General features: G+C 32.9%; 4 protein-coding genes across 5 annotated transcripts in view; 1 reads left to right on the top strand and 3 right to left on the bottom strand.

The window, feature by feature from the left end:
• The window catches only part of LOC129804541 (uncharacterized), a 2,148-nt gene extending 1,767 nt beyond the window's left edge, over nucleotides 1–381 (top strand). The window contains exon 2 of the mRNA XM_055851902.1: nucleotides 1–381. This exon is cut by the window's left edge and continues 1,257 nt beyond it. Coding sequence (XP_055707877.1) covers nucleotides 1–33 — 33 coding nt within the window. The 3' untranslated portion in view covers nucleotides 34–381.
• A 1,757-nt stretch (nucleotides 382–2,138) lies between these two features.
• Nucleotides 2,139–3,588, bottom strand: LOC129804544 (endocuticle structural glycoprotein SgAbd-2-like). Its single transcript, XM_055851905.1, has 3 exons — nucleotides 3,478–3,588; nucleotides 3,182–3,373; nucleotides 2,139–2,487 (listed from the first exon to the last, which is right to left on the bottom strand). Exons 1-3 carry the CDS (start codon nucleotides 3,487–3,489, stop codon nucleotides 2,299–2,301), a joined length of 393 nt encoding a protein of 130 aa, XP_055707880.1. The 5' UTR covers nucleotides 3,490–3,588; the 3' UTR covers nucleotides 2,139–2,298.
• A 4,234-nt stretch (nucleotides 3,589–7,822) lies between these two features.
• LOC129801050 (pupal cuticle protein 36a-like) lies at nucleotides 7,823–49,279 on the bottom strand. Its single transcript, XM_055845809.1, has 7 exons — nucleotides 49,134–49,279; nucleotides 45,009–45,522; nucleotides 44,123–44,326; nucleotides 39,399–39,403; nucleotides 8,884–9,093; nucleotides 8,414–8,503; nucleotides 7,823–8,345 (listed from the first exon to the last, which is right to left on the bottom strand). Exons 1-7 carry the CDS (start codon nucleotides 49,140–49,142, stop codon nucleotides 8,244–8,246), a joined length of 1,134 nt encoding a protein of 377 aa, XP_055701784.1. The 5' UTR covers nucleotides 49,143–49,279; the 3' UTR covers nucleotides 7,823–8,243.
• A 20,370-nt stretch (nucleotides 49,280–69,649) lies between these two features.
• Nucleotides 69,650–71,061, bottom strand: LOC129804542 (endocuticle structural glycoprotein SgAbd-2-like). 2 transcript variants are annotated; one of them, XM_055851904.1, is made up of 4 exons: nucleotides 70,933–71,061; nucleotides 70,715–70,867; nucleotides 70,181–70,641; nucleotides 69,650–69,819 (listed from the first exon to the last, which is right to left on the bottom strand). In XM_055851904.1, the coding sequence occupies exons 1-3, from the start codon at nucleotides 70,951–70,953 to the stop codon at nucleotides 70,255–70,257; spliced, it is 561 nt and encodes a 186-aa protein (XP_055707879.1). In that variant the 5' UTR covers nucleotides 70,954–71,061; the 3' UTR covers nucleotides 69,650–69,819; nucleotides 70,181–70,254. The 2 variants fall into 2 exon arrangements, with proteins under 2 accessions (XP_055707879.1, XP_055707878.1); XM_055851903.1 differs by having other exon boundaries at nucleotides 69,650–69,879.
• Nucleotides 71,062–72,089: the final 1,028 nt, after the last annotated feature.

Here is a 72,089-nt window from a genome sequence, read left to right on the forward strand (position 1 = left end):
GCCAAGAAAACCGAGGAAAAATCAAAGAATTGAGTGCAATCTTAAAATAAATAAAAATATATATAATTAAATAATAAATTATTGAAATGAATTGATGGAATAAAACTCTAAAAAAATGTTTTTGAAATAATATCTTCTCATTTTTATGCATTAAACTTTTCCTTAAAATGAGCATCCGAGTTTGATCGAATTCAACGGAGTTACATAAAAGCGTCGCAGTAACATTCTTGCGCATATATTAATATTATCGTAATTTTATTAATTTTCATCAATATTATTGCTAAAATTCTATTTCTATTATGATTCTAAATTAAACAAAGAATAATTCTATTGATTTGGAATGGGGAAAAAATATTTCATCAGTCCAAAAACAAGCATTAAAGCCGCACTCTATGAAAAGTATCCGGATTACCTCTCTTTACTATAATAATAAAATAAGGTAAGTATTTTTTGTTTATTTATAATTAAGGTTGAACTGGTAAGTTGCAAAAAAAAACAAAGAATAGAAATTGCCCAGAAATAATTTTGTTAGGAATTTGCGTTGTCAATTGTTTAATTTTATTTAAAATTACGACAGGGTAGGGCAGACTACTTATGACTTATAACGTATAACTTCCAAGGATTTCACGAATATAGGCAAGCCCAATCTAAATAAGAGGTTTCAGTTTACCTTAACCCTTTAAGGACGATTGGAACACCGGTGCCCCATAAAGAAAATATTTTTTCCTGACTACCTAATGTTGCTTTTTTCTTATGTCTGTACATAATTATAAAGTAGAAGGTTGAAGGAATCTATGATATTTTTTGCAAGTCTCTAGCTATTTGCTATGTAGTAAATATTTAAGCTCAAAAATGGCGAATTTTTAAATTCTCAAATTCATAATTGATTTTATTTATTTTTTATACTTTAAATTTTTTTAAGCAAAACCCTTTTGGTAATAAAAACTACAATACACATATATAATATTTTTCATTAGAGCGAAAAATATTATTCATTGGTATTTTCAAAATATTACTTAAAATGTTTGAGCTATTTTTGTCCCTATCGTTCATAGAAGCACAAAATACACCGAATCAGGCTCAATTGGACTTTCCAAGGTTAGGTACAACTTATCATTGATTATGTTTCTCAGTTTAATTTTTATTGTTGATTTTCAGTCCGTAAAAAGTGTCTCGTCATTAAAGGGTTAAAACATCATTTAGAAAAGTTAATCTGCAACCTTTTAGCCGGATTGGACTTGCTTACCTATGAAATCCTACAAAACATCAATCAACGTTTTTAATTAAAAAAAAATAAATGCTATCATGCTTTGTGCAGTGCTCGAAATCGTCACCATCGATTTGAAACGATTTTTAAAACACTCAAAAAGTTGCTCAAAAAATTAGGCCTTCATGGGAGGAGGGTTCGCTGAAAGTCTCAAGTCTCTATCATTAACCGATTGACTTGCAGAGGTAGTAACTGGTACCATATAGACGGATGGGCGAACAAATAGAATTAAAAATGAAATATAATAAATTATATGTACAGCACTGCTCTTCCGAGATTTATAGACCAATTATCTAAATTATATTACGTCAAGGACTAGTTTCATTTAAAAATAGAAGAAGAAAGCGCGATTTTAAAGCTACCCCAATTTAAAGGTGCCCCATTTCCCCATACAAACCATTACCTCCGAAATTTTTTAGGTTACAAATTTACCTGCTAATTTACGAATTATTAGACAAACCTTTTTTCAGAATAATAAATTTATGTTTAACCAAAAGAGTTATATTATTTAATTGTTGCCTTAAGTGTTAAACTCTTTAAAGTTTAAACGTTCCTTAATCATTCCCTGGCTTTGATTGCATGTTACCTTTCGTTTAATAATTTGCTTTGTTGTATGAAAGATATTAAATTTATTTTTACTCGTAATTAAATACCATTATAGGAAATGGAATGGACTGCCTAACACTAAAATGCACTTTTGCTGTTCAACAATGGGAAAATGCGCAAGAGTTTTTTTTCTTTGCCAGATGAAACAAAATTTCTGGGTCACAGCTAAACTACTTTTTGGCGTGTTTTAGCTCAATTCACACACCAATTTGCTAAATTAATTAACTGATTTGTGGATTGCGAAAGAAAGAGTAACAAGACGGTGTTTTATGTTTTTTTTTACCTATTTTATTATGACTTTTAGGAACAAGCTATTGCTGAGGATTGTGGGGTGGTTCTTTTGTAGGATTGCGTCTGGGAAGGGATTGTATCATTCTCTATTTACATTCGGATGCTTGGGATGTGAAAGAGGTTTGGTGGTTGATTTACTTGGTGCTGGTGGTCTGTGGGGGCAGAGACAACAAGTATTTAACGGCCCTCTCGATGGCCTCTGGCACGGGGGGTGGTACTGGGAGGTGGTCACCAGTTGGCTGGTATCCGTTCTCATCGGCAACGTAGGTCAACCTGACGGCCTCGCCTTCGGGAGAGGTGTATCCGAAGTGACCTTGGGCAACCTACAAAATAGAGAAATCCAAAGTCAACAACTTGATCAATTTATGCACTCAATGCACATCCTCCCACCCAAAAGATGGATTTACCATGACATTCTAGGCTTAGAGAAGAAGAGCGAATCTTATGGAATGCATCTCTTGCGCAACATTCACTTATAATTCTATTTCCATGTTCACGTGCTCTTTGTGAAACATCAGCCACTTCATGTTTCACGGTATGAAACGTTTCGGCAAAAGCGCGCTAAAGTGTTACCTCTTGGAAAGCTTCAATAAGATGCCATGTATTAAATGTTAAAATTTATAGGTGACCTTTAAATCGATACTATGCCAAATAACAATGCAACAAAATTGTCTTTGCATTTGAATAATTTCCAAAAACAGGATGATTATTGAAGAAATATAATTTTTTGACTTAAAGGTTTTGATAAATTTGAGAAATAACTAAACCTTAAATGTCTTAGGTTCACCCTGTGATGTGAATAAAGTAGTTGAATTAAAGAAAGTTCAACGTCTTGTGGCGTTATTTAATTACCACATACAATAACATTCGCGGTTAGTTAGAAGAAGAAGAAAGCCAAAATTGCAATAGGACGCCAAGTTGTTATTGCATAACGATTGATGTGAAATGATATATCTCTATGTGGTTCTTTTGGGTGGATCCTCAACAAAGTTTCCATCTTTTTAACATTGCACTAACCTGGGCATCAACTTCAGGAGCAACATTCTTAAGGAAGCCCTGTGATTCAGCCACAATTCCATTGCCGGTCTCATAGGCATACTGGTAAGTTCCATCAGGGTTTACAACTTGGTCATTCCTAAGGATGGGCACTTGTTCAGTTCCAGTGAGTTTGTCGGCAGCAACAACGGCCAGAAGGGCGCATGCAACAATCTGAAAGATATCCACATATTGAGCACTTTTCACATATAACACGCATAAATTTGAATTTTAGTTATGCACAACCAAAATTTCAACAAAAAAAAAAAACTACTCACAGCGAATTTCATTTTTAACTATTTTTGGGCAGATTGTGTTATCACGGAGGTAAGCTTAAGTGATCTGATGGATCCTCTTAGACACTAGCTCCTATTTATACTCGAGATGCTTTATTAATGAGGAATGATGTGAAGGGGTTTTTTTCAGCATTTTAAATCACTGTCGATGAAATTTGTCTCAAATCTCGATGGTCATCTAGAAAATCCACAATATATACTAACCAAAATTTTATATAAAACATATAGAGCGGTAAGCAACCGAAGATCTTTTAGCACGAGGGGCAAGAGATCGCTGTGAGAGTCACATGCGACCACCACATGTTGTTGTTAAATTTATTCAGAAAACCATCAAAAAGGTCGTGAAGATCGCCGGCACCAATACGTCCATAAAAGCACTTTTTACACTCACCTAATCAAGGGGTTTCCCAATAAATTGTTATTATTGATGCCATTGATTAATTCAATATTTTAATTTTTCTTAAACTGCAGAAAAAGCGAATGGGCATAACTTAAAACGGCTTATGATGATGATCAGTACAAAAATAAAATTGATCCGTAAAAAAATTAAATTTTGGCCAGTCAAAAATCTAAATCTTTACAAAAATTGGGTTAATTTAGGTAGGGTCAATTTATATGGGTTAATATAAAATAAAAACTTCTATTTTCTCTTTTACAAAACATTCATGAAAGTTTCATTGCTTCAAATTAAATATTGATAAAATTTGATTTTTGCTGACAAAATTTAATTTTTATTACAAATTGTATTTCAGATTTTTACTTCATTTGCAATAAAAACATTTTGAAAATTTATTTGAAGATGATTACCATTTACTGTTTTGAGTTAAATTAAATTTGATTTTACTCTTCTTGTGAAAAAACCAAGGACCAAGCATTAATAGAATTAATTGAATTAAAATTGTATTCGATATTTTCCATTAAAATTCGGGTCATTTTTCAATTTTTTCAAGGTCTCCGCACATTAAGAGCAAATATTACATTTTTGACAGTATTTTTTTTTACGATTTTTGTGCACCACAGAAAATTTCCATTAAAAGAAAAAACAATTATTAAAGAAAATTGCTCTCAATGTGTTATTATGCAAATTATAATTTCAATCATAATTAGAAAAATTTAATTGTATTTCACAAATGAGACTCTTCTTTTCAATATATAAATTGCAGATAATAATACGTTTTGCTAACATTCAGAAAGATATAAAATAACTAGGAATTATAATTGTCTTGTTCACATGAAATAAATTATCTTATCGTGCTATCACACTAGGTTTTTTTCAATTAATAAATTAAATTTAATTTTCAGATGAATTGCTCCTATGCGCTATTTTGCATTAAAAATAATTTGAATTGATAGATTTTCGCTTATTTATTGATATAAACTAATACTTGGCCCACCAAAATATGTTTAAACAGGCTAAAATAGCTTAAATGTGGTTGCTCAATTAAATTTGAATTCAGCAAATTAAAATGCTAAAATTGGTCATTAATTTCAATTTTATTTTAATTAAACAAGTATCCTTTTGAACTAAATTGTTCTTATTAAATTTATTTACTCGTAATTTATTATTATTTGTGGCCAAAAATAAGATAAGTACAGTAATTTAGTGATAAATTTGTACGCGAGTGAAGCATCAGTATCGGGAGTAATTTGCTTATTTCCTTCAAAGCCATTATTGTGCCAAGAAATCTCCTGTTTATATGACTTCACACAGATTTTCAACAAGATGTGTGAGAGTCGCTTCATCAGCCTTTTCCCTACAAATCTTTCTTCTGGCTTTAGGGATCCTTCTGAATAACAGATAAGTGACTTATAAGACATTTTAAGTACTATCACACATTTTCCGGAGTCATTCACAATTAAAAATCTCGCAGCAATATTTAAAATTGAGCAAATTTCTTGCAAAATGTGCTGTGGCTGTGAAAATTTCCAAGTAAATTCTAGAAATCTTATAATGCTCAATTAGCTCAATTGAATTTAAATTTAAATTGTGAAAATCCTAGTGTGATAGCACGGTGGAAAGTTAGTCACACAACTCGAAATCGAGTTGGTCAATGAAACTTGGTATATTCCCTAATTTGGACCCAAGGAATTCATTCAGTTCTAGATCTCAGAGATTTTTAGTTTACCATATCGTCGGTTGCCTCAGCAACTGTGCTAACTGCATCTGCTTTGTGTCTGCATTCATTGCAAACGCCGCGCAGCGATGCATTGCTTACAACGAATGCTGACACAAATAAAATTCAGTTAGCACAGTTGCTGAGGCAACCGACGAATGTTGAAAGGTCAAAAAGGTCAAAAATGCGTTTTTCGTGTGAAGACGCTAAATAGCGAGAGACAGCAGCTTGGAATATTCTTCGTATCCCCCCACAAGTTGATCTTGGGAATCCAAATACGATCTTAATTTTCCCCCCACGCCCTCCTTTCCTCTAAAAATATGTTTTTTGAGATATCTTTATGTTGATATTTATGTTTATGTTTTTGTAAATTACATTATGCCCAGCGCACAATAATGCCCAACGCACAATAACTTTTGTTTGTAAACATGTTTTCAAAATTTCCTATGAGAGTGAGCGAGATGACTAGATCTGGATCTCACTCACTCTCACTGAAATGTCAAAAACATGTTTACGTTTACAAAACAAAAGTTATTGTGCGTTGGGTATTATGCATAATGCCCAACGCACAATAACTTTTGTTTGTAAACATGTTTTCAAAATTTCCTATGAGAGTGAGCGAGAGACTAGACCTAGATCTCACTCACTCTCATTGAAATGTCACAAACATGTTTACTAAACAAAAGTTATTGTGCGCTGGGCATTATTTAAAACCTAGCTTTCTTTAAAAATATGCAAAAATAGCGTTTTTAATGTAGCCCCACTTCTTAGCTCACTTTAAGTTTTTGTTAGCTATCGTAAAATATCAATAAATTTTAGTAAATTTATTATAGAAAAGCAAAAAAATTATATTTTAAAGGAATTAACTGTTTTTTAACTGTTCATTCAAATAAATATGTAATATTGTTATTATTATTACATATTGTTAAAAAAAATGTTTTTGTTTACATTTTAAAAATTATCGCAATTTAAAGGTTTTTCTTAATTTCATTAAATTCAATTAAATTTTAATTATTACACAATAAGTATTTAATTATCCTAAAATTGAGTTCTCAGGAAAAATATTAGATGCTTTTTGTTAGTTGGTTGGGAAACCCCTCCAAAATGTCTCATCTTTAACTTCAATCGGATGCCATAAAATATATTCGCGAAGAAGAAACTGTTACAACCAGTCCAGAGAATCACCCATAGAGTTTCTACTTTTGACTTATCGAAACTGAAAGTGATTGCGGAATTTGTATATAAAAATAAAGAAATGTGATTGTGTTAGTTTGAATATTAATTTGAAAAATTCAGCGGATAATTAAGTGGCAATAATGCGATGATTTCAGTGGTGAAAACACAAACATTTGAAGATGATTTGCTACGACCTTGACAAAGGCCTGAATTAATTAATTTTTTTTTTTTGAGTGATTAAATAATAGGTTTGACATTTTTAAATAACTCAATCTTTTTCTTATGTATCTCCCTATGTCATACCTTGAACCGCGCGCGATTAAAGAAGTCGTTTAGCAGATGATATAATGATGGTAAATCTGCACACAATGGCGATGATGATGATAGTGACTGAGATTAGATTTATGGATCCAAAGTCACTAAATATATAACCACTTGTGGTTTCTCTCGACTAACAAGCTGCACGAGGAAGTGTTCAGTGAATAATTCTTTTTCTTCGCAACAGAATTCTTTGATTAGTTTCCATGGGGGCATCATCTGGATGGATTGTGTAAGATTGTTTTAAAAAACAAAATAAAAGAAGATTCTGCCGCAATTTTTCTGATTGTATATGTGGAGAGTTTACCTTGATATTAAAATAATCTTCAGTGGTCAGATCCTCTTCACAAGTATCTCATGGCACTATTTTAAGCATCATCATTAAAAATTCCCCACACAAAACGCTCCAGGCAGTTTTTCCACTAAATCATCAGGCCAATGAATTATGCGATATGTAAAATAATATGTGTAATCAAACATGCAGAAAATTAACAATCAGCTCAATGGTGTCTTTGCAGTCTCTTAATCATCTCGCACCTCTTCGGGACTGAACAACAATGGAAAATTTTTGCTGCCGCATCAAGAGATACATCTCATGGCATTTTCAATCTCAAAAGATCTACCATAGAGGTGAAGAAGTCAATCAATTATCATCATCGATCATGATCATCTACCATTCAGTCAGAGTTATAATTTGAGATTAAATGCAATTTGGACAATTTTGTATTTACAAAATATTTATTTCTCATATATTTCTCTCACGTTTTCATAAAAAAAGAAGAATAATGTTGTAATTTGTAATAATAAATGCAATTTTTGTAAAGTGATTTTTTTTGGCCACATTGTGAAATCTGCAGCAGTCTCTCAGATTTCAACTCAGTGTTTCTCTTTTGCTAGACGGTTTTTTTCCTTCTATATTTACAATCAATAAATTTTTCTAGATAACATCTTTTATGAGGAATTTTGATCTTACTGATGGTCTAAATATCATGAAAAGCAACTGGGAAGTTCAATAGGTACTTTGCATCAATAAATTACTGGCAGGTTCTTTTGAATAGATTCACAATAAATTGTCTTCCTCAGGAGAAAGTCTTGGAGGATTTGAGCTTTCGCAGTTCACGAAAGCTTCTCCTGAATTCTCTATAGTCGCTGAGGAGCTTCTGTTGCGGGCAGACTGGCCAGGTACTCAAGTGCTCTCTGGATCGCTGGTGGGATTGGAGGTGGTGTGGGAATGTGATCACCCTGTGATAGTCAAAGGAAATTATGAATAAGTTAATTTTTATCTAAAAAAAAGAAAGTTCTCTTCTTACTTGAGGTTGGAATCCATTCTCATCAGCAATGTACGTTACTCGAATAAGAGTTCCATCTGGAGCTGTGTAAGAATATTCACCTTGGGCCACCTAAAACAGTGCAAGTGGGAGGAAAATTAGAAGGTGTGAATGAAAATATCCTCCGTGGGACATCAACTTTGCCCTCAGTTAACAATTGCCAAATGCATTTTGTGTGCAAGCTATGCAAAGCACATAAATTTAAGAAGGTGCCATTGCAAGAAAATTTGCTGGGATTGTCTATTCAATTTGGACACTTTTGTCTTTTACCGGGTGGGACTTTCTCACACCCGCTCAAGTTAATTTTTACCACCAAAGCGACACCCAATTGCAACAAGACTCCAAATTGTCTTCGGGCTGAGAAACTCTTGCGAATTTCCTTTTTTTGTTCTCTCATGTACTTGGCACTTTTTTTGGCAAAGTCTTTGATGAATCTTATAATGAGCTTTTACCTGAGCTTCTTGCTCTGTTCCAGCATTTTTGAGGAATCCTGTCTCTTCTGCTGCAATTCCATTGCCTGTTTCATAGGCGTATTTGTAGGTACCATCGAAGTTTACTTCCTGTTCCTGACGCAGAATTGGGATGGGTTCAGTTGTGGCACCCTGAGATGGAGCCTGAGGAGCTCCAGTCACGCAGGTCAGTGTCAGTGCAACGGACAAAATCTGAATCATCAGAAAATACAAGAATATATCATTAGCTATCTTTATCTACTAATCCTATAACCCTTTTTTTTAATTTTAATTTGGCAGTGAAATATTGCCCACATGTAATTAAATATTTAATAGTATAAAATATTTTGGCTACATCACGTTATTTGATTGGCTAGAGCTTAAAAGCATTCAACGCATTCAAAGTTATAACCAATCAGAGATCCTTATAGGCTTCAAATATTTTATTGAAATAAATATTAATTCAAATGGTTAAATATTAAAATAAAACTAAATTTAATTTAAAAAAAAAACGGTGTTTAGGAAATTGTAAATTATGAAAAAATTGAAATTTTGATAAAAAAAAAATTAGCAAAAAAACACGTCAGAACTAATTATTTTAAACATTAATTAAATTAAAATAATTTCGGTTTATTTTCTTAGGGAAAGGCTTCTGTTTAAGCTTACAGATAATGGCAAGTATACCATTTATTAAGGGTTTAACAAATTGAAGTTGTAATGTGATAAAACAATAGTTGTTAAATTAGTTTTTAATGCAAAGTGAAAGTTCTTTTCATGATTTGGATGGCAAATTACAGAATTTTTCCGAAAGTCTTACGTCGATATCTCAAACCTCTTGGTTTATATTAGACTGAAAATAAATCTATAACTTTAAATTCTATATGTGATTCCAATTAGAAACAATAAACTTATTTGAATTCAAAATTTTGAGAAGAAATTTGTGATGGATAATTATATTTTTTGATCAGAAGATCAATATTTTGTGATTTTTTTCTTAAGTTTTATTTAAATTATCTTTATTTTTACCGAGATATCACTTTTAAGTAAAAATTAAAATTTAAAAATATTTTAAAATTGGATTCTGTACTAGCGGCTTCTCAATTGGTATCCAATGTCTTGATATTTATCCAGTTAGAGCACCCTAATTTAACAAATAACACCTTTTAGAAATCATTATTCACTTTTTCACACCAAAAACCATTTATCTCTTGCACATTTAAATTAAATGAATGAATAAATTATTCTATAACACTTACAATATATTTCATAATTGCGGTATATTACTATTGTATCTTACAAGTAAAAGAACAAAAACTTAAATGTAATTAATGGCAATTAAGAATGGTTCTCCAGTGGGAAAATAATCCTCAATGGTCAGGTATTTTCCGTAGAAATAATGATGACTTTACACAGATTTTTCACACTAAAATGTTCACTGATTGATTCCAAATATCCAACTGTGTCTTTTTGTCAATTCTAGATGGGTATTTATATAGTTGAGGATAGTTGGAGGGTCAGAATTTCCCTCTCTCCTGGACCAATCATCCAATGTGATGAATGTCTGTAAGTTAATCGCGTAATGCCGCCAGCAAACGCGACATTACAGCCCCACGCGGCCCCAAAACACGCTTAAAAAAGCACGAGGTTTTCGCAACGGCCACAACAATGACTTCATGTGCTGAGAAGTAAGGGTAAAGGCGCATTTTCTGACCATGCTGAGTCTGTATCTGTGAGATGTGGTATGGAGAGGAATCAGACGCCACCACAGGAAAAGTCCCCACCAGATTCATGCACCATCCTCAGCCTCTTGGGTATCTTAAGCACCCAGACTTGGATTTCTTGTCTATTCTCTCGTCAGCCACAATGGGCGCATTTCCGATGACGCCTCGAAACGCCAGAGAGTTGTGGGTGGTTCGGGGAAAGACATTCCATTGAGGAATTCCAGTGAGATAGCTTCTCCTGAAAAGGGGTCATGCACTCATCGTTTGACCCCCGGAGTCCGAATGATGCAATTGGGTACACTGTGTGAAATATGAGCCATAAAAGCTCCTGGCATTTTAAAGCAATTCATATTAATTTGTCATATTAAACTTGAAGATGAAGCACCATGAATAGGTTGTTTTCGAATTGTAACTTACGTTAAAAGATTCTCTATTTGAGTGCAAGTGATTGTTCTGATTCAACGTCTTGGTCAATTTAAAAAAAAAATCCTTGCTACTGCTTCAATAAATGCGTACTTGCGGTTAATCATTCTTATGAATTCCACGAATGGCATTATAGCATTAAAAAAAAAAAACTCAAAAGATGCATTGGTTTGAAGAGATTTACTCAGTACAGTATAAATGAGTCAACAATGCTAATCTAGATGTAAATGTAAATATTATTGTTTGAAGGTTATTCTTTAATATTGTTCTTTTAAAATTCTGTTAGATATCCGAATAGTCATGTTTCAAACTCGAAATTGCAGAAATATAATATTTAAGTATTTTGTACGTATATTATTGAGTCCCGGTCAAAATTTCGAAAGCCAAAATCCCGAACGCCAAAATCCCAAAAGCCAAAATCCCGAATGGACCAAAATCCCAAAAGCCAAAATCCCGAATTCTTAAAAGTGTCATAGCTACTCCCACGATTGCACCCGCGCTTTCTGGAGAAAAAGGGAAATCTTCTGTGTCTTGGAAAATTAATTCTAAACATTTTCCCACATATAATTTTATCCCTTTCAGGATTAGAACATTCGGGATTTTGGTTTTCGGGATTTTGGCTTTCGGGATTTTGGCTTTCGGGATTTTGGCCTTTTCGGAATTTTGACGTTCGGGATTTTGGCTGCCACCGATATTATTAAATTTTTGAAATTTGCATACGTAGGGTGGAATAACCGGCTATCGCCATGTTTAGGAAAAAATTAAATTCATTTAATCATAACTTTTGAATCCTTGTTACAAGATAAGTCAAATTTGACACAAAGTTACTTAGATGTATTGGCTCTAGATACGTGAAAACAATAATCCTAGAACATAACGCTGGACTACTTAAAAAACTGATTTTTATTAATAATGCAAAAATAACCATTTCGTCGCCACTTTTTACCACTTTTCGCCAGTTTTGTAAAATTTGTAACCACTTCTCGCCACCCACTTGAAAAGAACCACACTCGGTTATTTTAGGCAATGCTATGAAAAGAACACATTCACCATTTCTCTTTCCTTGTGATCACTTTATTATTACTCTCTTTAAATGATTTTTCTTCACTTTTATTTGAGAAATCAAATTATGGGGCTTTTGCAGAAAGTAAACAATGCAGATTTAACAACTGAGAATGTACGAAGTGAAGTTAGCGTCGCCTATTGAAAAGATATGGCGACAGGTGGTAAAATCAATTCCAGAATATTACCACTTCTCGCCATGCCTCATTTTTATACAAAAATAATATAAAATGAAATATTAATTGACTAAATACAAATTTTATGTATTCCACAAGTGCAATTAAATATTCAATTAACAAATTATTTACCCAAATAGGTATTTTTGGCCTGATGAAAATTTGACGACACTTAGTACATTTGGTAAGAGATGTTGGATTCGATGCACTTGCTTAAAATATTGCTCTAAAAAGTGATCAAAATCGTAAATCCAAAACGAATAATTATTAATTTTCGATTCTATGCGTAGAAGCAGAAACAATACAAAAAAATTGCGACTTATTTATTTCATAAATTGCGAAAAATAGCGATTTCAATGTAAGTGGCGAGAAGGGGGGCACTGGCGAGAACTGGTGATTCCACTCTACGTCTCCGAAAGGGTACCCAATTTTTGTTAATTTTAAACGTTTTTTAATACTTACACCGAGAACACTAGGATGATAAAATTCACCATCATACATACAAAATTTTGTTATCCGGATAGTGAAAAAGCCATCAAGCAACGAGATATTAGATCGGACAGCAAAAAATGGTAGAATACACATGCTTGTCTTTAGAATTTATTATCCTATGGATAGTAAATTACAATACCCATGGTGAATTCTGCTATCCCCATCTAGATTTTTTAATAGCCGTATAGTATATTCTACTGGACAGATAGCATATTCTACTAGCCAGATAGTATATTTTACTAGACGGATGGTAGTTTTTCTATCCTGATAGTAAATTTTACTATCCGATTATTAGAATTTGCAATTTTTGGAAAAGTTTATTTTTTTCTATTTGTATTAATTTTTGACCACTCTGTTTGGGGTCCAGGGTCCCTTCATGGTAAATGTTATCTGAAGTCCAACCCATTCTCAGGCGTGAAAATCTTTTTCCAATATTGGCAGCAGCACCAAGATTTGAACACGGCACATTTGTGATGACGTTACGAGTTAAGTGGTAAAGTAATCGATCTATAATGAAAGTTTTCTAAATTCGGATCTCATTTAAATTTATATAAATTTTTCTTGAATTTGAGACTCACAACTGTGTTTCAGTACATAAAAATAAAAAAAAATCATTTTTTTTAAATCTATATTGTTAGATATTCTACTTTCTTTATGGGCTACTAGTACTATTTTTAATAGTAGGGGGAACTGGGACACCTTTGAACTGGGGCTACTTCAAAATTGAGCGTTTTTCCCCTATTTATGTGTGGAACTAAGCCTTACCGGGCTATAATTTATCTCCTGAAACTAATGTCAAGCTAAATTACTTCATGATAAGGCACAGTTCTATTAAAAACAGGAGAAAAATGCCCAATTTCAAAGGTACCCCAATTCAAAAGTTCCCCTCTTCGCACTAACAATAAAGAAAACCGACGTATAATCAACTCTTGAACGATAATCCGGGGTTTGTTGGGTGGAAGAGGAATAGTCCATAGAATAAAAGTTTTTTCTTCCCACCTGACGAACACCGGATTATTGTTCAAAAATTTTTAATATGGTATTTTAAAAGTTTAATAATTAATATAATTATTCAGCACATAAAATGTGAAATAATGATGCACAATTTAGAAAAATATTACAAAATGATAATTCCAAATCAATGTGAAAATATATTCAATGGCAAGCATGCTGCAAACTCTCCTGCCTGTGTCGGAAGAATTTTACCGCATATATTGTGTTAGAGAATGTAATCTTTTTGTGCAAGACTCTTCCGTGGTAATCTATGTTTTGTTGGACAAAAGCGGCGGCATGTCTAAACGAATGAAGAACATTGGGAAGAATACATTTAGATTCGATTGTAAAAGTGAGATTGAAAAAGTCAGTGATAAGTTTGCTTTAGTTTATGGTAGGGAGGATCATGAATATGAGCCAAGTCGAAAAGCAGGAAAGTCTACCGGCTAGAGAGATTCTGGCAGAATTCCATGAAGAGCAGGATGCTATGTCCAAAACGTTTTTGAATTATATTGATAAGTCTAATTGGTTCTATGTAAAGAAGATTAATAATGAGATACATAAGGCACAAAATATGATCAGTAAAAAATAAAAGTTGGTCAGTAAAATTTAAAAAGTGGTCAGCAAAAAATTAAAAATGAGCAACAAAAAAAGTGTAAGGTGGTCTGTAGGGGAATTCTGTAATTTTCGTGGCATTGTCACGCATGAGTTCGAAACCTGACAATGCCATTCGAGCTGTTTTTGTCATATCATATGATTTCGAAAATGCAATTCATTGAATTTTTAATGAAATCCCTTTACTTGATGTTTTTGTGAAAATACAGTATGTCTTGGTTAATTTGTTTAACAAAATTCATTGTTCAAATGAAATGGCAATGTCACGGCTACAGAATCACATTTTCGAAAAAGCTCTCCTAAGATTCGAATCCAATTTGTCATACATATGGCATTGCCAGAGCGTTACAGAATTCCCCTCCTGGTCAGTTATTTTGAATTTTCCTGTTACCCTTATCTTACACAAAAACTACAACTTAAAATCAAATGAAATAAAGAGACACAGAAAAATTCAAAATAACTGATCACATTTTACGTTTTACTGCTTATTTTTAATTTCATACTGATCACTTTTTATTTTTTACTGACCGTTTTTAATAAAATACAGGAAAACGCGCTAACTTCGGGCAACTCAAGCTTCGAACTATCACTTTGCTTTAATGTAATAATAATAATAATAATAGTGGCACAACGTTCCATAGAGGAACTTAGGCCTTCCCGCAAGGGGGGTTCGGAACGGAATATCCAATATAATTTTTTCTTATACGATATGAGGTTGTCAGCCCCGTGTCCCGTGGAATCAAATGCAATGAAGCTCACTGGATGCAATTCGAACACCTTTAACGCCAGAAAAATTCCTGGTGACCTAAAGGGGATTCGAACCCGGGACACTTGCATCATAGAGCGAGTGCTCTACCACTTGACCCATTGAGTGCTCTTTAAAAATTATTTTAAATTAAATTGTGTTTTAAATTAATTTGGCCCCTATATAATATTAAATTTTAATAGCTACTCCAACGCCTAAAATTTTCTGAAATGATCTGTGGGTAAAGGTATTATTAACATAGGAAAAATTAGTTGTCCGAAGCTTGAGTCGTCTGAAAATAGTGCCGTTCTCCGCTACTGATCATTTTTAATTTTTTGTTGCCTTTTTTTATTTTTTTTTGTGCTCTTTTTTTTAAATTTTTACTGTTTTTCTTTTCTAAATAATTTCTGGCCATTTTTAAACGTTTTTCTGATGATTTCGAATGTTTTACTGATCAAATTGTATTTTTTTACTGCTCATTTATTCAATTCTCATTAATACATATGTATAATGACTTATTACCAACTTTACCGGTTATTACATTATCGTTCTGGGAAACCAGACACGTGCTCCTTCCCTACTCTCAGTTCTTTGGGATGACTTTTATTTTTCCTGACGATTACAATATGAGAGATAAAAGAATCTCTATTAAGATTCTCTTTGATTGTATAAATCTTTTAGGTCACTGCTATTATTTGTTTACAAAACACCTCAACGCATTTGTATGTGTTGAAGACTTTTTGGCCAAAAGGTGGTCATTTTCATATATGAGAGAAATCCCTCGAATACCACGCGAGGTGTCATCAAGTTAGATGCCATTAAGCATGAGGTTTAGCAGTTTGTAATCTATCCATTCGCAGTATCCTTGAACTATTAATGGCGAAGGGTCAAATATGTATAATTTACTCTCTTCATCAACAATATTTATTTCCAATGTAAAGTGTGGCATTCGACTTATTTCTGCAGCCCAGATTGAATTTCTGAGGTGATTTTGGGCAAAAAATAGCTCCCATTATGAGATAATTATAGTAATTTAAAAAGTCGTTACAATAAATTCAAAAAAAAATCAACTCTAATAGGCAAAGTTGCGGCTGAAATGAAAAGATATTTTTGGGAGGGAAAAAGAGGAAATTAGATGGTACAATCAAATGTGGATTTGCTTAGCTTTCGCAGTGTAGAATTGTGCAATGCTGTGTATATCAAAATGTGAGAATAAAAAATGATATTTTTATGAGTTTCTCATGCGTCTGGCCAGAGAAATAAATTTCCTTTTTATAAAATGCCAAAAATGTGGGCGATCAATTCTTCGGTAAATGGGTTTGTCTGGTATAATTTACGGTTTGATGCGCCTTCTCTTAATTATTGTTTACACACTAAACATTGTTGGCACACAATCATCTCAATTCAGAAACATTTATATCTCTGCTTAAGGGACTGATCTCCTTTTGAAAGTCTCATCATCATTTGCAGCACCATAAAAGAATTCTTGCATGAATATCAATTTTCACAACATTTAGTGTTGGACAAGAAGTGCGAGATATATCAATTGTCGCTTTCGTAGCATTTATGAGATTCTAATTTATTCATTTGTTGCCCAAAATTAAGTTAAATGGATGTTTTTCTCCTTTCAAAATATCGTAAACCTCTCAAAGAGTTTGTTAATTGAAACTGATTTGGAAAACTGTGAAAAATGATACTGATTGAACATTCAGAGAAACACTAATTACGAAATTAACATCTATTATTGATGAAGTTATCTTAAAAAGCTAAATTTCGGAAACATATTAAAAGAAGTAAGGCCGGAATTAGCAAATGCCAAACATCACATGAGATTTGCATTTATATTTAATTGACGTATTTTTTCCTAATATCCTCAGATGATAGGTATGATTTCAAATTTGCTAATATCTTTACCAAGAAAAAAACCAAAAGAAAATTCATAAAATAGGCTTTCTTGGCAATAAACTCAACCGACCCTCATGGCGGTTTAAGTAATCAAAAAATGATCTTGAAATTTACTTTAAAGAATATACCATATAAATCCAAGAAGATCCGTTTGATCTTATCATAAGAACTTTGCGAAAAAACGTCATACAATTATGTGAAATGTCGATGGAAATATCAGTTTTTTTTTAAATTTTAAAATTGCACGATCATAAGATTAATCGATGATTAACGATTTATAAATTACCTTCCTTCAATTTGACATGTTGAACCTCTTTAATATGATAATCGATTTGAATATTTTTTCCTTGTTTTCGTCCATCCACCACGAGGTAATATAATAACAAAAGAATTCATCACCGGGCAAAATGTGATTTACGGATTTTACCAAAGAATTTGAAAACTACTGAAATTTACAATCACCATAAAAGCCATAATAAATTCATCTCCAAAGAAATTCAAAACGAAGTTTAACAGATTAGGCAAAACTATTTTTAACTCCTCATTCTCTCATGGATTAATTATCTTGAATGACCAATAGGTAAGGAAAGAATCTTCCGTAATGTAAACAAAAAATTATAAAATAAAAAAAATATTTTTTCATAAGAAAATCTAGTGCTAAATTGTAATTCATTGCTTGATTTCTGTTCATTTTACGAACTGTGCCAAAAAGTTGCAAAATTCTAAAAATATAAACAGTATCCTTAAAATAATTGCTGGAATATTGTTCTGTTGTCACAAATGCTAAAAAATGACACAGTTACCAAAAGTGCCAGTTCGTTCGAGAATTTGTGACTGTTTGAAAGTTAATTTCATTATGCTTCCCTCATACTAAGAATCCCTTTTCTCTGTTGGAAGACAAGTGATTTTTCATATATTTTTCTTTCGTTGAATTACCATCACCAAAGGAATTTTGTATAACCAAAATAAAATGGAAATCCATTGGAGCAACATCTCAGGACTATAATGGCGAATGCATATGAAAAGTTCAACTTACCGTGTAAACAGACGGAATTCCCACGGGAATTCCCATGAGATTTTCCATTCCGGATGGGAATTCCGGATGGAAATTCCCATATTGAACTGTCAAATTTTAACCATCCGCTCTATGCGCCTCTGGTGGACTTCAAGCGCAACACAAGAATGCTCCGAAGATTTGAATTTCAAATTTTGTTTTTTCCGAATATAAATAACGGAATGTGTATTTAGAAGATATTTTACGTACTTTATTTTATTAAAGTGGCTTTATTATACCACAAGGATATTAGTAATATTATCTATTAATACATTTCATGGAAAATCTTTTAAAATTACTCGAGAAATGATTAGAAACGTTGTTATAGCGTAAATATCTTGTCAAAAACCCCCAATTAAAGTGGATAAATCAACGACTGGCTTTGGATATCTTTGCTGATAGGACCTATTGATTAATTTTCGTTTAATTGTAGTGCTGATAATTTAAAATTTTATAAAGTGTTGGAAGAAAATGTATAAAATATCCCTGGGTGACCAAGCAGTCAATTCATTCGGAACAGAGATGTTTACAAAAATTAGTTAATTGTATAATAATTGAATACAAATTGTTTTAAAAAACAAGAAGACTGTAAAATATTTTAAAATTTTATTTCCAAAAAAATGTAAACAATAAAAAATATTGAAGTAATATTTTATATCCGAAAAGGCAGTTTATATGATTTCTGGCTATAATTTTCATCAGTGAACTTCGATAGTTCTTATTATTCTTTGTATTTCCTTATCTACATTATTATATTCTTTACATTTTTTAATAATGGGATTTATTGAAAAAGATAAATTTTGAATCTGCCTTTCCAATCATTTAAACCTCTTCTGAAATGTTATTGATGAATATTTAATTTAATCCAGAAACACTAATCCTTTCAAAAATATTATAGTATTATTATTCGATTTCAAATTTGCTTTTAAAATCAATGTTTTGATCACTACAGGAGATTTTACATGTTTTTTCATATATTATTTGCTTAAAAACACTCCAAATTAAATTTTCGGAATTCTCCGGAAGCAAAAAGCTATCTCGAGCGAGATAGCTTTTTTCCATTTTAGAAAATTGAATATTTCACCCTCCAACGGAAAATTTCCATTTGAAATTCAAAATATTTCAAGACATTCGGGCAGTTTCGTGCACTTTTGCAGAGGGCGCTTGTATAGCAAATTTACCATTTGCTCGTGGGAATTCCCGTGGAAATTCCGTCTGTTTACTCGGTTAAGTTCCCAGAGTTTCTGACCGATCGCCAAAGATGAAATCGTTGTGATATGGCGTTGTCCTGATGACTTCCGTTAAATAGTCTAGCTGTTTGAACTCAGCTGTTTGAAGTGTTTAAGTGTTAGAATCAATGAAAACAACTCACAGATGATATAACAAAGTATTCCTGTTATAGTCTTGACTTGGTCACCGCTGGATCTTCTGAAGCTGCTTTGATGATTTTCTTCCCTGACTGTTTGTGAACAACATTATTAAAGGTAATTAAGCTTTTTTTTTATCATATCCAAATACCATTCAACTTATTCAACGCTACTTTACTTGCGTATCTTACAACGCTTTAGCCGTAGCCCTTTGTCGTCCATCAGTATGAAAATATTTTTACACATTTTTAAAGAGGAAAAAAACAAATAAGCATGCAGTAAAAATTAAATTTGACCAGTAAAAGTAAATTAAATTTTCACAATAACTCATAATGAAACAACCTAAAGTATTACTACTATGATGCACCGCTGAATATGACACTTTCTGATACGGGGTGAATACCTGAGATTAAACCAAATGTCTGTAATTTACGCGAATATTCTGACTTATGATTCATTAAATTTTTCGTATCAATAAAATTGAGTGCAACTTAGTAACTAATTAACACTAGGATTTTTCATAATTTAATTTTAAATTGAATTCAGCAAATTGAGCATTAAAATTGCTAGAACCACTTGAAATTCTTCATAGCCAGGACACATTTTTTGCGAGAAATTTGCTAAATTCAAAAAAGCGGCGCAGATTGCCAGTTGTTTTATTTTGTCATTTGTGATTTTGTTACATTATTTAAAAAAAAATGAGTGAGTCTAGTGATGAGGCAGAAATTTTCCTACTTTATGTGGGATACATGTTCAATAAAAATGTGTCTCAAGGTGAAAGGAAGAGATTGTGGGCCAGAAAATGGATCCAAGAGAGATCTGCCCACGGATTCATTGATAAAATGTATGATGATATCGCAATTGGTGATTTTTTTGAACACAACAATTTTCTTCGTAAGGCTACTGAAAAATTTTAGGAACTACTTCACATAGTTAGACCTCATTTGCAGAAAGAAACAAAGAAAATGAGAGTGCCTATATCGCTTAAGTCCAATAAAATTGCAGCCTTATTTATTCTATTTTAGCATATTTAAACATGTTTTGGTGGGCCAAGTATTAGTTTATATCAATAAATATGCGAAAATCTATTAATTCAAATGATTTTTAATGCAAAATAACGCATACACTGAGAGAAATCCGAAAAAGTTAAAATAACATTCCGGAAATGTTAATTTTACCCTGCAGTATTGATCCGAAATCGGTGTAAATATTACCCTTTTTAGGTGTATTGGGCTAAACTTACTCTTTTTCATGTTAATTTTATCCTTAAAAAGGTGTAAAATTAACATTAAAAAATGTTGATATATTTTTACACCTAAAAAGTGTTAAAGTTATGAGGAAAAAAAGTTATTCGCACCCTCTTTTTTTTCTCAGTGTAGGAGCAATTCATCTGAAAATTAAATTGAATTTACAAATTGAAAAAATCCTAGTGTGATAGCATGAACATTCAGGCTTTCGGTAAATGGACTAAATCTCCAGTCCATGGCGGCTACTTTATACTCACAATCAGATTCCTTTTGAAGTTGATTTTATCCTTTCATAAAGTGAATTAAAGGCAATTATGCGGGTTTTAGATCTGAGGTTTTAGCTATAGTCTATAGAGGCGAAGAGGTTTGTGAAAATTTTAACTTAAGGGGGGAGCCTGAATGACAAAGTCAAAAGTGTATATACTTTTTCTTGTTTAATCTATAGATAAACACGATCTAATGATATACCATAAACAATTCAGAAGCTAGCTTAAAATATTTCTGAAGATACAGAGACGAAATTAAAGTAGTGCGATCCGATTTGAAATTCAAAAGACAGGAAAAATGAAACCTATTAAATAAATTAAATTAATTTAGACTTTTTTCTTAATTAAAGTTCCCTCTAGTTAAACTGAAGTACAGTACGACTCCAATACAGTCAACCCCTAAAAATTTTAAATGCCCTTAAAAATTATGTAAAATTCCAGGTTTAATGCAAAACTTTTAAGCGACTTTTATTAAGTAAGAATCAGAGACAATTTTTAACAAGTGAAATAGTAACTACAAATATTAATAACTTAAAATATTGCAGGTAGGATAAAGGCTCATAATTTTGGACAGTCTGCTTATGAGCATCTATGTTCCGAGTTTGAAGTGCAATATTTTCAATACTAATTGATTTTTTGTTACTTTCTTTTCAGAAGGGTTGTTTAGAAACTTAGCAAGAGTTTATTGTCTTTGTTTTTACTAAAATTAGTCTTAATACGTTTAAAACTGAATTGATATGAAGAGGTGACTCTGACTCAAATTTTGGACACCTTAGGCTCTATATTTGGACAGATAATCCGCCTCAATAGGATGCCCATTGTTCTCCATTTCAAAAACCTATCTCACCAAGTCGTCTTCCTGATTATGTAGGGGAACCATATAATGTCACAAAAATCCCGGAGACTTTCCATATCATTTATTAAAATGAGTTGACTTAGGTAATCCAAGTACTCGCAGTTTGGCTCATTCCCGGGCCTTTCCGGGTGTCTTTTAAGGCTTTTCTCACTACATTTCGTTCGTAGAGATGATGCACCTTTGCTTCTCCAGGCTTTTATCGAATTATTCTATCTAATTTATTGTGACAAAACTATCAAAATATCTACACTGAGAAAAAAAGAGGGTACGATTAACTTTTTTTCCTCAGAATTTTAACACTCTTTAGGTGTAAAAATATTTCAACATTTTTTAATGTTTATTGTTAATTTTACACCTTTTTAAGTGTAAAATTAACATGAAAAAGAGTAACTTTAACCTCTAATACACCTAAAAAGGATAATAATTACACCGATTTCGAATCAATACTGCAATCTTTTCGGATGTCTCTCAGTCAGTGTAGACATGAATTAATTTTTCAGTATATGCTTCTGGTAAAATTTTCTTTAAAGCTCATACTATATAATTAGTAAAGGAATTCAGATCATTTTTTTTATATATGAAAAAGCTTCAAATCGAGCGAATAAACTTAAAGCAAAAACATATAGGAATGCTGTGAATAAAAACCAAGAAGCATATTTTTTGGCAACCAGGCATTAAAATTTCAACTGCTGCTTTAAAGTGAATGGGTATAATAAATTCTCTTACTAAAACTAAATTGATTATTGATGACAATTTACATTATTATATCTTATACAACATGTATCATCTTCCGAATAATTCATTTTATGCAATTCTTTACACGGAGAAGCCTTCAAGTTCATCTTTAACTTTCTCACCTTCTGCTTGGTCATTGCATGGTTAAAATACGAACGCTTTTGTGGACAACAAAAGGTATTCTTGTATACAATTTATAAGGGAGTACTGTCATGCAGCATCTCTCATCACGCGATCATGCCAATGAAGACGCATTTAATTATGTGTTTCTCACACTTTTGAGGTCATTCCATGAAAAATTCTTAAGTTTCATTGCTGTCAGAGTGACGTTCACTCACGAGCTTTAAATCAAAGCTCAATTCCTTCTGGGTTTGCCAAAAAGATCACCTTCCACTGTAATTTCTTCAATCATCCGCATGTATGGGTATCAAATTTGACTATACATGTATACAAATCTAATTAATCACTCAACTGTGACAAGCATCCAAATAACCCCCAAAAAATTGACCCAGACAGACATGGGTTAGTAAGAGGCGCTTAAGAAAGACTCAAAAAATTTTTTGTATTGATTTTGAGATTTCAATTTCAAAATCAAACATCTTTTTGCATTCATATTCAATTGGGCAGGTCAGTTAGCAAATTTGAAAAGGACACTTTAAATTAAATGACGACGATCAAAAGGCAAAAAGTCATTGCACGCAAAGAGCCGCAAAAGCAAGTGACATTTAAAATTGAAGGCGGATTATTTACTAATTGTACTACTTCATAAAATAATAGACAATAAGTGGATGGAGGCGATTTATGTGGCATTTAACCGTGTTAAAAATTATCTTGAGGAGGACTGCAGCTCAGGATGATGAAATTTTACATTAGAATTCCATTAATAACAGAGGAATTTTGTGATCTTAGCGACAAATCCTTGAGCATCGTGTTTTCTATAAATAAATTTTCCAATTTATCTAATTATTGATTCGTTGTTTTTTTTCTTTCCTCTCCTTCATCACACTTTTTTTTCATCTTGTCAAAATTTCTATAAATTCCCCGTTAAAACAAGAATAAAAATAGCGAAAGATGAGAAAAAAAATTATAAAGTAATTTGCATATTTTATCTCTTCACTTTTCCGCAACTAAACTAATGAGAACTTACAGGTTCAGCTTCACGATTTACGGAATAATAAACCATTGTTATTCAAATGATATGCATTTTATAACTACTTTAAATTAATTAAATTCAATCACATTTGAATATCAACGACACAATCTGTCTGCGACCTCAAGACAATATTTCGTGTTACATGATCATCAATATTGGCTGAATAAAATGAATAAGGCAGGCAGTCTTATAAGATAGCCCAATATTTGTGGAGAGGTATGTATACGGTGTACTTCTAATCTCATAAATACAATGAACTAATGACCTAATAAAATAGGTGTCTTAAAAAGTCACATCCTTTACTAAAATAACTGCTCTCTCTTTGACTTCGAGCAGTAACAGAGAGTTCAAATAACTCAACATAACATAACGTAGGGGAAGGCTTTCAGGCTTTGCACATACTCTGCTTTCGAACACATCGTATTTTTTTCTATATTTCTTTAATGAATGTGATCTTTTTTTCAGATAGGTCCTTTTCATTAAAAAAAAATACGGAAAAAATATAGAGTAAGTGTGCCAAATTCCGGCCAGCTTGCAATTCCGGCCACATTTTTTCTTCCTCGAATTTTCATGAATTTTTGGTTTTTACATATACTCTAGAGATTATACAGTGCAAGACAATAACAAAAAATGCAGCTTCCACAAACGAGATGACGTGAAAAAGGCATTTGAAGAATTCCTGAAGGGCAAAGAACTATGAGAATGACGGTAGCCGAAATAAGGCACCAAAGTAAATAATGACGATAAACTGTCTACAAGGTTCCAAACAACACTCCTTAAGAAGAATTAATAAAAATATTCAATTTTTATTAATAATATTGCATTTAAAACTTGAGACCTTGGCGCTTGCATGCAACTATGCCGAAATTTGGCACACTTACCCTAAAGTGTTCGAATCCAGAGTGTGTATTAAGCCTAAAAGCCTCCCTTTTAAGGCCTAAGTAGATTCAGGCTGATCCTCGAGAATATTTTGCCTGTAAAATTTGACAGTAAGGATTTATTTCAAACTGTCATACGCTAAGGGCTTACAATCGTTAATTAGAGGTCCTTTGCAAAAATTTTCTCTACCTGATTCTTTACTGATGTAAAATTTCACAGACTAAAAGTTCTCGAGGATCAGCCTGGGTATATTGGGCCCTTATGTACAATTACTTTTATTTGCGAAATTTATTTTTTTTAACTGTTTTATTTAGGAATCGTATATTAAACTCGAATAAATAGTGTGTCATTCTAAGTTTTTTTTTAATTTTAGGTTAGGACCTTATATGACTTCAGACTAAAAGATTTAGCCAAGTTATTGAATACGACAATAACAAGTTCGAAGTTCCAGTTCGATGTTAAAATGTTCCCTAAAAACTAGCTTTGATAAAAAATTAGAGAAATTAAACCATTTGGCGAAACCTTAGGTCTGAAGCCCGTTTTAGAAAAGTCCTGTAACATTCGTTAAAAAAATACATTCTCGACACTATAACAGGATTATGTCGGAAATGTACAAGAGAATATGGGGAAGATTCGGCAGATCCCAATCCAAGTATGAGCAATATCATAGATAGATAGATAGAGAGATATACAGATTTTTTGTATTTAGTATACCACTTCTTGGAAATTGCAAGGCGCCAACTCACAATATTTGAGGCGCTCGGAGCAGAAAAACTCTAAGTTGTGTGCATTTCCCTATTAAAATAGCGTTTTTTTGCTCTGAGCTCCTCATTTAACAATTTATAAAAAAAACACATAAAACATAAGATCTAGCTCATCTTAAGGACATTCTTACTCGAAAAGAATGCCTTTGTTGGCTTAAATGGTGTTTTATTGAAACTTATGACCATTTTAAAAAACCAAAGTTATTCAAAATAGATCAAAAATTGGTTTATGATAAATAAATATTAAGATATAGTTTCAACTTTTAAAAAATCTAATATTTGAAAAATTAAAATGTTTTTTTTTGGGAGGACTTTGGAAAGGCTTTTGGTCATATTTTCTTTAAAAAAGATCACAACTTCGTGTTAAGAGGTTTTAGAAAATCTCCCAAGCATTCAAAATTTGCCCACCTCTCTGCCAATAATCGAAATCGGTTGAACATTTTTCGTCGATTTTTTGGAAGAAATTTCTGCTGAAACCTTTGGAGGCTAGAAAAGAGAACTTTACATTCAGTTTTTGATCAATTTTCTGGTATCTCCTTTAAGAAAAATATCTTCTTGATGTTTAGTAAAACTTTACCTTACGAAATCCTTCAGTTATTAAACATGTTCTTGTCTTTGTTTGATAATTTTTGAGATCATAAAAAGTGATGTAGAAATGGATTTGACAAATTTTAAAAACGGCTTCTAGGTAACTTCCGAAAGCAGTTTCAAAGTAGACTAGAACCTACTTTTGGGATTTTTCCATAAAAAACAACTAATATTCACTTTTCGAGTAACTAATGATAAGTTTAGCAGCCGTCTGGTCCACTTAAAAAGCCCAGATAAGCTTAGGCTGGTTTCAGACCTAAGATTTAATTGTAATTAATTTTATTGCTTTTCAAAATTTAATGGATCACTTGCCTATGTTGTCCAATCTTAAGTGATAATTTTCCAAGAAATCTTGATTGATAAGAAATTAGAGAAGTTAAGCCATATGGCTAAGCCGGCTAAGCCTTAGGTCTGAAGCCCGTATTATGGTAGATGAGATTCTTTATAGGCGATCTCTTGAAATGCGTGCAACTCGGGATCCTTGCAACTCAAAATACGAAAATTCGATTGTGAATTGAATTTTGGGGGTAAAGAATCGTGTCAAGCAAACTATTCTCGGAAGTATAGAAACGAATAACATTGGCTTGACTCGATTCTTTCTGTCTCAACAGCAAATGTCCGAAAATCAGCAATAAAAAATAAAACCAATAAACAAGACTTGTGAAACGTCTTACATAACCTTTGAAAAGTTCATAGAGTCTGATTTGGTGTATTTTTTGTCCCTATGAACGATTGGAACAAAAATAGCCCAAAAATTTAATTAATTTTTCTGACGATACCAATGAATGATAATTTTCACTCTAATGAAAAATATTATGTTTGAGTATTGTAGTCTCTTTTTCCAAAACGGTTTTGCATAAAAACAAATTGGAAGTATAAAAAATAATTAAAATCAATTTTCAATATGAGAATTTAAAAATTCGTCATTTTTGAGCTTTTTGAGCTTAAAAATTTACTATATAACAAATATCTGGAGACTTGCAAAAAATATCCTAGATTCCTTCAACCTCCTACTTTGCAATTACGTAAAAGCATAAGAAAAAAATTACTTTAGGTAGTCAGGAAAAATTATTTTCTTTATGGGACATCGGTGTTCCAATCGTCCTTAAAGGGTTCATTAAGTCAAAAAAGCATCGGTGATTGCTCCTTATATACGGGAGAGCAATCAAACTTCGACAATGCTAGCCCTCGAATACGACCTATTGTATTCCTCATACAATTTCCTAATTGTTTTCTATTCGAATCTCTATTCGGTCAATAGAATGTAGTTTTTGTAATATGATCATTGATTCTGTTTGTTTTGAATTAACAAAAAGGCCTCAAATTGCATTAGAAATAATCATAAAATTACTCTTTGTTTTTTTTTTAAGTAATTAAAGCTTTTGTTTTTTTTTCAAATTAAATGTAACTTAAAGAAAACATAGCGTGACGTATTTTAAAATCACTGTTCTTTCATATAGAGAACACTAATGAAGTAATTTATTTTATGTATATTGCATCATTCTACAAGAGATTAAACAGGATAACCTCTGGACAATCAAAAAATCCATAAAATGGAAATTTCGTAAAATTTTCCTGTTGCAAATATTTATATTTCGTGTTTATTGCCATCATCATCACATATCTTATCTTTGCAAATTTTATAACATTGTCTTCCATTCGGAATGAGAAGGACACGATATATCTTTTTGGGGTGTATTTGTCAACCCAAAAGGCAGACATTCCAATCTTTCTTGGAACTTTCAATTAAATATTGATGAAAGATTTTTTTTCCATATTAATTATTAAATTTATTGTATTGACATGGGTATGGTAATTCAGTTTCATCCTTGACTGTGTCTTGGATGTTGTGGTGTTTTTCGGCTGTGATGAAAATGAAATGCTGAAGTTTCAATTTCGACATATGCATCAAATGGCCAGAAGCCACTTTTGCAGAAAACTTATCACACTTTGCCTAGCTCGTAGAGAAGCTCTAAAGATAGATACTTGTTACGCGATGGACAAACCCCACAAAAGTATTGCGTTTGTAGTGTTGCAGTGGAATACAAGAAGTTTTTTTTTAATATTATTTTTCTTGTTTCCCATTTTTTATTTTATTTGAAATTCTCAGAGTCAGTCTATTAATTACAAACCAAGAAATTTGTGCAATGTGTCGGATGATTCGGAAGAGCTTTGAAGTGGTTGCACAGGGGAGAATAAATTGTCTTAGTGTATTTGACATTTTGGCGTGGTCCATGGCAGAGATGGCAATACTTTGGGAGTTAACTTGGCCAAAATGATGAATGAACGTGGCCACATTTGTGCAGCACAAAATTCTCCACAGTTCTTCTACATCACTCCACCCGCCAGTGACAACATCTCATCCCAGTCAAACCATTTATAAAAGCACAATCAGCAAATTATTCATATTTTAGCTCCATGAGCATCTCACGTTAACAAATCATTTTGCCCATCAAGAGAGCTGCAAGGAGGAGGAATCCAGTTGTGGGAGATGTGTGTATATCGAGACTTTTAAGGAAAATAATAATGGCTCAACCTTAAAGAGATGGTTTGCAAAATAATCACCCAATGTCTTGTTGCACGGAATAGTTTATAAAAGTGATAAACAACTTGCTGATCAGCTCGCCACACGCAGTTCACAGTAGGTGAAGATGTAATTTAATTATGTATTTGTCGTTTCCTAACATACAACGTAAATAAGACATTATTTTTTAATTAAAAAAAAGAAAAACAAAAAAAATGAAACTCAAATATTTGGAAAAAAAGACTACACTTATATTTATCAAAGACGCATACCTAATTTGAGTTGTTATAAAGCATTTATTTTATTGTGGCTCTGGCACACCTTTTAATTTGATTGAAATTCAATCCATTGAAATTTTACCTATTACTCTTTCAAACTGAAATAATCAGATATATCTGTATCTTTCTGTCAAAGAAAATTAAAATTGGAATTGAAAATAAAATTAAAATTTCAATTTTCATTTGACAGTAAGAGACAACAATATCTTACTTCAGTTTGAAGGATCAAGAGGTAAAATTTACAAAAATTTCAATACTTCAAACTTTTCACTCAATTGAAAAAGTGTGCCAGCACCATTAAAAATAGAGGAGACTGGGGCAAAAAGTTATAAATCGAAAAATTCAAAATTCAATATCATTCAAGGTAAAAAAGATAGCGATTCAAATTTTTTTCTATAGATAGCCTCCATAGACCTTCTTCAAAGTCGTAAGTTTCTTAGAATTCGAACAAGGAATTTAGAAAATAAATAAAATATCGAAATTTTTAGCCCTAATTTTGAAATATTTTCCTTGCAGAAGATGACAATTATTACCTACTTATTTTCCAAAATTGATACACTTGGTCAATATTTTCTAAATAATTTGGATACTTTGAATACGACTTCGCTATCTATTTTAGAATTTCACAAAGATTCTTTTCTCCACATATCCTTTTATTAAAAATGGCCACTTGGGGTAAAAAGTAACAAAAGGTATAGAGCAAAAAGTAACAAAAAGCGAAGCAATTTCTGATGTCTTACGGCAAAAAGAAACGTCATTACCATGTCTCGCCGCTTGTTGTTTGCATTGGTCAAACGATTTGCAGTCTTTTGTGTGTTTTTTTTTCTAAAATAGCTTGAAAAGCGCTTTTCTCGTTTTCTCACTTTTCTCGCAGAGAAAAAGAAATATATTGCGAAGTCACGTTTATTGAGAAACATAGGAAAATTTTAGTCATTACGAAGCTTTCAATGGTATCAAGCATGGGCACTTTCCCCTATACGGGAAATTAGTAACACTTGTTTTTTTTTATTTCTAAACTACTGACTGGGACTACGACGACTATTTGTACAATGGATAAGCATCCCTAGTATGTGTGAATTTACTCGAATTTCGTCCTCTAAAGTTTAACGGAACGCTATTCAAAATTTCAAGATAAATTTTCTGAGTTTTGGAAATAATAATAATGCTGGCACAATATTCCATGAAGGAACTAGGCCTTCCCGCAGGAGGATTTCTAGACATGCATTATTATTTTTTCTTGTACGGGATGAGATTGTCAGTCCCATGCCCGTGGAATTAAGTGCAGTGAAGCTCACTGGATGCTATCCGAGCACCTTAAACGCCAGAAAAATTCCTGGTGACCTGAAGGGGATTGGAACCCGGGACACTTGCATCATAGAGCGAGTGCTCTATCATTTGACCCATTGAGTGTTGTCGAAGTGTATCCACTTTTAATCTCCAGTGTCAATCCGATGCGTAAATCTCTCAGGATTAAACGTCGATCGACGTATCTAAATTTCAGTTGGAGTAATACCCAATTTACCTGTATTTTAATCACTTTTAATTATTTTAAACGTTTGAATATTAAATTGTATTCTCGGTCTTTTGTGGATAATTTTGAGTCAAGAAACACGGTATAGACCTTTTTTTAAGTACAGGAGGAAATAGAGAAGTTTTAAAAAAGGTCTATACCGCGTTTGAATATTGTTGAGTGATCAACTCTTAATGATTTTGCAAGTTTTTCTTATGTCTGACTTGGGTCTTCATCAAATAGTGTTTCCTTTCGAATAAATGGAAATGGAAATAAATGGAAATGGAACAAATGGAAATAATACCTAAAGTAAAAACATAAAAAAGTGTCTTAAACATGGTGGCCCTCCCCTATTATCTTTTTGCATTATCTTTGGTTGCGTACTGGTTTACTACTAATTATATTGATTCAGAAATATAAATGTAAATCATAAATTAAAACCCATTCCAAAATTTAAAAAAAAATTAAAAAAACGCATTTTAGAATATTTTGCGTGAGTGTAGCATACGGACGAATAAAAAATAAATTCGAGAAAGGTATATCATTTTCGGGTACTTTACCAATTTCAAGTTTAAGCAAATTGATTGAAAAACAGGCCTTTCAAAGTGGTTAAATCTTGACATTCGAATATTCGATATCGACATGTCTTTCGAACATAGGTGTCTAATGACGGAATATTCACCTTGACTACCTCCGAAACATATTTGAAAAGGAATAAAAATAGTAGGTGTGATTATGAAAAAATCACACCTAATCGAGAATCCGTTTTCGGAATTAACCAAATAACATTGTTTTAAAGAGGAAGGAGGGGGGTGAGGAAAAAGGAAAAAAGACTGTCCTAGATAATGTTGACTGTTAATTTTAAAGATTCGAAAAAAATAAGAATTTTTGTCTATAAATCCTTAGAAAATCATCAAGAGAATCGTGAAGGATGAGATGATTGAAAATCGAGGATCCGAAAAAATATTTTTTTCTGACCCTCTAGATGGCAAAACTAAACTTTAGACCGATAACCTAATCGTCTTTAAAGGTTACGCATTAAAATATTCAAAATATTAATCAATTTTTAGTTTTTTTAAATGATTTTTTGGTGTTATATGTATATAAATATCGACACATTTATATGCATATTTTTAGTAAACTTTTTTGAGTAGTTAACAGAGATTTTTTTTTCTAAAATATTGGCAGCTTCCTAATAGCCTTCGAATATTAGCATATAAACATTTTAAGTAAAAACCAGTGAATTGATCTATCCAAGACAACAACCCAGAAGAAATTTTCATCTCTATACGCAAAAAGATCAACTTCGCAGTGGTTAAACTTGAAATCTATTCATAAAATCTGCTACACTAAGAGGATTTATTGCGATATACTTGAAAATTTAACAATTTTTTTGTGTAATGAATTTTCTTCCTGACTCTAGAAGGTTAAGCGTACTGCGAAAAGTCTCACCTTTTCATTCACACTTTTTGTCACTAAGAAAGATCTTCCATAAATCAACCCATTGAGATGGGAAGGTAAGAGGATGATAAAAAATGAGGAGTTGAAGATCTCAACAATTAAATTACTAATCTTCTGCTCTCAGCATTTCTTGGGTTCATATTGTCGATAATGATGGATCATAAGTGCGGGAAATTATACCATTGCAAGGTTAATGCAGACTAATTGGAATCGATTGGGAAATTGTTAAGTAAAATAATAGCCTTTTCTCACTCTCATCTCAGTATGGCATCGTCACAATAATTAGCACTTTTATGCTCTCGTGCAAGAAAATTCAATTTTGCCGCGTATGAATATGTGAAATTTGCACAAAGTGGTGGAAAATGTGTTGAGAAAAAAAAAGTTCAAGTCAAAGAAGAACCCGCAAAAGAAGTGGTAAATGTCACCGAATTGCACAACTTCTGGAATGAATAGCGCATGAATTTGTGTCTGCAACGATGATCCGTGATTTATTAATAATTTACTGATTGTTTGTGTATTAACTTCTCATTCACCAAGCTCTCAATTCCTTGTGTCTTTCCTCTAAAAAGATCTATAGATGCGTTTTTATTCATGCACCCCACCACGAAAATGGGTAGTATTAGTGTTTTTTATCGCCAGGTCACTTCTTAAACATCGTTGACGTCAAAGTCCCGCGAGATTATCCCGCATAATGTAAATTTATTAATTGCAAAGTAATATCCCCTGTTTTTCGTGTAATGCAACTTGATCTTCTTTGGAGATGCGAGAAAAACCTCAAGAGTCGAAGGTTTACAAATAGTTTGGCGCCATTCTTTGTTAAAACTTGTTTTGACTATATATCCGTGAGGAATATTTGTCAATCTAATGGTTATTATTACAAAATTTACTGAAATTTAATTACAAAGCATTTAAATAAGTAATGCAATGGGTTCAGAAATATTAGGGGAGATTGGGGCAAAAAGTAACAAAACGGATATTTTATTTTTTTACAAGCTACCCTGGCGCCCCAGAAATTCCTAATTAGTGAAGTTTTATGGGAAATTTACCACTCTACAACTTTGTGAAAGTAATTTTCCTCTATTTTGTAAGGAAATACATTTATCGAGCTGTTTTTTAAAAGGTAATTTTGTGACCATTCTCTAAAATGCTGGGGCAAATAGTACCAGGTATGGGATATTATCATATTTTGATTTGCTTTATTACAAGCTTTTGTAAATTTAAAAAAAATAGCTAGGTGACATATTTTCATAGGAAATTTATTCCTCTACACATTTTTAAAACACCGTTTGCTCTATCTGAACGAGAAAAGCGCTTTTCAAGCTATTTTAGAAAAAAAAAACACAAGAGACTGCAAATCATTTGACCAATGAAAACAAAATGCGGCGAGATGCGGAAATGATGTTTCTTCTCGCCGTGAGACATCAGAAATTGCTTCGGTCTTTGTTAATTTTTGCTCCATAACTTTTGTTACTTTTTACCCCAAGTGGTCATTTTTAATATTTTAATTTCTGGAGAAAACAATCTTCGTAAAATTCTAAATCAGATAGAGGTTTCGTATTCAAAGAATCTAAATCATTTAGGAAATACTTACCAGTGCATCAATTTTGGATTAATCAATTAATATGTAAAAATTGATATCTGTTGCAAGGAAAATATTTCAAAAATAGGGCTAAAAATTTCAATATTTATTATTTTCTGAATTCCTTGTTCGAATTCCAAGAAACATACGACTTTGAAGAAGGTCTATGGAGGCTCTCTATGGAAAAAAATTCAAGCCGCTATATCTTTTATCTTGGAAGATATTGAATTTTAAAAATTTCAATTTGTGACTTTTACCCCAGTGTCCCCTATATTTTAAAAGCAATTTTAAATTAGAATTATATAAGAAGATAGAATTGTATCAATACGTTTAATAAATGTTATATTAAATTTTTTTTAAATACAAAATAAGAAAAAACTTATTAAAAAAATTTAATTATCATTTGTCTGATACAATGAATAATGGAAATAGAGCATAGGGAAGACTGGTACAGAAATAAACGTTAGGGGACAGAATGGGCAATTTGAAAACGGGATTTTCTCCTATTTTTAAGTAAAATTGAGCCCTATCATGATATAATTTAGCTGCAGTGTTTACAACTTTCCCTTGTTTACTGTTGCCCCAGTTTTCCCTATGACCTATTTAACATTTTTTAAACCAGTCGACGCGAGGACCAGTCGAGTCTTTGGAATGACGTATGCGCTATCCTAGGTAAAGAGAAGTTTTTATTTTTAATTTGATTTATCAATGAAAATTTTAATAATAACAATACTTTAATAATTTAATTTATTAGTCTGATTTGAAAATTATGGATTTGGCATAAAAATCAATTAGGAAAAGTCTTTCAGGTTTCGCACATACTCTGGCTTTAAATACTATATTTTTTCCAAGTTCTTTCAATGAATCTGACCTATTTTTCAATAAAATGTGTCACCTAGAGACTATCCATTAAAATAAGTTGTCATACGTTAGATTCATTAATAGAATGTGGGAAAAATATGAAGCGTTCGAAGCTAGAGTATGTTCGGAGCCTGAAACAATTTTCCCATTAGGAGAAAGTGCTCTCCCTTCGAACGTTCATGCCTTCGAATAACGTGAATTTCTTCTGTTTTTCGTAAGAGATTTATACTAAATTATCACGGAATTATCAACAAATGATGATAAACCAACTAATATTTAATAGAAATGTGTAAGTTTCTTAAGAAAACTAAAAGAAAATTCAAATTATTCGAAGGTATGAACGTTCGAAGGGAGAGTACTTTCCCCTATTAATTTCTACGTGCTCAAAAAAATTTTTTATAAAGTTTCTATAATTTTTTTTTAGGATTTCTTTTAAAATTTCAATTTGTTATAAATATTACAGAGCAACTTTCTCAGCGTTCCAAATGAATAGGGGAAGTGTGCCAAATTCCGGCCAGCTTGCAATTTCGGCCATATTTTTTGTTCCTCGAATTTCCATGAATTTTTAGATTTTGCGTATTCTTGAGATTGTACAATGCAAAAAAATAACAAAAAATGTCGCTTCGATGAGCAAGACGATCTGAAAAAGACATTGAAAGAATTCTGGAAGGGCAAGGAACTATGAGAATGAAGGTGGCCGAAATAGGCCACCAATTCTATATCTACATTTTTATTCATTTTAAAATGTATTTAGAATGATTTTATAGAAAATAAAGATGATAAAATGTCTGCAAGGTTCCAAGCAACACTCCTTATAAAAGAGTAACAAAAATATTCAATTTTTATTAAAAATATTACATTTCAAACTTGAGACTTTGTCGCTTGCATTCAACTATGCCGAAATTTGGCACACTTACCCTATTTGGAATTATTTTAAATCAAAATTATTTACAATAACCCAGATAACTGACCCTTGAGTTCTTTGAGAATTTTAAGGAAATTTTTGAGAATAATCTGAGAACTTATCCTTTATTTGACACGTCATTATTATTATAAATAATTTTAGGAAACGAAGATTATTCAGTTCATAATAATGCTAAATGAGATAGAAAAAAAAATCGTTTTTTTTTTAATAAATGTCTTGACGCAAAAATGAAATCCTGAAATTACTATTGTGGCAATATTTTTTTATAGAATCTGATTAATGAGATAAAATTTAATTTATTTAAAATTCTTGTTTAACCAATTCACTGCTAGATTCAAAAATAGATTCGCATATCAATTTAGAAGCTCTAAAGCTAGAAAAAAACAGGATTTCGTCAGAAAATGGGTTGTGGTTGGAGACTCGTCAATTTTTGAGTTTTTCGCCATCAATTTTGATGAACAAATCACTCCATGGGGCGGCAGAAGACAAAACAAGAAATTCCACGACACCTCAATTAATTTGTCTCCGGCACGGGTTAGCAATTCCTTCCCTCGTGGATCCCATCTTTTGAACATTTTCATTTATTATATTGTCAATTGTGGGCTCCCCCGCAACGTCTCGTCCATGCATGCGTTATTTGAGGAGTAAATTTGCATATGATTGCCGCAATCAAGAAAAGTATTTTATTTCAATGAATGGCCAATATCTCAAAATCCACCAAAGGTAAATAGACGTATTTGTTCGAGTATGATGAAGAGAGGAAAAAAGATAATTGAAGGCACATTTAATTGCTTCAAACATCAAAATTCAACTCTGGGCATGACTTTTGAGCTCTATGCTATTTTTATTGCTCGAACTCTATTAAGAGAGCAGCAATATGTACAATATACCAATTTTGAATTATAGATGCATTATGTTTTACCTGAGCTGATATTCTTTATAAACCTAGATATTGTGGTCTGAGGTGAAATCCGACTTAGTCAGATCGGGTCTAAATTTGAATCTACACGATTTGACGATCGATTTTCGTGGACGACCACTTCTAGGGATAGAACAGAGAGAGATATTGACATGCGGTTTTCGGAAAAGGTTAAATGCCAATGGGCAGATAGAAGTTAATTATGTGAGATTCATCTAGGCTCTCTCTGCCATTTTAGAACACCCCCGAATTTTGTTTTCATAATAATTCAACCCTTATGGCATCAACTGATCTAAGATTTTAGTATAATTTTTTTAGTTTAATTTTTTCGTCTTTTCCAAGAAAAATTTGTTAAGTATCTTACCCTACAGCGGTCAGTCATTTGACCGAGCGTCTTAGGAAAAACTACCAAAAAACGGACAGTAGGTTTAGTGTTAACTCTTTCGCGTCACACTTTTATTCAGCAAGTCAATGCATGTAAAATTGAGGTTTTTCTAATGCTTTATGATCAAATATAATAGTTCTGAGAGGAAAAAAAATAATAATTGCGTGAAAACTCGGAAAAAATCCGGGTCATATATGACCCTATTGTCGGCAAGGGAAGTATACATACCATTTTCAAAATCTATATCACGGGCTTTCTAAGAGTTTTTTTTGCTTGAAGTTATTAAGTTGGCCAAAACCATGGCAAACTGGATTGTCTTGATGAACACTGTACTCCTGGTGTTAAAGGAATCTTCCTGATAATCCCTTGAACAGTCTCTGTCACACTATTTTGTGTGGTATTTGACAAAAATAAACTTATCCACATATTTATTCACACACAATACAATTGCACAGTATGGGACGCTTGCAGAATACTCTACACTCAATCCCGGCATTAAGTCCTTCGGAATTATGCACCTGATGGAATTATGCACATACAATTATGCAAGTTTGCCTACCCTTGGGAGTCAATTTATGAAGTCATTTTTGAAATACGCCTGTATGTATACTATTTTGCGACATGGGACATTTAAAAACATTTTGCTACTTTATATAAAAATAGAATAAAAGTTTAATTTCTTTTATTAAGGTAAATTTTTAAAATATTCTAACCATTTATTGAAGAACTCTGACCAAAAAGTACTGTTTGTTAATGCATTTCTATTGAACAGTTGAATCTTTTTGTTTGGACTACTTTTACTCCGCGCAAAATTCGTTTTACGGCCGATTTATTCAAAAGAAAGCCCCTGATGGTATGCAAATTTTCTCGATGCTTAATGCTATTTCTCGCGTTTTTTTCGGTCCCGAAAATGTGCATAATGCCGGAATTTAGTGTAAAATATTGCAAAATATGTTATAACTCATCAGATATAAGATGAAATGTCCAGGAGCAAGATATTATCCTTCTGAATTTCACAAAGAAAAACAATGTCCCAACTGTCGCAACTACATGGCTGGCACGAAAACACTTTCATAAACTTTTACTCCTTCCGACAATAGGGTCATATGTGACCCGGAAAATATTACGCGCTTTTCTGGAAAATTGAGAGTAGTTTGTTATATCAAAATATGCAATATACAATCTTTGGATATTCTATTTTGTGTTTCTAAAGAACTTTTTGCTGAAAAAAAAAATTAATATAAAAAATTTTGAAAAAGAAAAGTCATTTCACAAAGTTCGAAATTCGTGATTTTTGATCTCAAATATTTTCTTTTCTTGAATATCTGGAGTCTTGAGAAAATTAGCCAAGAATCTTACGTCCTTCTATTATGATGTTGTGCACAAACATGTATTAACAAACATGTATTAAATTAATGTAAATAGTCAAAAAAAAAACATTTTTCCCCGGGTCATATATGACCCTAATGACGTGAAATAAATAAATAAAGACTTTGTAATCGCAGTAAATGTGATTTTTGTGAAGAAAGTCTTGAGACGGTTTTATCTGTTAGAGGGTTAATAATGCAATTAAAGAGTACTTAAATTAATTTGTCAGAATTTTGCATTGTCAGGAATTCAAATTTTTCTTATAGATTATTTTTAAAAAAGACCTCCATGAGATTTATGAATCGGTTCAGATTGATCGTGAGCCGATGAATATAGAGTAAGGATAACACAATACAATATTTTGAGAAATACTTGAATTTGTGAGGATAGTGCTTATTTTTTAATTGGACCAATAAAAACAATTTATGAGTAATCCATTTTTAGTGTATAACATCGAAGTTCGAGCATTTAGCGAAGTAGTTTTTACTTGGCATTTTTTTTTACTCTTTTGGCTTCATCTGCTCACTTGAATGTTAGATATGTCAGTAAAAGAGGTAGAAAAAAAAAGATCTACAGACATTTAATAAATGGTGAGAAAAAATACTTTCGATTACAACATATAATTCATAATTCACAATAATTTGACTTTATTCAATCACATTTCTATTTGGATAGATTTCAATGCAAATATATACTTCTCAATAGTGTAAGTTTCAGAAAGAGTGCTTTATTTTGGGAACTATCACGACAATATACTTCAATTTGCCAATTGTCCATTCTCCCAAAAACACTTCATTGACAAAAGTATTATGATGGATGGTATTGAATTGCAGAAGAGTCTTCGTTTCGTAGTCTTCAAATCTTTGAGTTTTTGAATTGGTGCATTTTGAGTAAAGGAAGATAAAAAGCCTGGCGGGCGGTTGAAGACCCATCTGCGTGTTGAAATTCAATTTGCAATCTTTGTTTCAGCAAATTATTTATACATTTAGCAATTTCATCACATTGTTTGGAGTCTTCTTCTTAAAATTTACTTGAAATCCCAAAACCACTTGACTCAAGTTGCACATTTTCTCACTATTCGATTGAATGTGATTCACCAGAGTCATCAAATACCTCGTAGACAGCTTATCTCATTTTAACCCGTCTCGTCTCTAAATGCGTCATAAAGTTTATTTTCATTTCACTTCTTTTCGCCATCTCCATCAACATGAGGGTCTCTTTGTGGTGTTTATGCAAACATTTGAGCATAATCGAAAGGTGTATTGTTAGTCTTCCCTTAAGATTTGTCTGATTTACCTTTGTGTTGTAAATTTTCCCAGTAGTTCAAAGCCACGAGCTACAATTGTTTAAATATTAACATTTTTATCTCTAAATCGTCATATCGAAATATGGCATTGATCCAAATAAATGTGGATCGTTTACTAATATATAAGAAATTATCACGTGTACACGTACACTATCCAATTGAGCAATTCATCTCTCATTTATTACCGTTTCGTATTATGTTCTTGGATTATGCATTCTCATTTATGTTAGTGAAGATATGGTAAAAGAAAGTCTGTGGGTGTTGGAAATTACAAATCGATTGGTCAGAATATAAGTCGAATAAGTCAATTTTTTGCAAAATTCGTGTTTTCGTTTTTCGGGTATTCCTTTACACCCTTTACCTTCTCTGTAAATATTATATCAGAAAGTTAATTAATCCCAAAGTTATAGGGGTTTCAAATCATAAATATCCTATACTCAGCATATAAAATCTTAGCTTGAATTGAAATCGCTTTACTGTAAAGCTAGTCGTACACAACATATTTGTTTTATATTCTGAACCGTCGAAATTTATACATTTCATGAATTTTACTTAGCCTTTATCGTATAATAATACCAATTTGAATTCATTTAGGGTCGGACGAACGTCTGTTCGACAGAGAACCCCTATTGACACATTTGTCAAAATGTTGAAAATTATTTAATGTATCTAGTAAAATATAAGTAATATAACGTTTTTTCTGTAATATACCTTTTACTATAAACAGAGATATTCAAATTTCATATCCCAAATGGTACAGAGTAGGGTGTCAATAGGTGCTGACACGAGTTCTTAAAGTGTCAATAGACGTTCCCTTCACCCTATAAATCATTTAAAAACCATTCCCAAATTAATGATTCTAGTACCAATTTGCAAATGTAATCATATCATATAAAATCTTTAAAATTTTAAAATTAGATCAATAGTTAACTAAATCAGTTGAGAAACAAAGCCTCAACAGTCGTTAATTTTTACATTTAAATCTAAATAGATATAAAAAAAAAATAGATTGAAAACTGTCCAAGCTTTGCGGAATGCTCGAAATCACGAGATAGAACTATTCGTGAATTATCTTTTCGCAAGATTTTTGTGTATACACCTGTTTATTACCGATTAAATTCATTCAGAAAAAGGAAAACAATTCTGATCTTGAAAATAAGCTTATAATTGTGAATTTTGGAAATAAGAAGCTTACGCGCAAATAAAAAAGAATATTCTACAAAATTAATCAATTACATTTATTTGACCAATTCAAAACTAATTGGGACTGATACAGCCGGATAAGAAATTTCAAAACCTTTACAAAAAAATTCAAATTCAATCAAATCGGTTGAAAAACTTTGTCCCACAAAATAGTTGACTTTTGACCTTCAATAATTCCAATTCATAAGCATGTTTCAAACAAAATGTTCGCCTGAGGTACCTCCAAAAAATATCCGAAAATAAAAGAAATCGTATACAGGACTCGTAAGACCCATTTTCATAGAAGAAAAAAAAATTCAAATTAGTTTCGAAAACCAAGGAAAAGAAAAGACGTTTTCATTTCTCACTTCGTATTTCCATTTCAAATTTTTTTTTAATTTTTCAGTAAAGTATTTTCTGTTCGAAACCCGAAGTGTCTTTAATCAATGTATCACTCTCGTTCGTAGTTGTAAGAAATAAACGAGTTAACGAGGGTCAAAAATGTCCTATCTGATTATTAAATCCATTTATAATTGCTTCTTTGACAAATTACTACTGTATAGATAGGTATTTTATTGGTTTTTATAACCTTGCGCGAATTTTTAGTATGAAATTTCTGAATTCCATTTAAATTTTTCGAACATCAACCACGTTTTATCGTATTTACCTTTTGAGAATTTTACTTTTGAGAATCATACTTTGGCTATGAACAAACCGATTAGTTATTTTTGAGTTCAAATAGAAATACAAAAAATGTGCTATTAAATAATTTGTAATTGTCAATAACTTAATATGTTTTAGAAAAGCAGTATAAAGATCCATAGGTATCTCTTGAGAGTAGATAATCCATTTAATGTCATGCCCCATTTGATGTCAGTCCTAATAAATGTAAATACTTTTTGATTATTTTAGCACTACAGCATTACGAAATCAAAGCATTTGATTAGTACTTTATAATGTACTTTTAAAAAATTAAAGGAAACTACCAATTTTTTGAATTTTTTAGAGATGACATTAAACTAGTCACCTATTCTATTTATTTTCAGAGATTAATGAATTTTCATAATCTTTTATTTTGATATTTAATTTAAATTAAATATTATACTGACCATAGTATAGCACCTAAAATAATAACTATGTTGTACGAATAAAACAAGAAGTTTAAAACTTTATAACTTTAATTCTTATAATTTTATTCCGTAAGATGCATAATTCTACTTAATTAAAATAAATTTAAATCATCATTCCATCCAAGGCATTTAAAATACTTCATAAGTTTTCTTTAAAGAAAAGCTGCTCAATTTTATTGAGCTTAATTGATGCACAAGACGAGTAGCTCTTGATCAATTGACATACATCGCAATTAAATGTACGTCGTAAACATCATTATGTGAAAGGTGTAACCCTGAAATAACCAAGTTTAAAAAAAATATTGGAAGTTTCCAAACTATTCTGCTGTTTAATTTGCAAATATTTAGATTAGGTTTTGTGTACAAAAGCAAGAGTGAACCCATTTCACTACAAATTATATCATTTAGCATGTTGAAAGTGATTCTATTTATTTTAATTCTATTAGTAAAAGATTCGGTAAGGTAAATAAAAAAAGGGATTGTAAAAGATAACGAGGATATTTTCAGGAAATTTAAATTGATGATGGGGTAACATAATAAAAATAAGACAAATTTTATTAATTATTCAGAATTTGTTTATAATAATTCAGTCAATATTATTATCAATCTTTAAGATTTCTAAAACAAAATGTACGAATCAACCGCTAATCATTGTGCAATAGAAAAGAAGCACTTTTCAAATATTCACATGTTCGAATCCCTTGGAAAAATATCATAAATAAATTACTAAATCAATTACTAATATAGATGACCTATTTTTATGCCAAGCTCCATTCAATGCCACTTCTAATAGATTGGTTTTTTTTAAATTAATTCAATATTTTAGAAGTTCGGTATAAAATATTAATCAAATACGTTGACTTTGGAATTCTGTTCCAAAATTATGAAAGTTACCCCTCGTAAATAAGTAAAGTTATGAGGGGATGGTGGGGCATGGAATTACATGGGCCATCTACCCTACACATTTGAATTAGTATAAGCTTCATTTGTAATTCAGTCACATATTTTATAATTTGTCTTTTCTAATTAATTAAATAGCACTATGCAACACGGTTTTTGTCTCAGAGGTCTCACTCGGTATTTTTGATAGAGTTGAGTCCCCTGATTAAGAATATGGTCTTGGTTTTGCACAATCACGTCACAATTTTTTTTATTAATACTTTTATATTTATTTTGCTTTGCCTTACATTATCCTTTATATCTAAGGTTCTTGCGAACAGAATTTAAAAATCGTGGGTCCGTTGGAAAGGCCATTAGTTGTGCTTCAATTTTGATAATTACAAAAGACTTTGTAAAACCACTCTTTCAGGGTGTAAAATTGAAGTTTCTCTAAAAACTTACAAAAAATGGTCTTTGAGTGAGGTTGTAAAAAATTGTATAAAATAAACAAAACAAAATATTAAAAATTCATTAACACCAGACGATAGGCAACACTTAAGACTACAATTTTGTTCATAGAAGACATCGCGCTCCGATCACTTTAAATGCCTCATTTGTTGGTTTTTGTCATTTTCCAAAAATATGAAATACCTATTTTAGAGCAAATTCTCTAAAGATAACTGAGAAAATATCTTTTAAAACTTACATGAAACATAAATAAATGTTGAGATTCTTCTTTAAATCGACCGGAGGACCATCAACATAATTTTCATTTCCATTTAAGGATTTGCATTGAAAACTGACCATGCTTTGGGAGCAAAAATACGAAATTTATTCTGAGAGCCAACTGTCTTTAATCTTTAATATAAATTTTAGTCAAAAACAAATATTTCGTGAGATATAAACTTTAAAATATAGAATAAACCTTTGATAAAATAAGTATCACCAAACTTACAAATTTATTGTCATTTTCTAGCTGTCGTTCTAAGGACTGCATTAATTGAAGAATTGGACTTGGAAGATCCACTGCAGGAAATATGCGATGCACTTCACACAATTGCTTAAAAAACTTACGGCACAATTTAACTATTAATACTTTTTAACGTGTAAAAATTGATGTAATTATAAGCAATACTGGTAGCACTGGTCCATAAAATGGAAGCAATGCATGTGTTATCGCGACAAGGTATTTAACTCTGAGCTTTGTAGAGATGGTAGCTGTATTGCGGGAAAATTTAATAAAAGAAGAGTTATAATTTCAATCCAAAAGATGTATTAATAAACCTACCAAGAACGAGAGTAAGAAGAAACACGATTATTGTTTTAATTTTTTGGTACCGCTCAAACATTTTCACAGCAATAAATGTACTACTTGTGCTGAAACATTGTCAGTTACTCTTTTTATATTAATGGCTCAATTCCTCTCAAATAAACAAGACCATCTTTTATTTGCTAAATATATTAAGCAATTCATGCCATTGATCGAGGAATTTAAATGAGTCAAGTTGATCATCGTTGAATGTTCAAGAAATCTATCCATTTGCCAACTTTTAGGCTATTTATTTTGCTATATTTGGTAGAGTTGGTATCGGTAGAGCTATGTAGTACCAGGCGCCTCCATAGGATTCAATTAAGTAAAAAGTAAATCCATCACGTTAATGTATTTATTTAATTTAATAATTTTTACAATAAATCAATGTTATTGAATATGACATAAATTAATGTTACAATTATACCACATTTAACTGAACAGAGTTGGCAGATTGTACAGCAAGATACAGCATAATATGTGCACGATACAGAATCAATTAAAGTTTTGAATCACGGAATAGCTTTTTGAAATGGGAGCTTTTTACATTATGCCATGGACACTTCCGGACTTAGTATCTATAGCCATTTGTCGGACTGAATGCACCATTTCCTGAGGGCCTAGATGGTTGGTTTGAGGGTGGAATGTACTGATTGCTAGGTCTCTGAGGTGCTCCTCCTGATGGGTATCCTCCACCACCGCTTGGATAACCTTGACCACCAGCAGGTCCACTTGGATATCCCCCACCACCAGCTGGTCCACTTGGGTATCCTCCAGCACCGCCAGGAGCTGCTCAATAAAGACACAAAACAATTAAAAGTTTAAAAGTGATTTTACGGTCAAATGCAATCATCATTAATAAATTTATGTAGTATATTGTTCATAAATTAGTTTTACTATCTGCAGACAAACATGTTTCAGTATGTTTAATTGATAAATTTATTGACCGATACATTAAGTTGCCCACACATAGCGATTATATGGGTAAAAGCTCATATTAAAGAAATAATGCCTCTTACTTCAACACTCATCTCAATATCTTTGTAAGTTTATCATTTGAAATTCACTGATTGATGTAAAATTTGCATTACATAATCTATATTTCCCATAAAATATGCCCCATTTTACTATGTGTTTTTAATATCTTAGCGATGCACTTTTATGAGCGGGTTAAAGTGATGGAACATGCTCTTAAGGCTCTAAATTTGCACATTTCAGCATAAAATCCAATTATTCAAATTAAAAGAGACACTCTGTATGGCGACTGTAAAATCAAATGTGAGATTTCAATAAGACACTGAAACACTAATCACGGAATCGGGTTTTCAGTCTTTTAGCATTACATTTGCGTGTTAGCTATGTTACAACTCTTGTTAATGCATTTGATACAATCTCTTGTGGTGCATTTTAAATTCAATTCTTCTCAAAAACTAGTCGAATCATCTCTGCAAGGTGTATCTTATGAGCTCACCTGATCCTTGAGGAGCTGGTGGAGGTGTGGGCAGATGATCTCCCTGTGGTTGGAAGCCATTCTCATCTGCAATATATGTGACTGTGATGGGTGTTCCATCGGGTGCTGTGTAGGAATAGGATCCTCTAACACTTAGAATCTCATTCTCTGATCCCTTGTTCTTTATTTCACCCTCCTCTTCGACTTTGATACCATTTGCCGTCTCGTAGCTGTACCTGTAGGAACCATCGCCGTTGTTTTCGTTTTCGTATGAGATGATAGCGATGGGGGGCTCCTGAGGGCCACTGGGTGCTGCCCCAGCTGGACCTCCTCCAAATCCACCACCGCCAGGGCGACCTCCAGGAGCTCCCGGACGACCACCAGGAGCTCCTCCACCGCCATGTGGTCGGTTGCTTCCAAAGCCTGGTGCGGCGAGTCCTGGTCCTCCGCCTGATTGAGAAGCGCCTGGTGGGGGCAGATATGTATTATCCAGCCTTGCACATGCACAAACAGTCATCAGAGTCGCGAAAATAAACTGGAAGAATTGAACATCATATTAATTAGGAAGGTAGTCATATTCTTTGGACGATTAGCCCCTCCCTTTAAGAACGATTGGGTCACCGACAAGGTCACCGATTACCCAAAAATGAATTTTTTCCAACAGTCATCTAACGTTGTATTTTGTATCAGAGAAATTTACTTTTTCTGACCTACAATTTTTGATCTCCTCGTCCTTCAAAGATTAAGTATGATAAGGACAGAAATTGGTCAATTTAGAGCAAAACAATTTTAGATGGCCGTAAGAATTTTTTTAGGTCACCGCTAACTCAATCGTCATTAAAGGGTTAAGGAGATTTATCAGGCTTATCTTGGAAGACATAACGAATTCTGTAAATTCACTTAAAGGTTCCTATTTAGGTATTTCCCTAAAGTCAATGTAAAATTAATCTAATCGCATTAAATGCAATCTAATCTTTGTATACTCATACTCCAGAAATTTTCATAGAGATTTATTTTTACGCAACATCATCATGATCTTGATCTGTTCGTCAATTCTTTTCGCAATGTATCGAACAACTTTTTACGATGTGATTATTTCATTCGGAAAAGGCTGATCAATTCGTCAATACGTCGAAAGATCTTAGAGATAAATAATCAATTTTACAGCTTCTGTTCCGCCAAAATGCATTCTCGCACTTTTATGATCACACGGTGAAAATGCATTCATGATCTTGTCAATTATTGTATGCACCAAGCTAGAGGCGACAGACTGAATGGTGAACATTTTGAATTTGATATGGGAAAATGATCACATAAAAGGTGTATAATTGTAATGACAATTCTCTGATCCACTAGCAGTCACGCTCAATTGAGCAATCGCGATCACCCAGGGATTGAAGATCACCTCGTGCGGGAAAAGTTAATAGAAAAAAAGAGGTGATCTCGTCTCAAAAGAGCCACTTTGCATTTTGAGAATCATTTACAGGAGCAGTGTACTAGAATGATATGCAATTTTTTGACTTTGTACTTGTTGGCCACAATGAAAAGAAGATCAATTGCAAAAGACAAGCATCTTGTGCAGTCTCACCCGTTGCGGATCATTTTGTAATTTTGCCATGCAATACGTCCCATTTAAGGTTGCACTACAAGGGGGCATTGTATGTTAACAGGTGCTAGAACAAGTCTCACTGTGATATCGAAAAAAAAGAAGAATACCCCGCACCAGGAAAATCGCACCGCATGAACACGATCATCATCTCTAGAGAAGATCACACCAGGGAGTTGTCACGACGATTCCATTGTTATACATTGTCTCTTCTATTCACTTTTCACTCCTTTCTGACTCGAAAATTTTCTATATATGTATACCGGGGTAAAATGAGTCATGCTAAAGGGGGAGGTATCTCAGAGAGAATTCTTCAAAAATGTTAATTCTACAATGAAGCAATCGATTTAACGATATTTTAATTAACTTTTTAGTCACATGGTCACTTAAATAGCAGAAACATCAAAATAAGATTTATTACTCTAAAACTGAAACATTTTCTCAGGGAAAGTATGCAACACGTCGTAACTGACAAGCATCTATCTATTTCTATTTCTATTTCTATCTATTTCTTTCAGCATTGATTTGATTCAATTGTTTTTAATGCTTCTGAATATTTGAAACATGTGAAGTGCCTATGCTTCGTACCGGTGGCAGCCAAAATCCCGAAAGCCAAAATTCCTAGAATTCAAAATTTAGAAAAGGATAAAATTATATGGGGGAAAATGTTTAGAATAATTTTCCAAGACACAGAAGATTTTCCTTTGCCTCCAGAAAGCGCGGGTGCAATCGTGGGAGTAGCTATGAGACTTTTAAGTATTTGGGATTTTGGCTTTCGGGATTTTGGCTATCGGGATTTTGGCCTTCGGGATTTTGGCTTTCGGGATTTTGACCGGGACTCCTTCGTACAATCCCAAGCTTCGTAAAGACTAAATTTTTCCTGTTTCTGAATAAATGTGACTCCGCAATATATTTTAAAAGGGGTGCAATGAGTCACATTTATTGAGAAACATAGGAAAAATTTAGTCATTCCGAAGCATGGGATTGTACGAAACATGGGCACTATCCCCTACTAAATTTACTTTAAATTCATTGACAGATAAATTTATTTAATATATTTTAAACATCTTACAAATTGGCATATTTTTTATAATAAATATATTTTAATAACACGATTAAATTATCATAACTTAAAAATTTTGGAATCCAAAAAAAACTTAAAACAATAATTTGAAACCAGTTTCGAACTTTTTTATGTATCTTTCTTACTTTGGTCTTATAGATCTTAAGACCAATTTTAACCAAAATCAATTGCAGAGAAACATTCTCCAAATAGAGTTAAAGTCCTTCACTAAAATAAGTATAACCGAAATCCTAAAAAAATCCCGTTAATAATTTAGAAAAATGCGTTCCCATCTCTTTAATTTATCTGTAAAGAAGAAACCCACAGTGAAATATTTTTTTGAAGATCAATGACTATATTATTGTTGTCTTGCTGTTTTAAAAAGTCCAATATAAAAAAGGAATAGGTATTTTTTTAAAGATTTCATTGATTCTTTCCAATTTTATAAAAAAATGTAGGACAACTATTTTACAATATAATAATAAAATATTTATTAAAATCCCAAACAATACATTTCACAAGATATTCCTACACAAGATTATACAAAGCAATAAATTCTTTAATTTCAGAATATAAGGAAGCTTAAGAGCAGAATCACATTGACAGTAAAATGCTCACTGTCACCGTCAAAGCCCTCACCGTATTTCGTTAATTTACGCATTTTCATTGCAATTCTTACGCAAATTCTCAATTACCGTATTGCCTTATCTCATACTCGGTGGCCCTAGGTGAAAATAGTATAAGAAAATTGAATAAATAAAGCGAAAATGCGATAAACGGTGAGCAATAAAACTGTATGAAAAACTGTAGCAAAAAAATCCTACAGTTTTTTGTTTTGCTTACCGTTTATCGCATTTTCGCTTTATTTATTCAATTTTCTTATACTATTTTCACCTAATGCCACCGAGTATGAGACAAGGTACTATTGTAATGGAAAATTTGCGTAAGAATTACAATGAAAATGCGTAAATCAACGAAATACGGTGAGGGCTTTGACGGTGACGGTGAGCATTTTACTGTCAATGTGATTCTGCCCTAAGTATTAAAATGTTTCAGAAACTCCAAGAAAAATGATCAGTGATCAGAACACAAAAATCCCGAAATTGTCATAAAACTTTTGGTGTTCTTTTCTTATTATAAATTAGATACATCCCCCTTAGTAAGTAAAATATTATTGCATAAATCACCGCGATTTGTGCTGTATCAGAATTGATTATCATGAGCCGTCACAAGTTTTCGATCGTCAACCCAAGAAAGAACATCTTCTTTTGTTCTTTGCTTTTCAAAAGAGTAAAATTATCAGATGCAATACAAGACCAAACTGCAATCTTGCCAATCGAAATATAGATATTATACAATGTCATTTCCTTAAATTACAACACCATCAGCACGTTTATTATCACAATGTAAAAGTAAAAGGGAACAGTGTAACATGAAGTTACAGAGAAAAGTATTGAAAATTACACGAATCACTTACCACTTTCATGGTGTCACTTTGAATGTTTAAAACTTAAAGAAATGCCACAAATGAAATCAGAGTCTATATAATTCCCTAAAGCTTTGGCAGAGCTTTTTGTAATTGAACAGGTCGAAATCACAAGATGCACTGATGGCATTCGAAGACACGAGAACTCCTTTATATAGTTTACCACGAAAATTGTGTATGCGGATCGACATATTGGAACACAATTGCCTGGTGAATGAATTGATTCAGATGCTATGGGGTACCAAGCGATGAGACGAGATCTTCTTTTTTCTTCCCGCCACTTTTCTGAGCAAAAGCTGCCTACCACCGCAAATCTGCAGGAATTCACACTCGCCAGAGAAGATGTAATGCATAGTGCCCATAAGATGAGCTTTGGAGGGGACGCAATCTAATGGAATTCCATTTACTGGCGAAAAATTTTACCTGTCCACTCAATACGATGAAATGGATTAATAGAGTCATAATTGCAAATTTGCACATTTTCTCTCCCTGGCGCAATACCCAGGGGGACTCATTTAAGTGGTCCCATATGTTAGGAGACACGATTCATGTCACCTGAGCTTAATTTGAAAGTAAACACGCGTAGTCAATTTACAATAAACTAGAACTTACACACTAATGGCGATCATTGGGCGCCTCTTCAAGGATGAGAAATACTGAAAGTATTTATATTTTCATAATATGCAACTTATATTGGAGCTTATTAAATTCTTGTGCTGGAATTTATTTTACAATGTTGCAAGCTGCGATATCGAAAAAGCACGCGGAAAATGCAGCTCATCAATCGAAGATGAGATTTTCTTAAAAGAATTTTAATGGAAGAGCAAACGCACTTTATACTAGACGTCGCGGCGTCATTATTCATTTTCTTTTTCTTGATTTTATAATAAAAAAATATTCTGCCTCTCACTCTTACTTGACGTACACGGACAGGATCAAGAATAAGCTCTCATTATCAAGTAAAAGAGGTCATAAAGAGCAAGGATACTTTTTATGATTTATAACTTAATGAATTTAATGTTATAAAAAATTTTCCTCAGGTTATAGGGGAAGACTTTCAGACTTCGCACACACTCTGGCTTGAAGCAGTTCATATTTTTCCAATATTTCTTTAATGAATCTGACCTATCTATGGAATATTTTAAAATCAAATCTTAAGACACATTTCCTGAAAAACATTAGGTCAGATACATTAAAGGAATTTGGGAACAATACGAAGTGTTTAAAGGCAAAGTGTGTGCGAAGCATGAAAGCTTTCCGCTAGAGCATTTTGCATTATTTTTTTTCCGCGAAATCATTTTCTTCCCTATGGCATTTTCTTCGTTCTTCTCAGTAAATTTACAGGGATTATGTTTTCTTTTGCAAGGACTTTACACAGATAATGTATTATATAAAATTTTCTATATTTTTTCATTCATCTGGCCATCCCAAAGAGGCCTTACGATTACAGATAACGATTGTCTTAGAGTGACTCCTCATAAATTAATACAAGGATAATTACCACGACCTCCATTGCCCCTATTTCTTCCTTGATTTCTTCTTATCGTAAACCATGTATTTTTTTGTTTCCATTTTATGAATAATAGGTAGTTGATTAATTTTTTTTTAATAATAATAATAATAATAATAATCTTTATTCATTCATAGGGCTTAGAGCCCTCTTTTACAATTTGATGCATTACAATGATGCTAAATCTTATTGAATATCAATCGCTGTGTGCGATGGATATACTTCGACACTGAATGATATCCAAATCAAAGTCCTGTGGTGGGGCGGGCTGATCAACATGCCTTCCAAGCAGGACAGAAGATGCTCGATGACTGCAACTGAAGTAGTCAGAGCGATTGAAGAGCTCCGGTTAGGGAGCTGATAATACGGCATTGATGGCTTGCACAAAGAATGACTGATGTGACAGTGCTTCATGATAAATCCTATCAGTATGTGTGTTCTTGCTGGGAGTTCCACACTAGAGTTGTCCCCATCCAGACTCTCATTTTTACATGTTTGGCACCGGGCGCGATTCGATCTCACTATCGATCGAATCAGGGATCTCTCGCGCCAAAGACCCAGCAGTCTTACCAACTGAGCCAATGAGATCCCCATGGGCCCAATTTCTTATGGGTTTAGACATTTTTCGTTTCATTGACGTCTGGGAAACTCTGAGACATCTGAATCTATATTATGGGGTTTTATTTAAAAAAAAACGATCGGAAAACATAAATTTCCAAATGTTAAAAAAAAATGTAAACTAATTTGTCATTTTAAATATGGTTACGAGTTACGAGTCATTCTTGATCTGAACCATTTCTAACTAAAACAGAGTCGGAGTGGAGTTTCAATGAATAGGAAGAGATGTATTTACTTCGAAAAAGTAGTGGTTTCCTCAACATTCCTTCTAAGGTAGGCTATAACATCCTTTCCTAATTCTACCCCGGTCTCCCCTATATCACTATTAACATTGTTTTTGTTATTTCTTATCAACATGTTTTAGAAGAAAAATTGTTGCTCTGGGTCCTGAGATAACGAATTATCGACTCCTAAAAGTCCCAAGAGTCCAGAAAGTGCATTTCCATGCTACTGATTGCTTGAGAAAAAAACCAGAATAATCTTTCTCTCCACGAAAAGGGGGAAGTGGGACACCTTTGAAATAAGGTTATTTTCTCCAATTTTTAAACAGAAGCTTCATCATAACGTAATTCAGCCGTATTGTGATATAATTAAGGTGCACAGGAGAAAAATTCCAATTTCAAAGGCGCCCCAATTCCCCCTAGGTTCTACACAATATATTCGAAAAGAGAGAGAAAGTGTATAGTTTTACCGTCCACTGTCGTCTTAGCGTTGTTCGACAACCTCCAAAGCTAAACGATAGAAATGATCCACCACAGATTGTATAATGCTAACCATTTATTATTCACGGGGTACTAATGGGTCAAGTAGTAGAGCACTCGCTCTATGATGCAAGTGTTCCGGGTTCGAATCCCCTTTAGGTCACCAGGAATTTTTCTGGCGTTAAAGGTGTTCGGATTGCATCCAGTGAGCTTCACTGCACTTGATTCCATGGGCATGGGACTGACAACCTCATCCCGTAAAAGAAAAGATAATAATGCATGTCTATAAATCCCCTTGCGGGAAGGCCTAGTTCCTGCATGGAATGTTGTGCCAGCATTATTATTATTATTATTTATTATTCACATACCAAAAGATAATCCAAAATTATTTTAAAAATCATTATTATTAATTGTGTCAAGGCCTAAAATTAAGTTTTTTCTTGCCCAAAAACGGACCACGTCAATGGCAAGTGGACTTGCCGACATCAAAACTCCTGCACCACATGAGGCAGGGGACAACGGACAAACTCACAAGTGGGGGTGGTATTTTAAAAATAGAACAATATTCTTTAGAAAATTTCAAAATTAATTAATTTTAATTTTGTTTTAATTTTAATGTGACTTCAATGAATGGAAAAAATTTCAAATGAAATTAAAAGTATAATACCTCGATTTTCCGTGAGTTGTTCCACGTCAAGAATTATTTCTCGAAAGTCCAATTGCGGATGCATCTGTGTAATTAATCATGAGACAATCAATCAAATGATCAATGAGAGTGCTTTCTAAAATATAGGTCAAGTTTTTCTATAAATATCTCATCTCAGCAGTGGAAGTGAGAATTTGCACATTGTAGCCAGGTGATTGTAATGTCATCTCATGGCAGGTTCTGTCTCAATCATCATGACTTCTTGTGTGAGATGATAAACGACGATTCCCACGAGGCACTTCAAAAAATCATCACACAAACAAGATCTTCTGTGAATTCATTAATATCCATAGGATTCCAATGGAGTTGTAACAACAAGTTTTGACTCTCACCAATGTGTCTTTTTTATGATGCTATTTGTATTAATTCCGCGGGGGTGATTATGTAATGAGATCCCCATCAGTACAAATTATCAATTACGACTAAAGTCATCAAAATCTTCACCGTTCTCCTCCTCTTTTCTATGAGATCTCCCTTTGAGTTTTAGTCCAGCATGACTGTCTTGTAGAGTGGCGAAGGAAAGAGTGATGAGCATCTGATCGGAATTTAAGTTGCTTCACAACATGAGCTTTTTCACTCTAGCGCAAGTCAAACATGACTTTTGTATCAATTAAGCACACGAATGAATTAGTGGTGCAATTTACAGTGAATCCCTTGAACTCGATTTTTCACCACATGTCACCACTCTCGTTATGGAATTTATCACCGTCAAGATCAATTTCCATTTGTCCAGACAACTCTGAAGATTCACCCAACGAAGAATTTCCAATGAACCACTAAAAGTGTGGCTTATAAACCAGAAATTCACGCAGGGATCGGTAATTGGAATATTTTACACGTTGAGTTAATTAAGATGATCAAAAATGGTGGCAGATATTTCATCATCGGATCATCTCAAAGTTAATTGCTGGACACGAATAGCAAGTGGACACATAGGTTATTATCTCACCTCTCTTTTACTATCTCTCTATTTACTGGGTCAGCAGAAGATGTTGGAAGATGAGACGGCGGGAGTCTTTAAAGTGTAAACACATTAATACAAATCATCATCATATAGAAAGGTTCATTAAATATGATCGAAAGGAAGTTCATTCATTAACACTTTCAGGACGAATGAATCTTATTTTGTTTATTAAAAAAAATCTTCTTTTTTTATTTCATACGAATAAATTTTGGAAAGATAAAAGGAAAAACTAACCCAATTACTGCTCATCCTTTAAAGAAATTATGAAACTATAACTGTATAAGTCTAAACAGGGATATCTTTCGGAAGGGGAATTCCTAAATTTAAGTTCACACCTCAAGCGGCATAGTAGCAATAAGCAAATCCTAAATTATTTATTATCCTTAAATAGGGGAGACTGGGGCAAAATTTGTTAAAACAAAAATTTCTATATTCACTATTTTCTAAAATAAAAGAGACTGAGGATTGAAATTTTTATTATAGATAGCCTTCATGAACCGTAAACTTACAAAGTTTCAATTCTCCCCTAGGGTGGAATCACCACTTCTCGCAAGTGCCCCACTTCTCACCACTTATATTGAAATCGCTATTTTTCTCGATTTATGAAATAAATGAGCCGCAAAGTTACTTGTATTTTTATTGCTGCTACGTATAGAGTCGAAAAACACTCATTTTTTGTTTTGAAATAAAATGTTTGAGCATTTTTTAGAGGAATATTTTAAGCAAGTGCATCGAATCCAATATTTCTTGCCAAATATAGTAAGTGTCATGAAACTTTTCTAGAACAAAATTTCCGATTTTGAAACAATAATTTGTCTATTGAACATTTAATTACATTCGACGAATACATAAAATTTGTATTTAGTTAGTTAATATTTCATTTTATATTATTTTTATGTAAAAATGAGCGATAGCGGAATGTGGTAATATTCTAAAATTGATTCACCACCTGTCGCCATAGCTTTCCAATAGGCGACGCTAACTTCACTTCATAGATTCTCAGTTGTCAAATCTACTTTGTTTACTTTCTGCAATAGTCTAATAATTTGATTTCTCAAATAAAAGCTAAGAAAAATCATTTAAAATGAGTAATAATAGGGTGATCATGAGGAAAGAGAAATACTGAATGTAATCTTTGCATAATATTGCTCAAAAGAATCGAGTTTGAACTTTTCCAAGTGGGTGGCGAGAAGTGGTTACATAACTGGCGAAAAGTGGTAAAAAGTGGTGACGAAGTGGTTATTTTTGCATTGTTAATAAAAATCAGTTTTTTTTATGTACTCCCGCGTTAAATTGTAGGACAATTGTTTTGAAGAATCTAGAGCCAAGATATCTAAGTAGCTTTGTGTCAAATTTTAGTTATCTGGTTATAAGGGGTCAAAAGTTTTAAAGCCAATTTCACTTTTTCCTAAAAGTAGCGATAAGTGGTTACTCCACCCTACCTGTACAATGTTATTAGGTACTTTTATAAGTAGAAAAAGTCGATCCCTTCAGATTTTAGACATTAAACGAATATTTAAAAATGTTTAGGAGAAGGCTTTCAGGCATCAGGCTTCGCAAACTCTCTGGCTTCGAACACTTTATATTTTTCCCGTATTACTTTAATGAATCTGACCTATGACAATATACGGCATATATCTAATCGAAATTGGATAATCCTAAGGGCCTTGACAGACCAGAGGATTATCCGAGAGACGGCTTAGCGTTATCATATTCAAAATAATATTTAAGCAACATTTCCATAATTTTCCGATAAGTCGTCTCTAGGCTTAAGAAGTGTGTCAAAAAAAAGCTTGAAAAATCTCAAGACATTTTACTTGACCTAATATATTAATAGTTAGTCTTAAGTCACACATTTCTTGAAGAAATTAGGTCAAATTCATTAAAGGAGTAATTGAAAAAATATGAAGTGTTCTAAGCCACACTGTGCGAAGCCGTGCATAAAATAACCCAGCGTTAAAGTGAATTAGCGAAAAGGCGACCTAGTTAGTGCATGCTGACTTATTTCAGTATTATCATTATTTTATAAATTTTCTTTAATATTTTTGATATTTTTTTTTAATATTATGTTTCTGAATGAAACAGTGAATAATTCTATGGATTTAGAAGAAGTAAAAAAGAATTTCATCAGTCCAAAAACAAGTGTTTAAGTAGCACTCTTCGGAAAACGATCCAGTTACCCCACCTTACTCACCTCACCCCACCTTATTCTATGTACAGCGCAATCTTATTTGGGTCAGCAGAACCCATATGTAGCCGCGCTATTCACAGAATCGAGGAGTTGGACGGGAAATTTTAGACAATAAATGTCTGTTAATATGAAGCTGGCGTTTTAATGTACGCTTCAGTTGAACTAATGAACTTTTGTAACGATTTTACTATTTTTTTATTTATTTTTTATTTAATATTTAAATTAAAAGATTAATACTACATATAGGGGAGACCGGGGCAGAATTAGACAGAAAATTAAATTTTCATTGCGTGTAAATTGTAAAAAAATGTTTGCATCAGGCTGATAAGTACTACAATGAATAGGAAAGGGGGTGTTTACTTACTTACTTAACTGGCGCACAAACAATTGCTGGTCTTGGCCTGACTTAGGACCCGTCGCTACTCGACCCTGTTACTCGCCACTGTTCTCCAATTCCGCATCCCTAATGAGCTGGCGTCCTGGTCCACGCCGTCGGTCCATCGGAGGCTGGGTCGGCCTCGTCTCCTCGAAGCATAGAGTCCGCCCCTAAAGATTTTCCAGGCTGTGTCGTCCTCATCCTTGCGCAAAGGGAGGTGTTTACTTCAAATAAATAGTACTTCCCTCAATATTCCTTCTAAGGTGCAGTATAAGATCCCAATGTCTAATTCTATACGTGGCTAATTCTGCCTCGATCTCCCTTACAATCATTTTGGGGTTCTCAAAATTTTCAGGTTTTTTTTTTACAAACAAATGTCTTAATAATGCACATAGGTATATTTTCTAATTGGGTAATCTAAAATCTTTAGCAGACTAAATGCAAAAATTCTACATGATAGAGCGTGCGGCCTATTTGACAATTGCTAACCCTGACGGATGTTGACTGGTCTCATGAATATTACTTCTTTTTTTTATGACACAAACAAACCTTTTCTCCTAAGCGGAAGCTGAAGGTTGCTAAGGCTTTTGTTTGGGTCAATCGTCACCGTGCTTCATAAAGTAAATAATAGTCGTTACGGATAGTTTACTCAGAGGAAGGTGTAGGATATGTGGTACAATTCCCCATTCTCCCTTTATTGTAATATTATGATTATTTAGTTTAGCATAATAAAAGGACTTAGAAAACTTTCAACTTCTTTTTATATTATTTTAATTTAGTTGAAACCCTGTTGAAAATATTTAAAATGAAAGTAAATAAATTTGAGGAAGAACACATTTTTTCATAAAAACCACTGTGTTCATAGTCTTGTGATAAATTTAAAACAAAATACAAATCTGCCCATATTTAAGGAGATATTCTAAAGGTTAAATTGATATGAAATAAATTATTTTGATTACTTGGAATTAGCGTATAACGTTAATTTACGTTAAAGGACTATAATAAATAATAAATTTTTGTTTTTATTTAATACGATTAAATAGTGTAACAAATTTACTAAAAAAAAAGTATGTTATTGTGATAAGGATGAATATAAGAAAACATTTTTGTTCAAATTTTTATTAATAATCATTCAATCACATAGGTAGGTATCTTTTGCAAATATATGTTACAATTTGTTCTATAATGCTTATAATTTAATGTCAAAGAAGACAAAGAACAAAATCTTGGAACTTTAGGATTGACCCCTATGTCAATAAAGTAATCCATATTTGTGCTCTGGTTGAGATCTGGACCGACACGACCTTTAAGTCTGAATATGATCCATCAACATGTTACAATTTTTCTACATTGGTCGTGTTCTTGAAGTATTGATTTTAGAAAATGAAATGCAATTAGAGAAACATGAAAGTTTAGAATAAATTTTACTTCAAATTATCTAGGATTATTGCACCTTTGATAGCTTAAAAAGGTGAAGCTTGAAATTGCTATTATGAAATCCAGTGTATTATAAATTAGATAATAATTTAATTTGACTACTTTACCATGAACCTTAAAAGGAAAGTTGATTTCTTTTTTATTTTGCAAAATCAATATGGAAGATAAAAAGGTCAACAAATTAAAAATGCCTCTTTTCAAAGGAGATCCTACTTTTGCTAATGGATCAATTACAATTTGTTGGACATTTCACTGTGACATGGGAAAAAAAGCTCTGTTGAGAGCTTCGGGAAGAAATTTTGATTTCTTAATCACACCTTCAACTTGCAAACAAATTATATGGTATGACGGTTGAATTGCCTCATCACGATCTGAATCCCCATGATTTTCTTATGTCTTATGGTTTAGGTAAACTAAAAATTTATGTAATGCACAATGGAATGAGAACTAAAGAAGGGAAATTGATTATTTATTTCATGATGCGAAATAACAAATGATTGATAAAATTGTCATTGGCTCTTAATGGGGCTTGAGAAGAATTTCTAGCCGGAGGACTGCGACATGGTCGTTTTTTTTTTCTTCATTTGATCTCTAATTCACTTTTGCACCTGCCAAGTAGCATAAAGCCTCTCCAAATTCCCATCGATGCACACAGCAAGAGGCATCATGATGTGCACTTTGCCTTTTTCCACTCTATTTCAGCAAAATATTGAGATTTTTCAAGGTAATGCTCCCCGTATTTGTCGCCATGATGCGTTTCTTTGGTGATTGGATTCTTGATGCATTTTCCAAGTCAAATCTAGATCATCTGCCTCGTAACATCGTCGCACATACTTTTAATAACCTGGGTGATTACAATCATTGGCAAAATGGATTTCTTATGCACTGCAATAAATTATTTAACTTTTTTTCTTGCCCAGGCATCACGACACCAATCAATATATCTCTTCTGTATCCTACCTTGTCGTCGGTATCTGTCTCTCTTCTGCCCATTTAGCTGCAATTACTTTAGAATCACAGCTATTGTTATCCTATGATACATTTAACCACCCCCTTTATTGAATAACTCTGATTCTAAAAAACAGTAATTGCTGAAACCAATAGAGGAGAGTGAGGTAGCTTAAGGTAGCTGAAGGATTTTTCGTAAGCCATGTGTCGCCTCTAAGGTCATTGCAATGTTTGTCTTGTTGTCACTGTGACACTTGTAAGGGGTACTTTCAACTTAATATGTGACAAGTGACAGTGTTAAAATATTTTTTCTACACTATGTTTTATCTATTTATTTGATTATTTACTAATTTATTTAATAATTATTTTAATCTTACTCAAAGACAACCAGTGACATGCATTGACACACTGGAAAGCCGCAGGAGGATAAAGATAAGGGGGATACCCAGCATATCTGAGCTTAAAATTCTGGCGAAGAGGGATTGACAAAATAAGCCATGTGCCTCACTGAAGAAACAAAAATGAAGGTCATAGCTGCTTCTCCTAGCCCTAAATTACATTTAAAGTTCACCGGACCACAAGTAACCGCTGCGGCCATAATTTTAGTGACCGCAACATGTATATATATTTACAAAGTATACAACCTAACGCCAATCCGAAGAAATTGTATTTTAGAAAGTCATGCGTGCCTGAAACTGCTCACCTTCCCAAATTATGCTTTGTTTAACTTTAGGTAAGTTCGAATATTTGAAAACCAGATTTAATCAGATTTATTACTTTAAAACCTATCCTTAAAAATAGACAACAATTTTATAATAATTTTTTAAAACTTAAAATTTATATAAAATCTCTTTTCGGATTTAAAGAAATGTTTTTCTATTTTAATTTATTTTAAACATCATTCAGCAATACTCGCTGCTCTAAAAATTTAATGTAAGCCCAGATGGGGCTCACCTAAATAAAATACAAACTTAGAGGGAAAATGGGGAACTGAGGTTTGCCACCCTTATTTCAACTTCCTGAGAGTGACTGTCCACGGCGACTGATGCTCACTCACTGAAGTACTGATGTTAATTGCCATAAGCAACAAGAGCACCATATAGCAACCTTCAGCACCCGCCTTGGGATGGTAGGGGTTGGGCGTGTTATGGGAATAAGGAATTGGGATTGGTGGGTTGCAGCCGTCGACGAGGGTTGACATGTGTCGAATAGGCCGCACGCTCTACATTAATTTGAAAAATTTTCCAATATATTTCATTTTCTGAAACATATTTAGTTTACACAACTTACACAACTTTTACGATGCTTAATTCACGACAAAATAATATAATAAAATAAGATTTTCACCAGTCATTATCAATTTTTCTGTGATATATAGAAATTTTATTTCAACTTATTTTATATAGTTTCTAGTATTTTTTACTTAAAACCTTGATTAAATTATATTACACTTAAAAACATGTTCAACAATTTTCGAGATATTTTTGATTATTCAATTTTTTTTGAAAGTTTCGATCAATCCGAGGTTTTTGATACCCCGCTCGAATTCCCGAGAAAGAGCTTTGTCTTTTATTCCTTTTTGCAATTCTTTTGGGTGCATATAAAATTAATGTTAATTATTGTCGATTATTGTCTCATCATAAAACCATCTTGAAGTTGAAAATTGTTCGAAAAGAGGTCATTTTAAAAAATCAATAATATTTTAATTATAGACACAAACGGGGTGAAAATGAAACCCTATGATCTTAAATAATTGAAATTGAAGATGTCAATTTAATAATTTAATCGATGAAAGCAATCGTTTGACGAATATTCAGCTGGACGAACTACAAAATATATCCGAAAATTATTGAAATCGCTTTGAAAATTTGTCAATTGGCCAATTTCGAAAAAATAGGAAAACCTAATTTTTGACGTATTTTAGGGGGATAGCAAACGAATAAAGGGATAGTGGGAAAGAGAAAGAGATTAGCTACGAGACAATGTCATTTTAGGAGGGCCATCGAAAGACCGAAAGTCGATAACTCTTACCGTTTGAATTTTATATGAGTCAGAAGACTGAAAAAAACGTGAAAAACAGTATTTCTTTTTAAATAGAGCTATTACACACTGAGAGAAATCCGAAAAAGTTAAAATAATATTCCGGAAATGTTTATATTACCCTGCATTATTGATCCGCAATCGGTGTAAATATTATCCTTTTTAGGTGTATTAGGGGTTAAAGTTACTCATTTTCATGGTAATTTTACACTTAAAAAGGTGTAAAATTAACATTAAAAAATGTTGATATATTTTTACACCTAAAAAGTGTTAAAATTATGAGGAAAAAAAGTTAATCGCACCCCCGTTTTCTCTCAGTGCAATAACTTTCTCGATTCATTTCCTATTGTGACCGATGCAGTCGGGTTCAGAATTTCAAGACCTTTCAAAAAAGTCAAATTTAACCAAATGGGATGAAAATTAAGCCATCCAGAGGGTGATAGAAGCGATATCCAAGGACGAAATGTTCAGCTGTAAAAAAAGAGGGTGCGAAGTACTTTTTTTCCCCGTAACTTTAACACTTTTTAGGCGTAAAAGTATAGCAACATTTTTAATGTTAATTTTACACCTTTTTGGGTAAAATTAACATGAAAAAAGGTAACTTTAACCTATAATATTCCTAAAAAGCATAATACTTCCACTGATTTCGGATCAATAATGCAGGATAAAATTAACATTTACGGAATGTTATTTTAACTTTTTCGGATTTTTCTCAGTGTACCTCCAAAACAAAAACTTATCTAAAAATGAATGTAATTGCATAGGCCAATTTTGAGATAAATCAAAAAATCATGTTTTAGGAGGGAATGGAGGGAAGTAATTTGGGTAAATTCGCTGGAGAATGTTGACTTTTGGGGTATCACCGAAGACCGGAAGTCAATATCTCTTACCGATTGGAAACAAGGCTGGCAAGAAGTTGAAAAACATTGGATTGTGGAAATTGCTCTCTCGTGAAATTCGAGCAGTTAAAATAATAATAAGACTTGTCTAGAAACCTTGCTTGAGAGAAGATCGATATTGGACTTTTTCCAGAATTCGTATTAATTTATTAGTTTTCGAGACATTGGATATATTGTCATTAAGTTGATTCATTAACCAAGATTTCTATAAAAGAATCACATCTGCCATAAGCTAAATCGAACTGTTTGCGCTTTGGAAAGAAGCTATCGGATGAATATCGATGAGTTTTGCAAAGGAAAAGAGTCATACAAATCTTGACAAATTGATTCTCTTACAATTGTCTCCTTTTGAGAACTTATGTTGTAATTATCTCACTCATATATCACATCACTTATCTTCCAAAATGTGGGTCACGAATTTCTTTTTCCCCATGAACATGCTCAGAGTCAAAGCATCGTGTGGCTGGGGAAAATATTCCATGTTGCTCAAGATTATGGAATCCTCTTTGTCATGAAAACAAATAATATTGATAGCGAAATTATTATTGTTTGTCACTGGGAAAAAATTACATTTTGCATTAGGTTTATCGCACAATTTTCCATCGACAAATTCTATCTGATTAGATAGGGAGAAATGTCGCATTGATATGCAAAACTTTGCCCTTAGTTTTGTGAAAGCTTTTCATTTGTGTTGGAAAATTCGAGAGGATAATCAACCAGAACCATGACATTCAGAGAATTCATTCCAGAATTTATAGGTAAGTATTTCTGGCCTTAAAATTGTTTAGTAGAAAACTTAAGGGATGCTTTTTGTTGCAGTTATTTGGCACTTCTACCAATGTGGCGTCTGGCAATCCTTAACTATCTACCTTCCACCAAAAATGTTTGGGATCAATCAATTTATGCCACAAATTTTGGGGATAATTGCTTGTGTTGGAGTTGCGGTGACTTTCTTCAGTTTCAAAATCTACAACAAAAAGGTCAGTTTTATCCACTTCTACCTTTTGGGACTTGGAAATGTATTCTTCATCACCAATGGAGTATTCTTTGCCTTTGATTATTTGGGTAAGTTCTGTTTTTTTTTTTTACAAATTTCATGAGTTTTATGTGATGTGATCTTTTCAGAAAGTCTCAAAGGATTGTATTTCGGAGGCGTTGGTCATGGTATAATTTACATCACAGGATTATCCTATATGCACTTCCGTATGGCAAGCAATGAATTCCGAATATTCAAAATAGGTCTATGTCACATTGTCTACCTCATTGGAATAGTATCTTCCGTACATCGAGTTGAGCTCTTATCATCCGATCTTGAGGAATCATTCATAAGAGTTCGCCCACTAATCCTGGGTAGTGGGACTCTTTCATTCATGCTTCTACTTATCAATGAGATCCTGCATGCTGGAGGACTCTTTGACTACAAGATGTCCCGAGACGAAGAGGTCAATACGGCCAATGAAAAGGGCGATCTATTTCAACTAGCAGTAGAATTTTCTCCAATCCCAAGGCCTGAGGGACAAAACTTGTCTGATGCCCATATAGAGGATGACCGAAGAGAACCTAACAAGAGACGACAGACCTTTCTAACCCTGCTCATGATATTTTCTAAGCTCAAGAACTACATGGGTTCCCATGCAGTTTTCGTGACTTTCTTCGTATACTTCTCAAGAGATTTCTTCAGGGCACGTTCATACTTTGTCATGCACTATCTCATTCTCTCAGGAGCAATTGCTGGAATCTGTATCACGCTCAAGGGTAACATGAAGAGTATCTACATCGTAACAGGGGTCTGTGTAAGCATCTGTGTCCTGATTTTGATGATTTTCAAGCTGACATCGGTGTTTCTATTCGGACTCTATTCACTTCCAATAATCTTATTGTACTTTAATTTGGGAGTGTCTTACATCATCCCAGACTGTTCAATTATGGAAGTGGCTGACCTTAAGTGCACAGAACTCAGTCTAGCTGGAGGTTACTCGGCTGAAGTGATTTCCCATTTGATTACAATTGCTGCAGTGAAATGTTCTCGATTGACTCAGCATGATAGTTTCTGGCATAGCAGTGTCATCTTCATCATTATTCTCAGCCTAATCTGCACAATGATGTTCAAATGGTTGCCCAAGACATGGTCACTATCAATTTTGGAAATACAGCATTTGGTTCTCTACAGCGAAAACCGTTACAGATCTCCTCAGCAGAATTGAATTTGATGTATTCTTTAGTGAATTAAATAAAATAACTTGACTTCCCACAAATACCAAATCACACAATCTCAACACAGAATCTTCTATTTACTGAGGCACTTGCAAATGAAAAGTGAAACAAACAGCAATCATTTCAATTGGGTGCATTTAAACAAAAGCACGAGAAAAGGTTTTGAAATCTTCCTTTGTGACCTTTGGTGTCAAATGGGGTCTAAAGAAGTCTGAGAGAAGAAAAGTAATCACGGTAACACTTAAATGATTTGTGGAAATTATGATTATTATTTAAATCACTGGTAATGACTTATTACGTTTCAAATGGTCAGTTCCGTAGACTTAATTCTGTAAAATTTGTTTGTAGAACGAATGTTAGAAATGTGAACTTGATTTTTTTTTTTTTTTATTTCTATTCAAGTTCTTCAAATTTAAAGTACATATTTCTGACATAAGCTGTTTAACACAGTCATGTTATGAATAAAAAGCCAAGTGACATATTTTCCATGATGTAGTAATGTATAATAATGTAATGAATCCCTGATGTAAAAAGTTTATTTGTACTTTTATCACAAACATTGTTCCTACACTGAGAGAAATCCGAAAAAGTTAAAATAACATTCCGGAAATGTTTATATTACCCTGCATTATTGATCCGAAATCGGTGTAAATATTATGCTTTTAATGTGTATTAGGGGTTAAAATTACCCTTTCCATGTTAATTTTACCCTTAAAAAGGTGTAAAGTTAACATTAAAATGTTGATATATTTTTACACCTAAAATTGCTAAAGTTATAAGAAAAAAGTTAATCGCACCTTCATTTATTTCTCAGTGTACCAAACAATATATTTAGTCTATTAAAAATTGGTTAGTACTAATTGGATATTAAAAAATTAAATTAATCAGTAAACCTTTAGAAAAGGATGTCATTCGTATAATTAATATTTTAATATTAACTACTATATCCAATACGCATTCAAGTTTTCTTGTCTGTTCTGATTCTGATTATTTTCTTTTTTTGTGAATTGTTGTATATAGTCCCTGAAATGTAAAATTGTTTGCTTGGGGCATTAATAAATGTTTTATTATTATTATTATATCCCTTTGAAAAAACTTATAGTGCTTTCGCAGCTTTTTAAGTTCTCTAGAGTTGCTTGTTAATTTACTGTCCCAAAATATTTACTTCATTTATTTATATAAAATGTTAAATGAAATTGCTATTAAAAACCACGCTTTGCTATATCCGTGACTTCTTCATAAGAAAAACCCAAAGGGAGAGAAATATTGGTAAAAAAAGTGTTATGGATCATCTTACTCTACCTCCGCGGTATTGCGCAAAATTTATTGAATAATTGATCATGCACTCCTCTTCTCATACTCATTATCAAATTAATTTTTTGGGCACGATCACCAAAAGAGGATCGCGATCATCTTTCAATTGTGTAAGAAAAATCACGCCGTGAAAACAGTTGAATACTTTAGACAAATTAATGCGTCTCTAATACACGTGTTAATTTAATAGTACTATATACTATTGTAGTGCAAATGATCTAGTACATACATAAAATAATACACAATTCCTTAAAAGACAGTTTTTGAAAGGCCATTGTTAGGAGTAATTCAAGTGTATTATTTTCATACATGGACGAAATGCCCGTCTAAGGTAACCTCTAAAATGGATCAAAAAATTAAAAAAAAACGCACAACGCATTTCCGAGCAATCCCAATTGTTGAGGGGACAATTAAAGGTTTGTTAACGGTCCATAGGTCGACCTATAGGTGGTCCCCCGAAAGTCCCAAGTCTCTATCTCTAAGCGTTTGACTTCTAAATCTGACAACAGCCAGACGAATCAGAAATCATCCGAAGCGCTAAGATACGTCGAGAAACGTAGACTCCAGGGGGTGGTAGGTGGAAAGTTTAGAAGGAGAAAAAATCGAGGAATTATGCTGCTCTCTCTGTGAAGATCGAGGAGTAAAAATAATTATTCTCTTATTCATCTTCCTATCAATCTTAATTATTACTCCCTCTGTCCCGAAATAAGTCGTACATTCTTTCATATAAAATGTACTAGCAAACGTGCGACTTATTTCGGGACAGAGGAAGTACAATTTTTTACTTAAATAATACTTAGTATGTTACAACAGTAATAAATAATATTTTTTAAAATTAAAAGAAAATTTTTAATAATCCATATTTGAATTTTATTTGCTTCTGGAGATTGGCTATCAAATTTTGTAAGTAGAAATTAAAATGAAAGTCAAAAAATTTTAAATGCATTTAATTAGTGGATTTTTTTTCCAAAATATAGGATAAGAAGTTATGCACTATACACCATTTTGGTATATTGTGTGTAATTTAAAATGATTTACGATCAATATTGCGTTGTTTATTGGTGAACATAGAGTATTTTAATGAACAAAGTGGAATATATTATGGACCACTTTAAATTTTATGTTGCACAATATGGTTTTATTGATAAAAAATGATTTTCCTTACTCCAGATATAACTTATTTCAAATTATATCGTGTTGACAAAGAGTCGTTGTTGACAAGGAGTAAGCTATTTGCAATAGGTACCTGTTGCTCTGAACGTATCAATTTTATTTATAGAACTATTGGCATTATATGGGATTGATTTTTTAAATTTCTAATCTTTAGCATTTCTATGTAAAAAACAAACAATTAAAGATATCAGTTTCATTATCGTTAAATAATTTTGAATTAGGGAAAATTACATAATGAAAATCAGGGGGCAAATAATTTTAAAAATAATTTTATGGTTGTTCTGTAATAACGAGTATTGCTAGACACAGCCGAAAACATTCACATTCCTAGCCAGGTCTTGAGTTACCCTTTCTCTTTTTAGCAATTACTATAACCGTCATTTTTATTTTGAAATATATAATAAGAGTCGGTTTAGTTGATATTTGGCTGAAAACTCCACACACAGATTTTCTATTGAAAATTCTCGCATAGTTGTAGTGTAATTTTCATATGAAAGTGAATAACAGTGCTTAAAAATAGTGATATTGCAATTAGAAGTAAATAAGGAAATATTCTTAAATGGTTCTACACTGAGAGAAATCCGAAAAAGTCAAAATAACATTCCGGAAATGTTAATTTTACCCTGCAGTATTGATCCAAAATAAATATTACTCTTTTTAGGTGTATTATGGGTTGAGGTTACCCTTCTTTCATGTTGATTTTACCCTTAAAAGGTGTAAAATTAACATTCAAAAATGTTGATATATTTTTACACCTAAAAAGTGTTAAATTTATGAGGAAAAAAAGTTAATCGCAGCCTCTTTTTTCTCAGTGTAGTATTTTTCTGGAAAGATAGTTTTATTAGATTTTTTCTAAATTTTTGCTTTTTTTTAATCTAATGGCTTCTCACCGAATTCTCTCACAATTTTCTTAAATCCCTTGATTAGGATCTTATTACCTTCCCCACGGTCGTAGGTGGCCTTCTTCCACTTCATCTTGAAGTCTTCAGCTGACTGAGCCTTCTTGCGAGATTGGTCTTCAAAATTCTCTAGTATTTATCAATTGGATAGACTTCCGGGATGCAGTAACTGAACATATTTTCCACATATTGTACATTGCTTCTGCTGAAAGGATGGCACAGAATCCTATAGATCCCATGCTTTACGAAATGTTTGAACTCGTGATTTCGATGCTGTAAACTCAAAAGTATCTACAATTAGGGTAATTGTGCCAAATTTCGGCATTAGTTGCATGCAAGCGCCAAAATCTCATGTTTGAAATGTAATATATTTAATAGAAATTGATTTTTTTCATTCCTTCTACTTAAGGAGTGTTGCTTAGAACCTTGTAGACAGTTTATCGTCTTTATTTACTTTAAAATCATTCTTAATACTTTTTAAAATAAATAAAAATGTAGACATAGCTTTGGTGCTCTATTTCGGCCACCTTCATTCTCATAGTTCCTTGCCCTTCGAGAATTCTTCAAATATCTTTTTCACGTCATCTCGTTTGTCAGAGCTACATTTTTTGTTATTCTTTTGCATTGTATAATCTCTGGAGTTATGTATGTAAAAACTAAAAATTCATGAAAAATCGAGGAACAAAAAGGTGGCCGGAATTTCAAGCTGGGCGGAATTTGGAACACTTACCCGATCTACATTACATTTGAACCGATTCATAAAACACGCAATAGTGGCACAACGTTCCACAGAGGAACTAGGCCTTTCCACAAGGAGAGTTCGGGACATCCATTATTATTTTTTTCCTATACAGGGATGGGGTTGTCAGTCCCATGCCCGTGAAATCAAGTGCAGTAAAGTTCACTGGATGCAATTCGAACACCTTTAACGCCAGAAAAAATCCTGGTGACCTAAAGGGGATTCGAATCCGGGAGACTTGCATCATAGAGCGAGTGCTCTACCACTTGACCTATTGAGTGCCCGAAACACGCAATAGATCGCCCAAAATGTCTTATACGAGCTTCAGACCTGAGGCTTAGTCATACGGCTTAACTATGCTCTAATTTTTCAACAATCAAGATTTTTTTTGGAAAAATTGAACTTAGGATTGGATTGACAAATTACCTATTACATTCTGAAGAAGCAATAAAATTGGTTGCTATTTAGGATTTTGAGACTTTCGGGAACTGGGCTAAACCTCTAGTCTAAAGACCGCTTTAGGAGTAATGCAATTGATTTTTGGCCAAAATTAACTTATTGGTAAATATTCAATTCTTTATCAGTTCATGACCGATTGTAACCGTTTTATAATTGTCAGATATTTTAAGACCTTACCGACGAGCTCAAATACGACCCCATTTGGTAGATAAATAATACTTTGAAAAGCGTTTTTCAAGATCAAAGGTTAGAAAAGATCTAGATGTGTTTCTCAACCGAATGGGATCATTTCTGATCTCATTGGTAAGGTCTTGGAATTTTAGATAAGTCTGACATGGCTCCAATTGGTTATGACCCGGTTATGAACTGATAAGTAACTTTTTTCCTAAAATCAATTGCATCACTCGTAAGCTATTTTAGGTGACATTTAGAGTGTAAATGATGCAAAAGTACTTTTGATTGAGGCATTACCTGTAGGGGAAAGTGGTCATGCTTTACACGGTCCCAAGCTTTACAATGACTAAATTTTTCCTATGTTTTTCAATAAATATGACTCTTCTTTCCTATATTTTAAAAACTTGGGGAAAGCGTCTTGTTTTTAAAATATATTCCGAAGTCGTATTCATTTAGAGAAATATAAAAAATTTAGTCATTGTAAACCTTGGGACTGTGCAAAGCATGGGCACTTTCCCCTAAGTAACGAATTCGAGCATTTCGCAAAGCATATCATGATTTGCCATCCCTTTTTATTGATCATTTACACTTTCTGCATTATTGTACACATTTTATTAAGTTTGATAACAGAACTGATTTTTGTGCGCGAAATTGTTTTAAAATGGTACATTTTTGAGAAAAAAAAAACACTTTGTGCTACTGAAGCTGTTGAAGTACAGAAAATTCGTTGAATTTTCAATGCTTCTCATTAGATTATCAAAAATATAATTAAAAACAATAATTTTCTAATAAGTGAATGATGATAAAAGAGGTGGCAAAGTGTCCCGCTCTATGAGTATCAATTGCAATGTTGGAGTTAATTCAAAGAGATTTATGGTCACATATTGATCAAATAGAAGACGTCGTCGCTACTGGCTTTTGTGAAATAAAACGTGTTATTTATTAATTTCTTCGATGATGACATACCAAGTCTCATGAATGAGAGAAATTGACTCGCCATTCAATTGAAATGAGAATTGATGATCTGCTGCACTTGCAAATACCAGCGATCATTCGCGATCAAAAATCTGTCTACCTTCAGGCGATTTCGGGCATTTGCTAAGCAGATCAATCTCTAGAACGCCGTGAAAGGATAAAGTGCAATATTTTAATGAAAGTCCTTTTGTGATTTATTATCTCAACATTTACATGGGCATTAAATATGATCTACACAGTATAAAATATTTTACATTTATATGAATGATCTTATTACACAATATCCCAGAGGGAGGGTTTTTTTTTCGGAGGAATTTTGCTGGTATTTCACTTGGCTGGCCTGGAATGAATGAGGAAATATCCAAAGAGTCTATTTACACAGTTGGAATGGGAAAAAATCCTGTAGAGAAAAAGACATGGAAAAAAAAGGAGAAGAAATTTTAAACAATGGCGTGACCTTCTCGATGTTACGAAAATTATCTCGGAGCAAAAAGCACCAAGATGATGTTTTAATAGACTCATCAATAGAGCTCCATATACTGAGAGTATGGAGGAAACCATAAAGTCACTATTGTATTCATATGTGAGATGATCACTATCGATTTGCATAATGCATGTATGGCTCGCGAGATGAATGTCTTTTCTCTCTCTCCGGAGGAATCTCAATTATTTGGCAGGTTAGGTGGAAAAACAACACTCACCGTCTTTGCTGGGTTTCTTGCAGAGTCAAAGAAGTGGATGCGGACTGTGACCCAATTTTTGGGTGGTTGCCTCATCAGCCGTATTTATTGAAACCTTGATCGTTCTGGTACTGATTGTATCCACTCTGCGGCAAATTCTGGGCACGGGCAATGAACTGCAACGACTTAGCTATGGCTTCGGGGATTGGGGGTGGTGTCGGCAGGTGCAGTCCCTCCGCCCGGAATCCATTCTCATCAGCAAACCACTTTACTGAGATAGGCGTTCCATCGGGAGCGGTGTATGAATATGATCCTTGGACAACTTGAGCTTCGAGATCCTTATTGCCGGCATTCTTGAGGTAACCCTGTGCCTGAGCTCCCTGACCATCTCCTGTGGTATAGGAGTACGTGAAAGAGCCATCATGACCCACTTCATTGGTGTATGAAGTTATTGGTACGTTGTTGCGTGACTGAGAAAAGCCCTATACAAGAATATGATTATGATCAATTTGATCCGCAATATGATAATGTCATAGGGTGACTCCCACAACGAACCTGTTGCTGTGTAAATTGCTGCTGACCTGGATTCCCGAGAAGAGGCTGCACGGAGAGTTGTTGGTTGTACTGATTCCTGTTGTAATTGTATCCAGCTTGTTGCTGAGGAACTGCAGCCACCACACTGAGTAACATCACTGCCGAAAGGCCACACTAAATCCAAACAAGGAAAGAACAATTAGTCACTTAATCACAATCCATCAGCCACATGATCATACCGCAACAATTGAGAAATTCATTATTTTCCTGCGGATCCTGCTAAAAGGGAGTAATCCAATAAATCACAAGATGGTTTAAGAACTTTTTTGATCTTCACTTCAGAGTCGATACATGCAACTATCAATCGACATTTCTCTAGCAGGCATATTTATAGTGAGTTCACCTGAGATCGCTTCACTAATCACAATGCAGGAGGTGTGCGCTACGCGCCGTAGACAGTGTGTGAATTACCAAGGTATGTTAGTTAGAGAGATGAGAGAAAAAATATCGATATGGGATAGGTTCTATACTGCTAAGAGTGAAACAGATGATTTTTCGCAATTTTTTCAACACACCGAAATCCCCATCAATTCAACAAAATTTGAGGACTGAGTTGATATAAATTCGAAATGCAGCAAGATAAAGATAAGGATGATGATCGCTTTAAGGATTAATTCGATTTTTTAGCCGTTTCTTGCAAAATTACTAAACCAAAAGATATAAAATATGAAATAAAACATCTGCATTCTGTTCAACGTCTCCTGATTTTCGATTTTTAAGAGCAAATTTTACATAACTCTGATAATTTGCATAAAGTAATTATAAATGATGATTTATGAATTCATGATCGTGTGTGGTAAAACATAATAGAACAATTAGATAAATGCAGGAATATACACACTATCCGCTTTCAAACGGCACCGGTGTTAGATTAATTATACAATTTTAATAGGTTGTTTCTATATGCTTATACACATTAAGAAAGTATAGATCTGGCAGAGTGTAACAACAATAAAATTTGTGATTTTCAAGGATAATTTTAATTTGAATGAACTTTTGATAGGTCTTCCACATTGATATTTTTGTGTTAAAATTGTTTTAAAAAAAATTAACTGTATTCTTCCTCATTCAATTTTGAACCAGGCAAGAGAATCTTTGATAATGATAAGTGAGACAAGTTTAATAAAAGTGAGAAAGAAAATTTCGTCACGCCCACCTGAAAGTCACGCCCACTTGTGTGTATTGTCTACACCTTTTAACCTAAAATAAATGCTATTTCCTTTTAAACTGAGATTACTCAGAAAGTCTAAAGTTCTGAAAGTATACAGGGGAAGTTCTTATAATTTTGGACAGTCTGCTTATAAGCATCGAAGTTCCAAGTTTGAAGTGCGATATT

The sequence above is a fragment of the Phlebotomus papatasi genome, chromosome 2 (genome assembly GCF_024763615.1).
Source record: "Phlebotomus papatasi isolate M1 chromosome 2, Ppap_2.1, whole genome shotgun sequence".
In the NCBI taxonomy this organism is placed as follows: Eukaryota; Metazoa; Arthropoda; class Insecta; order Diptera; family Psychodidae; genus Phlebotomus; species Phlebotomus papatasi.

What these genes read in the sequence shown, in the direction of transcription:
- LOC129804544 (XM_055851905.1), bottom strand. An exon ending in CTCCTGAAGTTGATGCCCAG is followed by an intron (nt 2,488 to 3,181) that starts GTTAGTGCAATG and finishes TCTATTTTGTAG; the next exon opens with GTTGCCCAAGGTCACTTCGG.
- LOC129801050 (XM_055845809.1), bottom strand. An exon ending in ACCAGCTCCTCAAGGATCAG is followed by an intron (nt 44,327 to 45,008) that starts GTGAGCTCATAA and finishes TTTATTGAGCAG; the next exon opens with CTCCTGGCGGTGCTGGAGGA. An exon ending in AGAATGGATTCCAACCTCAA is followed by an intron (nt 8,346 to 8,413) that starts GTAAGAAGAGAA and finishes TGACTATCACAG; the next exon opens with GGTGATCACATTCCCACACC.
- LOC129804542 (XM_055851904.1), bottom strand. Translation starts at nt 70,953, where the DNA reads ATGAATTTCTCAATTGTTGCG. An exon ending in TGAATTTCTCAATTGTTGCG is followed by an intron (nt 70,868 to 70,932) that starts GTATGATCATGT and finishes GTTTGGATTTAG; the next exon opens with TGTGGCCTTTCGGCAGTGAT. An exon ending in AGCAATTTACACAGCAACAG is followed by an intron (nt 70,642 to 70,714) that starts GTTCGTTGTGGG and finishes ATTCTTGTATAG; the next exon opens with GGCTTTTCTCAGTCACGCAA.